Source organism: Coregonus clupeaformis, unplaced genomic scaffold (genome assembly GCF_020615455.1).
Source record: "Coregonus clupeaformis isolate EN_2021a unplaced genomic scaffold, ASM2061545v1 scaf1055, whole genome shotgun sequence".
NCBI classification, from domain to species: Eukaryota; Metazoa; Chordata; class Actinopteri; order Salmoniformes; family Salmonidae; genus Coregonus; species Coregonus clupeaformis.
This window is the reverse complement of record NW_025534509.1, coordinates 1-70000: the sequence shown is the minus strand read 5'-3', so window position 1 is coordinate 70000 and position 70000 is coordinate 1. Positions and strand designations below refer to the sequence as shown.

Genomic DNA, 70000 nt, shown 5'->3' with positions numbered 1-70000 from the left:
TTCCTTGATAATATAGGTGCAAGGGTTTTGCAATCAGGTGCTACCTAGTTCGCCTGGTTGGGCGGAGTTTGCACTTAATTTCAAATTTAGGGGCCTGGCGGCGAATGCCGAATGACCTACTCAGAACTGATGGTAAAACTGGCTTTGACTGGTGGAGTCGAAAACAAAACAACAACGAAACACACAAGGTGGAGACAGACAGTGAAGGGTTAAACTTCTGATCATTGATTAACAGACATTATAGCAGCCATCATTAGAACCAAATGGAATTGTGTCTTGTTGCTGTCTGTCATTAATTATAGAAAGGATTATAGCTTTGTCGTGGAAATTACCACTAAGGACCCCAAAGTCAAAGCTTAAATGAATTTATGTTTATTCACGCCAGTGGAGAGATTACAGACAAACAGCACTTCATGTGGAGGTTAGTCAGAAGCTCTGACGAGGTATTTCCCCCTAAGCATATTTATACTATCACTACGGGTTACACAAACATAGCCAAGTGCATCCTTTCTCAGCAAAGTGTTTGCTCCCAGAGACCGACTGCAGAGGAGGAGAAGACCTGCAACCACAGTCTGGGCGTACAGCCAATATTTCCACTCCCACTGAGCCGAACCTTGTGAGAGCAAACCTCAGACACCCTGTCTGTCTACAACAGGTGCATTTCTAAGTTATAATAATTGAACCTACGTGGGTCAATTAGTTGTTTAAAAAACAAAAAATGACAGACATTTTGGTTAATCGCTCAGCACTATGAGGCAGCAAAGCATCCCCAAACCATCGCACTACCACCACCCCATGCTTGACTGTTGGTATCAGGCTCTTACTGTGGAATGCAGTGTTTGGTTTTCGCCAGACATAACGGGACCCATGTCGTCCAAAAGGTCGACTCAGGTTTGCCAAAAAGCACCTGGAAGGACCTGGATGATCGTCAAAACTCCTGGAAGAATGTTCTATGGACAGATGAGTCAAAAGTATAACTTTTTTGGACGACATGGGTCCCGTTATGTCTGGCGAAAACCAAACACTGCATTCCACAGTAAGAGCCTGATACCAACGGTCAAGCATGGGGTGGTGGTAGTGGGATGGTTTGGGGATGCTTTGCTGCCTCATAGTGCTGAGCGATTAACCAAAATGTCTGTCATTTTTTGTTTTTTAAACAACTAATTGACCCACGTAGGTTCAATTATTATAATTTCATTTCGTTAGATTTGATTTCTGTGAGCTTAATGCACACATTGCACAGTTTCTTTAGATATATGGTGCCTTCGGAAAGTATTCAGACCCCTTGACTTTTTCCACATTTTGTTACGTTACAGCCTTATTCTAAAATTGATTACATTGTTTTCCCCCCCTCATCAATCTACACACAATACCCCATAATGACAAAGCAAAAACAGTGTTTTTGACAATTTTGCAAAAAGAATTATTTTTTTAACGGAAATATCAGATTTACATAAGTATTCAGACCCTTTACTCAGTACTATGTTGAAGCACCTATGGCAGCGATTACAGCATCGAGTCTTCTTGGGTATGACGCTACAAGCTTGGCACACCTGTATTTAGGGAGTTTCACCCATTCTTCTCTACAGATCCTCTCAAGCTCTGTCAGGTTGGATGGGGAGCGTGGCTGCACAGCTATTTTCAGGTGTCTCCAGAGATATTCGATCGGGTTCAAGTCCGGGCTCTGGCTGGGCCACTCAAGGACATTCAGAGACTTGTCCCGAAGCCACTCCTGAGTTGTCTTGGCTGTGTGCTTAGGGTCGTTGTCCTGTTGGAAGGTGAACCTTCGCCCCAGTCTGAAGTCCTGAGCGCTCTGGAGCAGGTTTTCATCAAGGATCTCTCTGTACTTTGCTCCTTTCATCTTTGCCTCGATCCTGACTAGTCTTCCAGTCCCTGCCGCTGAAAAACTTCCCCATAGCATGATGCTGCCACCACCATGCTTCACCGTAGGGATGGTGCCAGGTTTCCTCCAGACGTGACGCTTGGCATTCAGGCCAAAGAGTTCAATCTTGGTTTCATCAGACCAGAGAATCTTGTTTCTCATGGTCTGAGAGCCTTTAGGTGCCTTTTGGAAAACTCCAAGCGGGCTGTCATGTGCCTTTTACTGAGGAGTGGCTTCCGTCTGGCCACTCTACCAAAAATACCTGATTGGTGGAGTGCTGCAGAGATGTTTGTCCTTCTGGAAGGTTCTCCCATCTCCACAGAGGAACTCTAGAGCTCTGTCAGAGTGACCATCGGGTTCTTGGTCACCTCCCTGACCAAGGCCCTTCTCCCTCGATTGCTCAGTTTGGCCGGGCGGCCAGCTCTAGGAAGAGTCTTGGTGGTTCCAAACGTCTTCCATTTAGGAATGATGGAGGCCACTGTGTTCTTGGGGACCTTCAATGCTGCAGACATTTTTTGGCACCCTTCCCCAGATCTGTGCCTCGACACAATCCTGTCTCGGAGCTCTACGGACAATTCCTTTGACTACATGGCTTAGTTTAGCGCAGAAAATGTGGTAATTAACTAAAATGACCATAATCCATTGCGTGCCTACTTGTCCGGTCTGTGTGTTTATTTTACGTCTGCTACGAGAAGAGACAGAAGAATGCATGATCGAGAGGGACAGAGCTCAGTTGCTTCATGAGGTATCGCTACATGAAAATACATGATCTGAGTGACTGATAGTTGGTATTCAGAAGTTATAAAAGTATGCCTTAATTACTTTGAAGAACTACTAAAATAGTGATTTTGTCAGACAGCATAAGCCGCAGCTCTAATGATGAGATGATGACTTGGAATGAAATAATAAATTCAGCAAATAAAACAAAATGTAATATACACAACAACTGAAATATTTTATTAAAGTAATGCAAATAAATGGTTAATAAGTGATAAGCAGTAATGGGCAGTCACTACCTTCATCTGAATTGTATTAATTGTTTTATTCTGTGTTGTTATAGCATTCAACCCACATAATGCATAGTGCATTTAATGTTTAAAACAAATGATCGAAATCGAAAACCGTGATAAAAAAAAAAAATAATCAAACCGAAACGCGCAGCACTACTATCTCAGGACCAGGACGACTTGCCATCATTGAAGGAACCAGAGAATTCTACAGGAGAACATCAGGCCATCTGTTTTGGAATGGCCTAGTCAAAGTCCAGACCTAAACCCGATTGAGATAGGGCAGGACCAGAAACTAGAAATTAATGCTAGAAAAACCCACAAATGTCGCTGAGTTAAAGCAGTTCTGCATGGAAGAGTGGGCCTAAATTCCTCCACATCGACGTGAAAGACTGATCAACAACTACAGGAAGTGTTTGGTTGCCGTCGCAGCTACTGTAAAAGTGTCACAACCAGCTATTGAGTGTAAGGGCAATTACTTTTTCACACAGGGGCATTGGGTGTTGCGTAACTTTGTTTATTAAAAGAATGAAACAAGTATCACATTTTTGTGTAATTTGTTCACTCAGGTTCCCTTTATTTAATATTAGGTGTTTGTTGTAAAAAATATGCAAAAATGCGAAAAATGATAAAGGGGCCAAGTACTTTATCGCGACACTGTATGTCTTTGTGTATGTAACAAAGATGTAAAGACAGCCACTAAGATCTGTTTATTTATTACAAATATATGATACATTTGTTATAAATTTGACCAGATATGTCTTTTTCTTTGGAAGTTTCATTTACATTTACATTTACGTGTTACATTTACGAAGTTTCCATCAAAAGACTGCAACCAACCAGCGCTACAGCTATATTTCCAAATTGTTTGTCTCGCTATAGAAGTGTATCCAACATAGGTTGCCTCTTAGTCATGTGACGGTAAATTTGACTTATCAAGGCTTATAAAGGGCCCTTCACTCACTAATTAAGATCAACCTGTCACATTATTTAGGCAACTGATTTCATTAGGGCTTTACTGGGCTAGTAAGCTAGCTACATAAGCAACTAGTAATTGTTTGTTTTAGTCATTGCGTAAATATGAATGTGCGCAGCCATTTATCTAATGTTAACAATGGGCAAATAAAATGTATCTATTGTCATACAATATACAAATAATAATGCAGACATTGAGTAATTAATGAGGAACTCTGTCGGTGAGCCCTGCTCCACATTCTTATGGTCAGAAGGGGCAGGTAGAGCACAGCGTGATGCTAATGTCAAAATGACCCACATGACCTTCCTTCTATCCACAGAGGCCAGCTGACCGCTGAAGTTCCGGCCTGGCTGCTGTTTCATACCCTCACCACCAGCAACAAATGGCATAGTTTCCATACCTCACATACTTGCTGCATCTCATCTTTCATCCTTCACAATGGAAACCCCCACAACATGATTGTTTTTCAGTACAGCATCATTTCATTCTAAAATGCTCAATTAAAGTTGTAAACATGAAAGGGTCTCCAGTGGTACAAAATGTAAGTCTACACCAATGAGAACACAAATGACAAAAGCAAAGTAACAACATAGCTATGAAACGCTACACCCAGGCATGAACATAAATGACTCAGAATTAGGCCCTAGCTCCAGTAACCAAATAGCTACCCAGACTATCTGCATTTACCCTTTTTGCACTAACTTTTTTGACTCATCACATACGCTGCTGCTACTGTTTATTATCTATCCTGTTGCCTAGTCACTCTATTCCTAGTTATATGTAAATATCTACCTCAATTACTTCGTACCCCTGCACATCGACTCGGTACGTATCGCCAAGTTATCGTTACCTATTGTGTATTTATTATTACTTTTATTATTAAGTGTTATTACATTTCTTTTATTTCTCTATTTTCTCTCTCTCTGCATTGTTGGGAAGGACCCGTAAGCATTTCACTGTTAGTCTACCCCTGTTGTTTACGAAGCATGTGACAAATACATTTTGATTTGATATGAGTACATTGGGACAATAATCAAGGAAACTACTGAGGGCCACAGTTTACAGGAACTAGGCCTGTGTTAAGTCTACCTGAGACACTCTAAAAAGGTCCACCATACTCAAGAGTGGACCTCTACGGTTCTGTTCTCACTGAGGTGAATGAGGTACTCCACAATGGGACTGGTCAATATGGAATGCAATAGGGGGAGGAGAGGGAATGTACCACTGGGGTGTTGAGGAAGGGGGTGGGGTGGCAGGGGAAACAGAAGGGCCTTTTGTGAGACAGGACACAGCATAGACGGGCCCAGAGGTACAGTAGAGCTTTGGAGGAAGGTGAGTGTAGAGGAGGAGGAGGAAGACAAGAACTGTGGAGGCTTCATCCCATACAGCCTTATCCAAGACCAGCTGTACACTGGAAGTGTTAATAATGATTATTCAGGCGAACAACATATACTGTAGGCACAATATGCCACATATTAAACAGCATGGTAAATGAACTTTAAGGGCCATTCCACCAAAAGTCTACAACTTCAACGTTTCCCAAACTGCCGGAGGGGGTTGGGAAAAAGGAGCACAAATGTAAAATAGTTTTCAATTCCCCCTTCACATCATTTGAGGCTATGCAGTCAAACAAGAATTCTAAATATTGGCAAAACAGTGACAACGAAGCCACTGTGAGCAACGCTTGAAATAGTAAATAAAAACCTGTCAAAATAAACATGTTTTTATGAGGAGACCGGGTGCAATTCCCACAGAAAAAAGCTAATGTACCACAAGCTGCAAAGTCCATTGGTTTCAACACTCCATTCCAATGTACATGAGATTCCACCTCCCCATTCAGTTTTGATCCTGTAAGGCGTGTTGGCAGAATTGGACAAATTAAACCATCAGATATAATTATAATAGGAAGCCGCAGAGATGGGCCCAGTGATCACGTTCTAGAAACAATCCCCTAGAAACAACCCCCAGACCTTGGTTAGGAGGATTGGTTAGGTGTAAGCAATATTGAGAGAGCAAGGTGGAGTAACTACCATATTTCTTATAGCTTACCTATACAATTATTTATATCTACATGAAGTGCCTAGAGGCTATGGATTGTTTTTGGACCAGGTCTTATCTAGCTCCTAATAGGTGGCCAAGGGCAGGAATTTTTCCTCACAATCAATGCATTTTGACGATTGGAGTCCCCCAGGGCTCAGTGCTTGGTTCTTTGTTCGGATTCCTACGATCACTTAATCAATGTATCGAACAAAAGAATAACCAATGATAAGCACATGTTCAACCTCAGCAACCAGGCAGAGCCTGACTATGTGATCCTAGTCACGGCACCACAGTAACAGATTAGGTCCCATCCCTGACCCAACCTGGGCGCGAACGTCAGCTCCTTCTGATTGGATCACTAACAAAACCCATCTTACCTTTGGAGCTAATCCAGCTGCTGCCCGTCTGGTCCTGACAAGTCCTGACTCCCGGTTGCAGTTTGCATCAAAGTAAAGCTATCTGCAGTCCTGCACACAGTGATCCGATCTTACAACCTGGAAAGAGTATACTTTTTTTTTTTTTAAGTGTACTTAAACAATGGGTAACACAATAAAGCTACTTTCATTAATAAGACATTCATAATCATCACTTATTTACTAATAGTATGTACACTATACGTATCTTATGAGCGCTTATTCATTAAAGTTACCAAATAGCAGGCAAATGATTGGCCTATAAAATATCTCCTCAGTGATCCGTGGTGATGAAACCCACAATAACAAGAAATAGATTGGGGATAGTTATTCAGATCAGGGAAAGAGCACAATAAAAACAATCCCAAAATGAAAGGAATGTTTGAGGTCAGAAATTCCTCTTAATGTCTGCCTTTGGAAAGTCATCAAAGCGGTTCCTTGCTTGATCTCTGATTTTTGTTTGGTCACATCCGGCCTATGCTAACACTCGCACAGAGAGTCAGTTAGAAGAATAAATAACTATGATGATCCAGAATAATAATCCCTCCCTTTCTTCCTTCCTGTCTGTACTCTTCCCTTCCTTTTCCCATTTCACCCTTCTCACATTCACTCCTGGCAAGGACCCCACTACTGATACTTTAGTTTTCTTTGCGGTGACAGTGCAGTGAATGATTGGCACACATGCCAAAACAATGTTTTTTTCCATAAATGTTTTATCTACATTTTTGTCTACACCAGAATCTCATTATTATTTTGCATAATGGAACAAAATCTATGTGGGTCTCTGTCGTTTTCTGTTATTACATTTACAGTAAAAAACAACAACAACAACAAAAAAACATGCTCATTTATGCAACTTCATCACATTGGGACTCTAACTACTGCTGGCTTTGTGATGTGTGTACTTTTCTTCTTGGAACAGAATGGCATTCTCTCAGATCTATGATTATACCCTATGGGCTGAGTTCCATTCTAATTTTTGCCCTCTTTTAGTTATTCTTAGAGGCCCTCAATGTCCACTAAATGTACATCTGAGTAGATATGGCCTACAGCGCCTTCAGAAAGTATTCACACGCCTTTACTTTTTCCACATTTTTTTGTGTTTCAGCCTGAATTTAAAATTGATTAAATTGAGATTTTGTGTCACTGATCTACACGCAATACCCAATAATGTCAGTGGAATTGAGTTTGTAGAACATTTTAGAAATTAATAAATTAAAACGCTGAAATGTCTTGAGTCAATTAATATTCAACCCCTTTGTTATGGCAAGCCTAAATAAGTTCAGCAGTAAAAATATATTTAACAAATTGCATAATAAGTTGCATCTTTGTACCCCACACTTTCAATTATCTGATTTTCAAGCACAGATTCCACCACAAAGACCAGGGAGGTATTTCAATGCCTCGCAAAGAAGGGCACCGATTGGTAGATGTGTAAAAAATAACAAAAGCAGACACTGAATATCCCTTTGAGCGTGGTGAAGTTATTCATTAAGCTTTGGATGGTGTATATTTACACCCAGTCACTACAAAGATACAGGCGTCCTTCCTAACTCAGTTGCCGGAGAGGAAGGAAACTGCTCAGGGATTTCACCATGGTTGTAATATGAGAAAACTGAGGATGGATCAACAACATTGTACTTACTCCACAATACTAACCTAAATGACAGCGTGAAAAGAAGGAAGACTGTACTGGAAAAAAATATTCCAAAACATGCATCCTGTTTGCAACAAGGCACTTAAGTAATACTGCAAAAAATGTGGCAAAGAAATTAACTTTTTGTCCTGAATACAAAGCGTTATGTTTGGGGCAAATCCAACACAACACGTCACTGAGTACCACTCTTCATATTTTCAAGCATTGGGTGGCTGCATCATGTTATGGGTATGCTTGGCATCGGCAAGGACTAAGGAGTTTTTTAGGATAAAAAATTTACGGAATACAGCTAGCTATAAGCACAGGCAAAATCCTAGAGGAAAACCTGGTTCAGTCTGCTTTCCAACAGACACTGGGAGACGGATTCACTTTTCAGCAGGACAATAACCTAAAACACAAGGCCAAATCTGCAGTGGAGTTGCTTACCAAGACAACATTGAATGTTCCTGAGTGGCCTAGTTACAGTTTTGACTTAAATCGACTTGAAAATCTATGGCGAGACTTGAAAATGGCTGTCTAGCAATGATCAACAACCATTTTGACAGAGCTTGTATAATCCAGGTATGCAAAGCTCTTACAGACTTACTCAGATAGACTCCCAGCTGTAATTGCTGCCAAAGGTGATTCTAACATGTATTGACTCAGGGGTGTGAATACGTATGTAAATGAGATATTTCTGTATTTCATTTTGAATACATTTGCAAAAAATTTATAAAAACCTCTTTTCACTTTGTCATTATGGGGTATTGTGTGTTGATGGTTGACAAAAAACAATAATCCAGGCTGTAAACACAAAATGTAGAATAGGTCAAGGGGTATGAATACTTTCTGAAGGCACTATACCTTCTCCAAGTCTATCTGCATATTTCACTTTTGACCTTATAGTCATAGAAAGAAACAGGATGGGACCGAAAGAAGAAAAAACATGTAGGCTTTGTGAGTGATAACTGGATAGAATGAAGGTGGGGTTAATACTGAGAGGAACGGAGCCAGTGTCCTAAATCAGATTATTTAGACAAAACAGAAAAGGAACAGAAATTAGATTTAAGAGACACAGACACGCTGATTAAAATAGATATTAGAGCATGACCTTCGAACCAAGTTCTTCAGTGATAGTGTGTATAACATGCAAATACATGCTTTAATATCTTAAATGTGAGTATATTGTTTCTTAATTGCACTGTGATTAAAGCACTCAAACAGTACAGAAACCTCAAGCCTTTCCATATGTGGATATTTGCTGAGTCTAAGTGATCAGTACACAGGTTCAATAAAGTTCTGTCTGCATGCAGCTAGGTGTGGGAGTTCTTTAACCACACATTGCCCACCAAAATGCTGGCATATGACTTTAAACAAATTGTTTAGTTTCAACATTAATTTAGAGTAATCAAACATTTGAGGCATGAGAGTTTAAAAAGAACGTGGAATTCCCTCCCTGCATAAAGGCACCATTATGCCACCATTAACACATAGGGAAATGGACAAGGAGGATATGAGGGAGAGGGGTGGGAGGAGAGGAACAGGATTGGGGAGGGACTGGGAGTTGGAAAGGAAAAGTGTTAAAAATACCCTGAGAGAGGTGAAGAAGCCATTGCAAGAGAGGCCTCCACAGAGTGTGCAGCTGAGAGCAAGGTAGAGTGAGAAGCCAGCCACTGCAGATTCTGAAGAATGATTCACTGGACTTAACAGACTTATATACATTCCCATCACTCAAGAATTTCAGCCAATGCACTCAAAATGTTACTAAACCTGACTCAAAGATACATGGGGGTCCACACATAGGCCTAGAATACAATTGAACCACTGCTTGACATCAAGCTCATCATTTCTCTGTATCAGAGGTTATTTATTGTACGTGCGCCCTCTGCTGGACACAATTGGAACAACAGACGCAACTTCCTGAGTAGGCCAACTACTGACTGAGGACAGGCTCCACTTCAATCAAATTCCACCGACTCATAATAAAGCTGCAAATTTGTATTGCGTGTGTAACGTAACGTTTGACTCGGTATTGTGCCGAAATAACGCGAGTACATAGCAAAAAGCCTTTTCAATTTCAGTCATAGCTGCTGTATAACAGTTATTGACTAAGACGTTTAGACTAGCATACCGCCATTTTCCATTAGGCTACTTTACACTGACCAAGCCTGCAAAACGTGACTTTGAACAATACATATTTGAAACTATTTCAAAATAATGGGGAATTAAATTGTAATACGGTAGATAAATCTGAGGGCTGTAGCGTCAATAAGTGGGGTCCATTACTGAAAATTAGTTATGGGAAGTTGGCAGAATGTATAGGCCGAGGACTTGTTTCAATTATATTGTATAGTCTGCTATTTAGGCTATTGATGTGGCCTGTGATTTATGTTCGGCATTTTACCGACTCTAAATGTACTGTCAAATGGGCCCAAATCCTCGGATTAATTGTGCATATCGTTCTAGAAGGGATTTGAGGCGAAAGGCAAACAATTGTTGACCAATTCAAACCAATGATTCAAAATTGAGGGAGGAGACAGGGGCGGGGGGCGAGAACAAAAAATAAACCTGTAGAGAGAAGCAGTCATAGCCAAACAGCCACGAGCGACTGACAGAGACACTCTCGGCGGCTGGGCAGTTGGTTACAGGCCAGGGTAGAAAGGACACCGTGTAGATGAATGAATGGGCTAACATAGGTCGGCGCTCCCTCTGGTGGGTTCATCCCTAAACTACAGCGCCACTGGTCACCCGAGGCCCGGGGGTCCTGCTGGACTGAGGACCATACCATCCGATTTCTTGGCATGGGGGACCACAAAGGCCAATCGGGACATGACATTTATTGGACAACAGTTATTTTATGTATGAAGCATGGGGAAAATGCTTACACTGATTTATATCAACTCAGAACATCAGAATGTATAATTGATCTAAATACAAACAAATTTAGTCCAATAGTACATGGTTGTCAAGCTTCCAACAAGTCAAATGTTCCACATTGTTCTTTGAATGCTTCTTTTGAAACAAACACTGAAATGCATGCAGAAAGACTAAATCCACCAAGACAGGAATGGTACAGTATTAAAACCTTTACTTGGACATGATACAACAGAAACAGATTCCAAATGACAATTCTTTTTTTTGCTTTCCTTCCTTCTTCACCCTGAAGAAGGCACAGTGATGCCGAAACGTTGGTGGTTTTTTTACCCAATAAATTACTGGGAGTTTATACATCGAGTGTGCGACTCTTTTTTTTGTTTTTTTTATAGCTTTCCTTCCCCAAAACAGTCAATAATTTGCACATGTACACTACCAGTCAAAAGTTTGGAAACACCTACTCATTCAAGGGTTTTTCTTGATTTTTAATATTTTTTACATTGTAGAATAATAGTGAAGACTTAAAAACTATGAAATAACACATATGGAATCATGTACAGTTTAAGTCGGAAGTTTACATAAACGAGTTTTAATGACTCCAACCTAAGTGTTTCAACCACTCCACACATTTCTTGTTAACAAACTATAGTTTTGGCAAGTCAGTTAGGACATCTACTTTGTGCATGACACAAGCAATTTTTCCAACAATTGTTTACAGACAGATTATTTCACTTATAATTCACTGTATCACAATTCCAGTGGGTCAGAAGTTTGCATACACTAAGTTGACTGTGCCTTTAAACAGTTTGGAAAATTCCAGAAAATGATGTCATGGCTTTAGAAGCTTCTGATAGGCTAATTGACATCATTTGAGTCAATTGGAGGTGTACCTGTGGATGTATTTCAATGCCTACCTTCAAACTCAGTGCCTCTTTGCTTGACATCATGGGAAAATCAAAAGAAATCAGCCAAGACCTCAGAAAAAAAATTGTAGACCTCCACAAGTCTGGTTCATCCTTGGGAGCAATTTCCAAACGCCTGAAGGTACCGCGTTCATCTGTACAAACAATAGTACGCAAGTATAAACACCATGGTACCACGCAGCCGTCATACCGCTCAGGAAGGAGACGTGTTCTGTCTCCTAGAGATGAATGTACTTTGGTGCGAAAAGTGCAAATCAATCCCAGAACAACAGCAAAGGACCTTGTAAAGATGCTGGAGGAAACAGGTACAAAAGTATCTATATCCACGGTAAAACGAGTCCTATATCGACATAACCTGAAAGGCCGCTCAGCAAGGAAGAAGCCACTGCTCCAAAACCGTCATAAAAAAGCCAGACAACGTTTTGCAACTGCACATGGGGACAAAGATCGTACTTTTTGGAGAAATGTCCTCTGGTCTGATGAAACAAAAATAGAACTGTTTGGCCATAATGACCATCATTATGTTTGGACGAAAAAGGGGTCTTGCAAGCCGAACACCACCATCCCAACCGTGAAGCACGGGCGTGGCAGCATCATGCTGTGGGGGTGCTTTGCTGCAGGAGGGACTGGTGCACTTTACAAAATAGATAGCATCATGAGGAAAGAAAATTATGTGGATATATTGAAGCAGCATCTCAAGACATCAGTCAGGAAGTTAAACTTGTTCGCAAATGGGTCTTTCAAATGGACAATGACCCCAAGCATACTTCCAAAGTTGTGGCAAAATGGCTTAAGGACAACAAAGTCAAGGTATTGGAGTGGCCATCACAAAGCCCTGACCACAATCCTATAGAAAATGTGTGGGCAGAACTGAAAAAGCAGTGCGAGCAAGGAGGCCTACAAACCTGACTCAGTTACACCAGCTCTGTCAGGAGGAATGGGCCAAAAGTCACTCAACATATTGTGGGAAGCTTGTGGAAGGCTACCCGAAATGTTTGACCCAAGTTAAACAATTTTAAGGCAATGCTACCAAATACTAATTGAGTGTATGTAAACTTCTGACCCACTGGGAATGTGATGAAAGAAATAAAAGCTGAAATAAATCACTCTACTATTATTCTGACATTTCACATTCTTAAAATAAAGTGGTGATCCTAACTGACCTAAGACAGGGAATTTTTACTAGGATTAAATGTCAGGAATTGTGAAAAACTGAGTTAAAATGTATTTGGATAAGGTGTATGTAAACTTCCGACTCCAACTGTAGTAACCAAAAAAGTGTTAAACAAATCAAAATATTTTATATTTGAGATTCTTCAATTAGCCACCCTTTGCCTTGATGACAGCTTTGCACACTATTGGCATTCTCTCAACCTGCTTCATGTAGTAGTCACCTGGAATGCATCTCAATTAACACGTGTGCCTTCTTAAAAGTCAATTTGTGGAATTTCTTTCCTTCTTAATGCGTTTGAGCCAATCAGTTGTGTTGGGACAAGGTATGGGGGGGTATACAGAAGATAGCCCTACTTGGTAAAATACCAAGTCCATATTATGGCAAGTACAGCTCAAATAAGCAAAGAAAAACGACAGTCCATCATTACTTTAAGACATGAAGGTCAGTCAATACGGAACATTAAGAACTTTGAACGTTTCTTCAAGTGCAGTCGCAAAACCATCAAGCGCTATAATGAAACTGCCTCTCATGAGGACCGCCACAGGAATGGAAGACCCAGAGTTACCTCTGCTGCAGAGGACAAGTTCATTAGAGTTACCAGCCTCAGAAATTGCAGCCCAAATAAATGCTTCACAGAGTTCAAGTAACAGACACATCAACATCAACTGTTCAGAGGAGACTGTGTGAATCAGGCCTTCATGGTCGAACTGCTGCAAATAAACCACTACTAAAGGACACTAATAAGAAGAAAATACTTGCTTGGGCCAAGAAACACGAGCAATGGACATTAGACCAGTGGAAATGTGTCCTTTGGTCTGGAGTCCAAATTGGAGATTTTTGGTTCCAACCGCCGTGTCTTTGTGAGACGTGGTGTGGGTGAATGGATGATCTGTATTTCCCACCGTAAAGCATGGAGGAGGAGGTGTTATGGTGTGGGGGTGCTTTGCTGGTGACACCGTCTGTGATTTATTTAGAATTCAAGGCACACTTAACCAGCATGGCTACCACAGCATTCTGCAGCGATATGCCATCTCATCTGGGTTGGGCTTAGTGGGACTATCATTTGTTTTTCAACAGGACAATGACCCAACACACCTCCAGGCTGTGTTAGGCTATTTTACCAAGAAGGAGAGTGATGGAGTGATGCATCAAAGTACCTGGCCTCCACAATCCCCCGACCTCAACCAAATTGAGATGGTTTGGGATGAGTTGGACCGCAGAGTGAAGGAAAAGCAGCCAACAAGTGCTCAGCATATGTGGAAACTGTTGGAAAAGCATTCCAGGTGAAGCTGGTTTAGAGAATGTCAAGAGTGTGCAAAGCTGTCATCAAGGCAAAGGGTGGCTATTTGAAGAATCTCAAATATAAAATTGGTTACTACATGATTCCATGTGTGTTATTTCATAGTTTTGATGTCTTCACTATTATTCTACAATGTAGAAAATAGTGAAAATAAAGAAAAACCCTTGAATGAGTAGGTTTGTCCAAACTTTTGACTGATACTGTATGCTGGAGTCAGAGATAAAAACTCAACAAAGAATTAACATGAGAAAAAGGAAACCCACGTGACAAGTTTTTGCATTTGTTTAATACTCCTGAATACAGAAAGATGAACAGCACGGTCAACGGAAAGAGTCAAACAACAAAGAAGCAGTGTATATTGGTGGGAGACAACGACAGGAAATCTCTAGATCTAATAAAAAAGAAAACAGCTTTTCTTGATCAACAAATCAACATCTGATCAAGTGAAAGTGTCCCACCCTAAGCACTTCTCCAACTTTGAATGCATTCTTTCAACTGGAGAGCACGACCTCCCTCCTCAAAGAGTGGCATCTACCATGTTGAGTTGGCCCTCCCTTCAAGTTCATTCCATGTAATGGGACACTATCCAGAGGCGTGACTTCAGTGCACACCTATAGGGTCTATGCATTGGCTCCACTTTTTTTCTCAGCTGAAGCCAAGGTTTGCTGGCAGTGTCCAACACATATTTTTCTACGTAAACACTCCTGTTTGCACTGGACACAGAAGACCCAAATAGCCAAATTATCTGTGCACGTTCCTAGCTTGTAACTCTGCCCTCTTGGCAATCAAAGCAAAGTCGACCCTTAAAAAAGCACCAACGCACAGCATAAGCACCATATGGGCCACTGGCCCTCTCCCCTCTTGCTGTGACACCCTTCTTATAAGGGGCCTTTAGTGACAAAGCACACCACTCTGAACACTCTCCAGTCAGCCATGGGACCTCCGAATGGCACAGCATCAACACTGGCCTTCACACCTGTTTGCCAGTGTTACAGGGATGGCGCAAACCAGCCAACTGCATGGGGTGTTTTGATCATTGCAGAGGGCCTTTGCTCCAGGGTGCCTATGTAAATAAGTATTGCACCCTGCTAGATACCAATACATGACAGCTTCACAGCCCCAGTTTAATAAAGAAGCTTTTTTTTTTTTAAAGCAATTGATTTCAAAAGTATGTTGGAGATACTGAATGTAATCAAAGGTCCAGGCGTCTGCCTTGAGTGCACGCGGTCACAAGGGACACGCATCTTTGGGCCGTACGCCGGCGGTCTGTCTCCAAGAGAGACGACCGCCGCCACACTGCCATCAAGTAATACCAAACGGACATTGCACTCCGTTAGCAAGGGAAGAGGAAGGGGCTGGGCAACGTGTATGCCAATTTACACTCCTTTGCTTGCGCCTTGCTATTCTGTGCATCTCTTTGTTTTGTTGAAAACCTCTCTCCATGCTGCAGCACACCCGAGCTTTCTGGTATAACCAGAACAAGGCTTCATTGTACGCAGTCAACACAGTGACATATCAACACAGTGACATATCAACAATCTGTACAGGCAGTTTAAAAAATAACTTGACCATCTTCTGATAAACTGTGTGCCTGACCAACTTGAAAATGCTTAGCTTATAAAACCTGTAGAATTTGTATAGAGCTGTTATACGTATACTTTACGGTACTAAATAATCTCTGCTCATAGCAAAACTGCCTTTTATAGGATAAGATACAGCATAGCAAGGGATTCACTTTAAATGCACTGTTTTAGCACTAGAAGAGGCAAGTGAGCAATTTTGACTCTATATGAATTTTAAATTGAAATATCGCTGTCCTTGACTTTTCCTAAATAAGTCTGTTTAACACACATATTTTATAATAAAGACATCCATAAACACAACCAAATATTATTTATCTGATAGCATATATGAAATGTACTTGTTAGACTTAAAATGTTGGAGTCAAAAGGACTCGTTTTGGCTTGAAGGGGGGGTGGGTCCCTCGAGGCCAGACTTTTCTAGTGTTAAAGAAATGGGAGGTGAAAGGCGTTCACATTCAACTGAGGAAGCTCCAAAAAAACATGAGGGAATTGCAGAAAGGGCTGTTGCCAGCATCGTGAAGGTGTGACAAGATCATGGCTCACGCTGAGGATGCACACATATAACATAGTCTACCCTGTGGGACTAAATTCGTTCTACTCGTGAATTTCATTCTGCAGGCATTCATTCTGAATTTGATTCAGAGATTCCACTCTGAAATCTGATGCGACAACAAGCGACCACACCTCTTCTCTGTACATTCACAATCTGGACAGAGGAACAGAGCATGTTCACATGCATAGACATACATAAACTGACAGGTATGTAAATAGTCTACAGTGCTCCCATTGCCTGTTCACAGGCTTGGAGTAGGACACACAGGTATAACCCCCCATATCCACATTACATGGGGGAGGCGTTCCTCTCGTCAGAAAGGGCTGACTGCAAGTCAATCTAGGGGATCGGCTGAAAATAATACAGCTGAGTGGGAATCCTATTTTAAGTAGATCTGTTTCAAGATGGAAAAAGGTGGAGGGTGTGTGTGTACTTGCACACTCTTAGCTTTGTGTGTGTGTGTGTGTACTGTGTTTGCGTTGGTGTAAACCAGAGGAGGCTGGTGGGAGGAGCTATAGGAGGGCAGGCTCATTGTAATAGCTGGAATGGAATTCATGGAATGGTACCAAACACATGGAAACAACATGTTTGACTCCGTTCCATTAACTCCGTTCCAGCCATTACAAAGAGCCCATCCTCCTATTGCTCCTCCCACCAGCCTCCTCTAGTGTAAACAAGCACGTCTATAATTGTAAGACTATATGAGTCGTGTAGCACCCAGTTTAGGACAGCTGAACTTCTGTCCAGTAAGTGATACAGCAATCTCTATTCTTCATCATAATTTCTGTTCTGAATAGTAAATACTACCAATCTCTAAATATACTTCAGAAATGACACATCTAAATCCCACAATATACCCTTATTCTTTATGCATCCACCAATATTGCTCACGTTGTGTGTAATGATGTTCTTTTAACATTCCTGTTCATAGTTTGTATCTATCTAATGTGTTGACATCCAGTTCTGTTATGGGGAGCTGAATCGGCCCCGGGTGCATAGTTTTGTGTAAGCAGACCACACATTACAATCGCAGTAGATGACTGGCACGGTCACCCGCTGAAGCCAGCCAATCAGCTCCACGCTAAACAGGAAGTATTGTCTGAGGCTGGGCAGCCTAAGGGGGTGGGGTCTATCGCCCTGCACGTGACACTGCCGACAGTGGCCTGAAAGAATACCATCACAACTACTAGCGACCTACTAGTACTACTAGTCAGTGACAATGAGGTGGGTTTTTCAAGTTTAGAATCCAGTCTATTGGTAAAACCCTTAAAGTTTTTTTTTTGACAGTACATGTTGAATGTGTACAATAGCTGTTCATACTGTAGCTCATGCTATCGGTGCATACATGTTCGCTAATCATGTCTTCCCTACTGTATGCATAGATTGGGATTGCCCATTCATACTCTAGTGAAGGAGTAGATGTGTCATCTTATTTACATATTGTAAAACGTTAACGGAAAGAGGCTGCAAGCACTGGATGAAACAAGCAGAGGATTCTGAAGGGGGGTTGTAGGGGTATTGTAGGCCAATAGAACAAGATATTCAATGATATCCTGGCTTTCTTAGAACGGACGGCTATTTCACAGAACGAAGCACGGCCATTAACATATTGGCTCTTAAGAAGACATATGATGAGAGATGGGGAGAGGTTCGTTCGATGACATGGTCACCCACAGTTTCTTAAAGATGGCCAGAAGGGTTTCTGCAACAAATGTTTACTTACACAGTAACGTTTCACAGAGTGCAAAAATGACCATTAGCAAGAAAAGAGGGTATAAAACAAAAGAAACATCTACAACAGCACCAATGACGCAGTGCTCTTGAACAAGGTTGCACTTCCTGTGCCCAATGGCCCTTGAAGAGACCAAACGCCAAAATTAAACAAAAGAAAACATCCTATAAGTCACTTTTTTTCTTTGAAAGCCTGGTGTGCGCTTTAAGAAGGGCCAACCAAAGTGCCCCCTCCTTGGATTTCAATGCCTGAAAAAGGTCTCATTTTATGAGTACAGTACTTCAAAACAAATTCTGCGCATTTCAGCGTGAATAAAGCATAGTATTCAAATCACATTCGGATTGGTGAACTGAGAGGGGCGTGTCTGCCTCCGTTGGTTGTGTCCCGACCAATAGAAGCTGGGAAAGTTGGGCGACTGTTGATTGAAATATTACACACATGATTATGACGGGTTTGGGGTAAACCCAAGAGTGAAACCAAAGACAGAGTAAGCCTATCACCATATCTATGCGTACAGCAATGTATCTGAATAACCTACGAACCCCACAAGAAGCTGAGAGGTCTACCGGATATCGCAAAAGCATTTATATTAAAAGTTGAAGGCTACAAACTGAAGACTAACTCATGATAAAACTTGTATATGCGGTTAAAAATGAGATATTTCCATGTGTCTTAACCCCTACTGTGAAAAAGTGTGTGTTTCTGCGTGAGTATTGGAAAAAGTGTGTGTTTTCGACAGCATATGGTATTTTGGAGCTGTATCAGCTTGGTGGGGGGATTTGATGGGTGAAGAAGGGGTGGTGGGGTTGGTGTGAGTGGGACGTCAAAACCAGCAGACACGGTGAAGCCCCTGAACCAGGGTGCCAGAACTAGAACCACTGGTGCAAAATGGACCAGAGCAGAACCTGGCTCCTAGGTCAGCTGGTGGGGCGCCTCCAGCATCTCCATGAGGAACGTGTCGATAGGGGTGTCGCCAATCAGCTTGAAGAAGAACAGGTGCTCCAGGCACTTCAGGCCAATGGAGCGCAGCGCTGGCAGCCGGAGGAGGAGCTTAGCAAACCTGGGGCGATGGGGGCAAACGAATGAGGTCAATCATGGCGGTGACGTGGGAGTAGTGTGTGGATAGGTGCTATAGTATGTCTGTGTGTGCTTCTCTTTTACCTGCCCTGCTGGTCGGGGTATCTCTGTTTACAATAGGACTCCAGCGATGCGTACACCTTCTCCCTCAGCAATTCCACTTCACTGGAACTGGACAGGCCCTTGGCATCTGAACGCAGGAACAAACACCGGCATTATAGTACTGAGAATCATTAACGTGCGATTCTTCCTGACATCATGCTATATCTGGGATGAAATGGCTTATCTTGCCTCAAATCATTATTTGAGCTGAAATCATTACCTGGGTTGAAGAGGATGATGGCTCGGAGGCAGCCTAGCTCGGTCTTGTCCATCTGCATGTCTCTCATCTTACTGACCAGCTCAGTAAGAACCCTACAACCAGGGTCAAGGAGAGGGAGGTGTGACAGAGGGACAATAGAACGGGAGGAGATGGGTTAGCATCTGCTCTAGGGCTCACCACAGCTCCACTCGATGCAGCAGTCAAATAGAGAAATTAACACAAGGGCAGGGGGCTGGGATACAAGTCTAACATCCTCTTTACACATTGTATTTACACAAATAATCTACACATAACCTATAAAATATAGAAATTCCATCCAAGCAATAGCCCAAACCACACTTTTCTTAGTTAAAGACTACGGCACATCGCAATAATGTTGGGTAATGCAATAATTCAGTAAGGACAAAAAGAACACAAAGGGAGGAAAGTAAGCAGCCTGTGTTTTGTCGACGCTGCGCCAGCGACCAGTCGAGCCTGCGCTCCGACAGAAAAGAGGAGAAACAGAACACAACACTCACTGAAACACAAGCGGACAAGATACACACGACCCGCTCTTTTACCTGGGCAAATTACAGCACTTTCTTTGCCAGATTCGCTCATTCTCAACAACTGGGCCAAGATTATTTATTTTGGGGTGGCGTTATTTGTTTTGTTTGTGTTTGCTGTTGATAGGGGTAAGGTGGGTGTGTAGTGAGGTCATTACCTGTCAAATATGGCCCCAACCTCTGCATTGTGCGTACTCTCCCTGTGTATGCAATTACAATGGGTTATTACAATGTTATTACATAGTTGCATTGTTATTACATTGTCCCCCTGCGTTGGTTTGGGCCCAGAGGAACAGGTACACCACCGGTCAAAAGTTTTAGAACACCTACTCATTCAAGGGTTTTTCTTTATTTTTACTATTTTTCACATTGTAGAATAATAGTGAAGACATCAAAACTATTACATAACACATATGGAATCATGTAGTAACCAAAAAAGTGTTAAACAAATCAAAATATATTTCAAATAGCCACCCTTTGCCTTGATGACAGCTTTGCACACGCTTGGCATTCTCTCAACCAGCTTCATGAGGTAGTCACCTGGAATGCATTTCAATTAACAGGTGTGCCTTCTTAAAAGTTAATTTGTGGAATTTCTTTCCTTTTTAATGTGTTTGAGCCAATCACTTGTGTTGTGACAAGGTAGGGAAGGTATACAGAAGATAGCCCTATTTGGTAAAAGACCAAGTCCATATTATAGCAAGAACAGCTTAAATAAGCAAAGAGAAACGACAGTCCATCATTACTTTAAGACATGGTCAGTCAATACGGAAAATGTCAATAACTTTGAAAGTTTCTTCAAGTGCAGTCGCAAAAACCATCAAGCGCTATGATGAAACTGGCTCTCATGAGGACCGCCACAGGAATGGAAGACCCAGAGATACCTCTGCTGCAGAGGATAAGTTGTTTAGAGTTACCAGCCTCAGAAATTGCAGCCCAAATAAATGCTTCACAGAGTTCAAGTAACAGACACATCTCAACATCAACTGTTCAGAGGAGACTGTGTGAATCAGGCCTTCATGGTCAAATTGCTGCAAACAAACCACTAATAAAGGACACCAATAATAAGAAGAGACTTGCTTGGGCCAAGAAACACGAGCAATGGACAAATTGGAGATTTTTGGTTCCAACTGCTGTGTCTTTGTGAGACGCGGTGTGGGTTAATGGATGATCTCCGCATGTGTATTTCCCACCGTAAAGCATGGAGGAGGAGGTGTTATGGTGTGGGGGTGCTTTGCTGGTGACACCGTCTGTGATTTATTTAGAATTCAAGGCACACTTAACCAGCATGGCTATCACAGCATTCTGCAGTGATATGCCATCTCATCTGGGTTGGGCTTAGTGAGACTATCATTTGTTTTTCAACAGGACAATGACCCAACACACCTCTAGGCTGTGTAAGGGCTATTTTACCAAGACGGAGAGTGATGGAGTGCTGCATCAGATGACCTGGCCTCCACAATCCCCCGACCTCAACCAAATTGAGATGGTTTGGGATGAGTCGGACCGCAGAGTGAAGGAAAAGCAAGCATATGTGGGAACACTTATTTGGTTACTACATGATTCCATATGTGTTATTTCATAGTTTTGATGTCTTCACTGTTATTCTACAATGTAGAAAATAGTAAAAATAAAGAAAAACCCTTGAATGAGTAGGTGTTCGAAAACTTTTGACCGGTAGTGTAGGTTAGACTCTGCAGTGCATTTTGGTGCCCAGTTCCACTTCTGGGAGTAACAGGCTACAGGCTCTTGTTGATGGAGACTTGGCCCGATGAAAAGGATTTAGATAGCAATAAAACTACAGGAAGTAAAGCTTGAGGAATGACAAAAATACAAAGATATGACAATGTAACACAGCAATAAATAGATCTGAGACGTATGAGCACAGACAAGATCTAGAGGAGAAAACGTTCATATTGGGTCAGATTGAAATAGGGCAAATAGTTATATGCAGTATTACTGTAGTGTTTTAGGCATAATTCCCTGTACATTCGATAATTATCATATACAACTTCCTGGGTAAGTATGCATCATTTAAACAATTCTAAATGTAACTGGTTTATCCAAATCAGCACAAAAGGATTATGGGTATTAGCATGAGCCAATGACAGTAGAGCAGAAGCATAAACAAATAGAGGAGCGAAATAAATAGTCATTAATAAAAGGAACAATGCAGTAATATGATCAGGGCAGTTTAATCATGTTAATCAAATCGATTTGGCATAAATCATAAATGAATGCAAAGAAAATAATATTTTATGAAACAAACAAAAAACAGACGCAAGGATAAAAAAATGAGAATTGAGAAATGTCAACAAAAATAATAAAAAACACATTCACTGGACCACATTTACGCAAGGATGTCTAGATTGAGATGAATCTGAAACAAAAGCCTGCAACCGGTTAATCCAAGATATGCTTAAATTCCTGTGGGAATTGGGAGTTTATGAACTATTCATAACAATGTAATTACTGTGTAATAAACAATTAATTCACACAATGTGATGTGGCGACCCTATTGAGTTGGGGTGGGCACGCCTGTTCCTTGAGAGCTGCGATGAGCGCAGGATTTTACTCAAGACAGATGCCATTCCACTTGATTAAAAGCTATTTTACGCTACTGAATAAAATACTGACATATGCCAATGTAAAATGGAATAGATGAGTGTGTGGCTGTGTTTGGGGTGGGGAGGAGTGGTTATCATAGTGAAGCATTAGTCCCCAGCGTCCTGGCACGCTGTGTCATTCTAGAGGCAGACTAAGCAGTAAAGGCTCAGCCAGCCAGAGACGCAGCCAGCAGAACCCTGGGAAAAAAGTGCAAAGTTCTCCATTCTCCCTTCAATCAGGAAAATTATTCAGCTCATTTCAACAAATCATCTGGACTCCAAAGAGAAATGGCCATTTCATGAATAGTAACTGTAATAGGCATAATTGGCCACCATTTCAATGCTTCAATGGATGACTAGGACTGAAAATTATGTTCTACAAACACATGTATGGTAAAGTGTATATGACGACATGTATGATAAAACAAAATAAACTGCCATTACTTAACTAGACATTAAGTGTTTATTGAAAACTGAGCTTAAAACCAATGCAGAATGCTTAATCATTCAGAGGCCCCTTTTTTTCCAATCTTTCTCCCTGTTGTTTATGACCTTCTCTTTGAAAATGAACATGCAAAAGGTTGTTTCTATGTGCTTCACCGAGGTTCATCGCACGTGTGTGTGTGCCTGTTACCTGTCGAAGATGGCTCCTACGCCGGCACTGTGGGCGCTGTTCCTGTGCACATGCAGGCCGGTGGCCAGTAGGATGCCATCCTTTACGCTGATGGAGCGGTGAGAGAAGGAGGCAATCAGCAGCTCGTTCCAACCTGGAGAGAGGAGAGACCGGGTCATACGTGTATTTGTATTTATTAAGGATCCCCATTAGCTGCTGCCAAGGCAGCAGCTACTCTTCCTGGGGTCCAGCAACATTAAGGCAGTTATTTACAATTTCAAATATTACATGACATTGCATTTCATAACACTTTTCACAACACATTAGGTGTGTGCCCTCAGGCCACTACTCTACTACCACATATCTACAAACCAAAATCCATGTGTACGTGTGTGCATAGTGCGTATGTTATCATTTGTGTATGCGTGTCTCTGTGCCTGTCTCTTCACAGTCCCCGCTGTTCCATAAGGTGCATTTATATCTGTTTTTTAAATCTGATTCTACTGCTGGCATGAGTTACTTGATGTGGAAATGAGTTCCATGTAGCCATGGCTCTATGTACTACTGTACGCCTCCCATAGTCTGTTCTGGACTTGGGGATTGTGAAGAGACCTCTGGTGGCATGTCTTGTGGGGTCTGCATGGGTGTCCAAGCTGTGTGCTAGTAGTTTAAACAGACAGCTCGGTACATTCAGCATGTCAACACTTCTTACAAAAACAAGTAGTGATGAAGTCAATCTCTCCTCTACTTTGAGCCATGAGAGACTGACATGCATATTATTATTGTTAGCTCTCTGTGTACATTTAAGGGCCAGCCGCGCTGCCCTGTTCTGAGCCATTGTAAATTTCCTAAGTCCCTCTTTGTGGCACCTGACAACATGACTGGACAGTAGTCCAGGTGCGACAAAACTAGGGCCTGTAGGACCTGCAGAGGTGGGACCAAGTCACTATTATTCCAGTAACAAGCAAGTCTTAAGTCACAAGGTCAGAGTCTCAAGTCGAGTCCCAAGTAGAACGGGTGTCACGGATCCCCCCCCGGTACTGCTGGTCATTCTGTTCACCAGTTCCGGAGGTCTACGTCACCGGCTTTCTAGGCGTCACTGACATGGATCATTACCACCAACTCCGGACTGTCTTGTCTCATTACGCACACCTTGTTCCCATTCCCCCCTGATTAGTATGTGTATATATGTGCCCTCTGTTCCCTATTGTCCTTGTCGATTATAGTCCCATGTCCGTTGGTCTCGTGAGTACCTTGTATAGTGCTCTTGTTGTTTACGTTTCGCGTCCCGTGTATTGTGTAGAGGTTACACCTCGCTCTTTGTTTGGGTTACATCCCTTTTGAATATATATGCGTGTTTGTGTTGGGTGGCGTAAATAAAAACCCTAAAACGCATTTCCTGCGCCTGTTTTCAAATCATTATACAACGTGACAGAATAATCAACCCATAAAAATGGAGACAGCGGAAAAGGCAGAGCTGGCGACCATCGTAGAGACAGTCCAGCATCACGAGGACTGTCTCTCCAGACTCGGCAGCGCCATGGACAGCGTGCTGGCAACCATCCTGCGGTTGGAGGGGAAAGTGCAGTCCCTCCAGTCTCCAGCACTGGTTCCGGCACCAGCCCCCACACCACCACTAACTGCCTCCGTTCCATCTGAGCCGGTCCGTGGAATACCCCTGTCCCTCCCGGAGTGCTTTGACGGCGTGCCAGCGAGATGCAAGGGATTCTTTCTGCAATGCGACCTGTACCTCGCTCGCTATGCCAAGGCTGTCTCCAGGAAAGACAGGGTTGCCACAGTCATCTTGGCACTGACCGGACGGGCCCTGGACTGGGGTGCCGCGCTTCACCCTCCTCTTCCGCTCTGTGTTTGATCATCCTGTGGAGGTTCGAGAGGGGGGTGAGCGTCTACTCCGACTACGCCAGGGATCTAGGACCGCCTCGGAGTTCGCCCTGGAGTTCCGGACCATCGCGGCCTCCACTGGATGGAACGAGTCGGCTCTGGTCACCGTGTTCCGCAGCGGACTGCAGGATGAGGTACAGATGGAGTTAGCCTGCCGTGATGACAACCTGTCACTCGACCAGCTCATCAGCATGGCGATCCGGTTGGAGAACCTCCTGCAGTCCGGACAAAGAGCTGCGCGGAATCCGGAGCCCATGGCTACACCTGCTCCGTGGCCAGAGCCGATGGAGGTGTGCTCTGCACGTTTGCCCGAGGCAGAACGTAGGAGGAGGAGGAATCTGGGCCTCTGCTCCTATGGGGTCATTTCTCCCCAACCTGCCCTCTATACACTAATTGGCGAGGAGGTGACAAGCCAGGGAATTCCCCTGCTCCAACACAGGCAGAGGAGAGGCAGGAAAAGGAGACTCCCATCATCCCTCCATTCCGTATCATCGCGCCAATGGTGTGGGACGTGGACGCCGACATAGGGCAGGCCTTGCGAAAGGAACCCGCACCTGCACAGTGCCAGGAGAATTGCGCCTACGTGCCCACATGTGTGCGGGACCACCTCCTTTCCTGAGCGCACACGGCGCCTGTGTCGGGTCATCCTGGGATAGGCTGTACCATCGCCTGCCTGACTGAGAAGTACTGGTGGCCCACCTTGGCTAGGGACGTCCGGGTTTACCTCTCTTCCTGCTCCAACTGTGCCCAGTCTAAGACACCCAGACACCTCCCTTATGGAAAGCTCCTTCCCCTGCCGGTTCCACAATGACCCTGGTCTCACCTCTCAATGGACTTTGTCACTGACCTTCCCCCCCTCCCAGGGGAATATCACCGTTCTCGCCGTTGTGGACTGGTTTTCCAAAGCTTGTCGCCTCCTTCCTCTGCCTGGGCTCTTGTTGGCAATGCAAACCGCAGAGGCTCTTTATACGCACGTCTTCCGGCACTACGGGATCCCGGAGGACATTGTGTCAGACCGTGGTCCTCAGTTCACCTCACACATATGGAAAGCGTTCATGGAATGCCTGGGGGTCACGGTCAGTCTCACCTCCGGGTACCGTCCTCAAGCTAGTGGGCAGGTTCCTGAGGTGTTACTGTCAGGGCCGGCCGGGGGAGTGGGCGGATTTTCTACCTTGGGCTGAGCACGCACAGAATTCCCTCTGTCACTCCTCCACTAACCTCACTCCTTTCCAGTGTGTGTTGGGGTATCAGCCCAGGGCCTGGCACCTTGGCATCCGAGCCAGACTGAGGCTCCTGCAGTGGACGAGTGGTTTCGGAGCGCTGAGGAGATCTGGAACGCTGTGCACACTCGTCTGCAGCGGGCCGTGCATCAGCACAAGGAACAGGCCAACCTCCACCGCAGTGAGAAGCCAGTCACGGATCCCCCCGGTACTGCTGCTCATTCCGTTAACCAGTTCCGGAGGTCTGTGTCACCGGCTTTCTAGGCGTCACTGACATGGATCATTACCACCAACCCCGGACTGTCTTGTCTCATTACGCACACCTGGTTCCCATTCCTCCCTGATTAGTATGTGTATATATGTGCCCTCTGTTCCCCATTGTCCTTGTCGATTATTGTCCCATATTCGTTGGTCTAGTGAGTACCGTGTATAGTGGTTTTGATGTTTACGGGTCTCGTCCTGTGTATTGTGTAGAGGTTACACCTCGCTCTTTGTTTGGGTTACATCCTTTTTGTGTGTGTGTGTGTGTATATATATATATATATATATATATATATATATATATATATATATATATATATATATATATATATATATATATATAATAAAGGGAACACTTAAACAACACATCCTAGATCTGAATGAATGAAATCATCTTATTAAATACTTTTTTCTTTACATAGTTGAATGTGCTGACAACAAAATCACACAAAAATTATCAATGGAAATCAAATTTATCAACCCATGGAGGTCTGGATTTGGAGTCACCCTCAAAATTAAAGTGGAAAACTACACTACAGGCTGATCCAACTTTGATGTAATGTCCTTAAAACAAGTCAAAATGAGGCTCAGTAGTGTGTGTGGCCTCCACGTGCCTGTATGACCTCCCTACAACGCCTGGGCATGCTCCTGATGAGGTGGCGGATGGTCTCCTGAGGGATCTCCTCCCAGACCTGGACTAAAGCATCCGGCAATTCCTGGACAGTCTGTGGTGCAACGTGGCGTTGGTGGATGGAGCGAGACATGCTGTCCCAGATGTGCTCAATTGGATTCAGGTCTGGGGAACGGGCGGGCCAGTTCATAGCATCAATGCCTTCCTCTTGCAGGAACTGCTGACACACTCCAGCCACATGAGGTCTAGCATTGTCTTGCATTAGGAGGAACCCAGGGCCAACCGCACCAGCATATGATCTCACAAGGGGTCTGAGGATCTCATCTCGGTACCTAATGGCAGTCAGGCTACCTCTGGCGAGCACATGGAGGGCTGTGCGGTCCCCCAAAGAAATGCCACCCCACACCATGACTGACCCACCGCCAAACCGGTCATGCTGGAGGATGTTGCAGGCAGCAGAACGTTCTCCATGGCGTCTCCAGACTCTGTCACGTCTGTCACATGAGCTCAGTGTGAACCTGCTTTCATCTGTGAAGAGCACAGGGCGCCAGTGGCGAATTTGCCAATCTTGGTGTTCTCTGGCAAATGCCAAACGTCCTGCACGGTGTTGGGCTGTAAGCACAACCCCCACCTGTGGACGTCGGGCCCTCATACCACCCTCATGGAGTCTGTTTCTGACCGTTTGAGCAGACACATGCACATTTGTGGCCTGCTGGAGGTCATTTTGCAGGGCTCTGGCAGTGCTCCTCCTGCTCCTCCTTGCACAAAGGCGGAGGTAGCGGTCCTGCTGCTGGGTTGTTGCCCTCCCACGGCCTCCTCCACGTCTCCTGATGTACTGGCCTGTCTCCTGGTAGCGCCTCCATGCTCTGGACACTACGCTGACAGACACAGCAAACCTTCTTGCCACAGCTCGCATTGATGTGCCATCCTGGATGAGCTGCACTACCTGAGCCACTTGTGTGGGTTGTAGACTCCGTCTCATGCTACCACTAGAGTGAAAGCACCGCCAGCATTCAAAAGTGACCAAAACATCAGCCAGGAAGCATAGGAACTGAGAAGTGGTCTGTGGTCACCACCTGCAGAACCACTTCTTTATTGGGGGTGTCTTGCTAATTGCCTATAATTTCCACCTGTTGTCTATTCCATTTGCACAACAGCATGTGAAATGTATTGTCAATCAGTGTTGCTTCCTAAGTGGACAGTTTGATTTCACAGAAGTGTGATTGACTTGGAGTTACATTGGGTTGTTTAAGTGTTCCCTTTATTTTTTGAGCAGTGTATATACAGTGGGGGAAAAAAGTATTTAGTCAGCCACCAATTGTGCAAGTTCTCCCACTTAAAAAGATGAGAGAGGCTTGTAATTTTCATCATAGGTGCACGTCAACTATGACAGACAAAATGAGGAAAAAAAATCCAGAAAATCACATTGTAGGATTTTTAATGAATTTATTTGCAAATTATGGTGGAAAATAAGTATTTGGTCAATAACAAAAGTTTCTCAATACTTTGTTATATACCCTTTGTTGGAAATGACACAGGTCAAACGTTTTCTGTAAGTCTTCACAAGGTTTTCACACACTGTTGCTGGTATTTTGGCCCATTCCTCCATGCAGATCTCCTCTAGAGCAGTGATGTTTTGGGGCTGTCGCTGGGCAACACAGACTTTCAATTCCCTCCAAAGATTTTCTATGGGATTGAGATCTGGAGACTGGCTAGGCCACTCCAGGACCTTGAAATGCTTCTTACGAAGCCACTCCTTCGTTGCCCGGGCGGTGTGTTTGGGATCATTGTCATGCTGAAAGACCCAGCCACGTTTCATCTTCAATGCCCTTGCTGATGGAAGGAGGTTTTCAGTCAAAATCTCACGATACATGGCCCCATTCATTCTTTCCTTTACACGGATCAGTCGTCCTGGTCCCTTTGCAGAAAAACAGCCCCAAAGCATGATGTTTCCACCCCCATGCTTCACAGTAGGTATGGTGTTCTTTGGATGCAACTCAGCATTCTTTGTCCTCCAAACACGACGAGTTGAGTTTTTACCAAAAAGTTATATTTTGGTTTCATCTGACCATATGACATTCTCCCAATCCTCTTCTGGATCATCCAAATGCACTCTAGCAAACTTCAGACGGGCCTGGACATGTACTGGCTTAAGCAGGGGGACACGTCTGGCACTGCAGGATTTGAGTCCCTGGCGGCGTAATGTGTTACTGATGGTAGGCTTTGTTACTTTGGTCCCAGCTCTCTGCAGGTCATTCACTAGGTCCCACTGTGTGGTTCTGAGATTTTTGCTCACCGTTCTTGTGATCATTTTGACCCCACGGGGTGAGATCTTGCGTGGAGCCCCAGATCGAGGGAGATTATCAGTGGTCTTGTATGTCTTCCATTTCCTAATAATTGCTCCCACAGTTGATTTCTTCAAACCAAGCTGCTTACCTATTGCAGATTCAGTCTTCCCAGCCTGGTGCAGGTCTAAAATTTTGTTTCTGGTGTCCTTTGACAGCTCTTTGGTCCAGGCCATAGTGGAGTTTGGAGTGTGACTGTTTGAGGTTGTGGACAGGTGTCTTTTATACTGATAACAAGTTCAAACATGTGCCATTAATACAGGTAACGAGTGGAGGACAGAGGAGCCTCTTAAAGAAGAAGTTACAGGTCTGTGAGAGCCAGAAATCTTGCTTGTTTGTAGGTGACCAAATACTTATTTTCCACCATAATTTACAAATAAATTCATTAAAAATCCTACAATGTGATTTTCTGGATTTTTTTCTTCTCATTTTGTCTGTCATAGTTGACATAGTATGACGAAAATTACAGGCCTCTCTCATCTTTTTAAGTGGGAGAACTTGCACAATTGGTGGCTGACTAAATACTTTTTTCCCCCACTGTATATATATATGTGTTTGTGTTGGGTGGAGTAAATAAAACTACTAATATGTATTCCTGCGCCTGTCTTCAAATCATTATACAACGTGACAACAGGTCAAGACAAGTCGTGCATTCTATGAGCAAGTCATGTCGAGTCACAAGTTTTCTAGTCAAGTCTCAAGTCAAGTAAAAAAAAATCTACACATACGACAGACAGCCCTCTTCATTATTTTGTCTACAACACATTTTGATTAGCCTATGTAATTGTAAAATAAGGACCTTGTAGCAGTCATAAGGGCATGAAATCAGCAGAAGGCAAGGCATGTTGACATGCTCAGAGAGTGTAGATGTATTTACAGGTCTTGGTGATCTAATGGTTAAAGCGCCATATCATACAACATATACAAATATACCTGCCCATTCTGAACAGACACAGGTAGAGGGCAAGACTGTACAGCCATGAGAAACAAGATTCTCTGGTCTGATGAAACCAAGATTGAACTCTTTTTGCCTGAATCCCAAGCGTCACGTCTGGAGGAAACCTGGCACCTTCCCTACGGTGAAGCATGGTGGTGGCAGCATCATGCTGTGGGGAAGTTTTTCAGCGGTAGGGACTGGGAGACTAGTCAGGATCGAGGGAAAGATGAACAGAGCAAAGTACAGAGAGATCCTTGATGAAAACCTGCTCCAGAGCGCTCAGGACCTCAGACTGGGGCGAAGGTTCACCTTCCAACAGAACAACGACCCTAAGCACACAGCCAAGACAACGCAGGAGTGGCTTCGGGACAAGTCTCTGAATGTCCTTGAGTGGCCCAGCCAGAGCCTGACTTGAACCCGATCGAACATCTCTGGAGAGACGTGAAAATAGCTGCGCAGCAACGCTCCACATCCAACCTGACAGAGCTTGAGAGGATCTGCAGAGAAGAATGGGAGAAACACCCCAAATACAGGTGTGCCAAGCTTGTAGTGTCATACCCAATAACACTCAATGCTGTAATCGCTGCCAAAGGTGCTTCAACAAAGTACTGAGTAAAGGGTCTGAATACTTATGTAAATGTGATTTTAAAAAATATATAAATTAGCTAAAATTTCTAAAAACCTGTTTTTGCTTTGACATTATGCGGTATTGTGTGTAGATTGATGAGGGAAAAAAAACAATTTAATACATTTTAGAATAATGCTGTAAGGTAACAAAATGTGGAAAAAGTCAAGGGGTCTGAATACTTTCCGAAGGCACTGTACATTTACCACATAGGGCCTACGCATTTAAACGTGTGTAAGCAACAGGAAACATTTCAACAAGAGAAAAAAAGCACTCTGCGCAAGTGAAGAGAGTCTTCACCACAGTAATAATTCATTTTAACAACTAATTCCAAATGCACGCTTCATATGTAAATGATCAAGTTCAAGAAATTGTTAGGCCTACATACTAAAAGACCAGTAGGCCTATGCTAGTAATTGTTGCCCCATTGCTGGTGAGCTTGCAAAGTAAACAGTTCATATTATTGATCGCTATTTTTGGGGGGAGTTGCATATTTATTTATTATGGCAATCCTCTCTCTCTATAATTTGACGTTTGCGCTGCACCCGATCCTATAGCTGTACAGCAAATCAGCAATCTGTTCGCCAGCTCATCCGACCTGTGTTGATTGACAGTTTGCTGGTGCAATCAGAGTGCAGAGTGAGCGTTTCACTAACCAATCTGTTGCAACTTACATGTTTTTGTAGTTTTTTTTACAAAGGCGATGCTGCGGCTACTGTCTCTGGCTATGTGAGTAATCCACGGAGAGTCCGTGCCACAAAATAAGTGACAGAACATTACAAAACCTGGCCAGATAATATCAAGTCAGTCTCAAGTCAAAGTCAAGTCCCGAGTTTTGAGGCTTGAGTAATTAAATTTTCTATCAAGTCGAGTCTCAAGTCATCAAATTTGTGACTTGAGTCAGACAAGTCCAAGTCATGTGACAACTCTGAGGACCTGCCTTGTACAGTGGGGAGAACAAGTATTTAATACACTGCCGATTTTGCAGGTTTTCCTACTTACAAAGCATGTAGAGGTCTGTAAGTTTTATCATAGGTACACTTCAACTGTGAGAGACGGAATCTAAAACAAAAATCCAGAAAATCACATTGTATGATTTTTTAGTAATTAATTTGCATTTTAATGCATGACATAAGTATTTGATACATCAGAAAAGCAGAACTTCATATTTGGTACAGAAACCTTTGTTTGCAATTACAGAGATCATACGTTTCCTGTAGGTCTTGACCAGGTTTGCACACACTGCAGCAGGGATTTTGGCCCACTCCTCCATACAGACCACCTCCAGATCCTTCAGGTTTCGGGGCTGTCGCTGGGCAATACGGACTTTCAGCTCCCTCCAAAGATTTTCTATTGAGTTCAGGTCTGGAGACTGGCTAGGCCACTCCAGGACCTTGAGATGCTTCTTACGGAGCCACTCCTTAGTTGCCCTGGCTGTGTGTTTCGGGTCGTTGTCATGCTGGAAGACCCAGCCACGACCCCTCTTCAATGCTCTTACTGAGGGAAGGAGGTTGTTGGCCAAGATCTCGCGATACATGGCCCCATCCATCCTCCCCTCAATACGGTGCAGTCGTCCTGTCCCCTTTGCAGAAAAGCATCCCCAAAGAATGATGTTTCCACCTCCATGCTTCACGGTTGGGATGGTGTTATTGGGGTTGTACTCATCCTTCTTCTTCCTCCAAACACGGCGAGTGGAGTTAGACCAAAAAGCTCTACTTTTATCTCATCAGACCACATGACCTTCTCCCATTCCTCCTCTGGATCATCCAGATGGTCATTGGCAAACTTCAGACGGGCCTGGACATGCGCTGGCTTGAGCAGGGGGACCTTGCGTGCGCTGCAGGATTTTAATCCATGACGGCGTAGTGTGTTACTAATGGTTTTCTTTGAGACTGTGGTCCCAGCTCTCTTCAGGTCATTGACCAGGTCCTGCCGTGTAGTTCTGGGCTGATCCCTCACCATCCTCATGATCATTGATGCCCCACGAGGTGAGATCTTGCATGGAGCCCCAGACCGAGGGTGATTGACCGTCATATTGAACTTCTTCCATTTTCTAATAATTGCGCCAACAGTTGTTGCCTTCTCACCAAGCTGCTTGCCTATTGTCCTGTAGCCCATCCCAGCCTTGTGCAGGTCAACAATTTTATCCCTTATGTCCTTACACAGCTCTCTGGTCTTGGCCATTGTGGAGAGGTTGGAGTCTGTTTGATTGAGTGTGTGGACAGGTGTCTTTTATACAGGTAACGAGTTCAAACAGGTGCAGTTAATACAGGTAATGAGTGGAGAACAGGAGGGCTTCTTAAAGAAAAATTAACAGGTCTGTGAGAGCCGGAATTCTTACTGGTTGGTAGGTGATCAAATACTTATGTCATGCAATAAAATGCAAATTAATTACTTTAAAATGATACAATGTGATTTTCTGGGTTTTTGTTTCAGATTCCGTCTCTCACAGTTGAAGTGTACCTATGATGAAAATTACAGACCTCTACATGCTTTGTAAGTAGGAAAACCTGCAAAATCGGCAGTGTATCAAATACTTGTTCTCCCCACTGTATATAGTGTTGTTAAGAAGGCAGAGCAGCACTTTATTATGGACAGACCTCCCCATCTTAGCTACTGTTGCATCAACATGTTTTGACCATGACAGTTTACAATCCAGATTTACTCCAAGCAGTTTAGTCACCTCAACTTTCTCAATTTCCACATTATTCATTACAAGATTTAGATGAGATTTAGGATTTAGTGAGTGCTTTGTCCCAAATACAATGCCTTTAGGTTTTGAAATATTTAGGACTGACTTATTTCTTGCCACCCATTCTGAAACTGACTGCAGCTCTTTGTTAAGTGTTGCAGAAATGTCACTCGCTGTAGTAGCTGACGTGTAAAGTGTTGAGTCATCCGCATTCATAGACACTGGCTTTACTCAAGGCCAGTGGCATGTCATTAATAAAGATTGAAAAAAGTAAAGGCCTAGACAGCTGCCATGGGAAATTCCTGATTCTGCCTGGATTATGTTGGAGAAGCTTCCATTAAAGAACACCCTCTGTGTTCTGTTAGACAGGTAACTATTTAGCCACAATATAGCAGGGGTTGTAAAGCCATAACACATATGTTTTTCCAGCAGCAGATCAATAATGTGATCAATAATGTCAAAAGAAGCACTAAAGTCTAACAGAAAAGCTCCCACAATCTTTTCATCATCAATTTCTCTTAGCCAATCATCAGTCATTTGTGTAAGTGCCGTGCATGTTGAATGTCCTTCCCTATAAGCGTGCTGAAAGTCTGTTGTCAATTTGTTTACTGTAAAATAGCATTATATTTGCTCAAAATGTGAGGCTACTGTATTATAAAAGATAGGCCACGAGGAGAGAGACAGGGTGATCAGCCTATCCATGTAGGGCTGTGTACGGCTGGTATTTAATTAGGTCAAAGCTGAGCAGGGCCGTGTTCATTAAACGGATATGTCCAGGTAGTCCCTCCCTGTTTCAGTTTGCTTTCTTCCATTTGGTGCCAATGAACATGAAAGGCGAAGGCTTTTTGAGCGTACCGGCGCGTAGCAGGATGACCTGGTCGTCTAGGGTCAGCTCAGAGAAGTGGGGGACCCTCTTGGCCCATTCCACCAGGGTAAACAGCTGCTTGTCTGCAGCCTGGCAAATGTTGGTGACCGGGTCGTTGGGCTGGAGAGAGAAACAGAGGGAGAGAGGCTAGATTCAACCTAGGGCACAAAAGAGAGACTAGAGGCCTTTAGATCAATTTTTTTTAAAAGTGGGTCTGTGGTCTCAGAATATATTGTATAACAATAAACTGTTGGCGCAGTCACACAATCAAATGTCTAGAAATGATAATAGACAGTGTGAGGAACAGAGTAAGAGAAATTGGTATGTGTGCATCGCAGGGCCAGATGGTGGGTCACACACAGAAACACACACACATTTACCGAGCTGCCCTCGGCGCTCCCGTCGGCATGCAGCTCTGTCTTCTGCTCTATGGCCATCTCGGCCTCCAGGATCTTTTCCACCGGCATCTCCTCGTTGACGGCGCTGGTCGACTCCACCTCACTCTCCCGCTCCTTGTTCCTCTGGCGCTCTTCTTGCACGGCTACAGGGGCACAGGAAGGGCAGAGGGAAGGAGAGGGGGAAGGAGGGGAAGAGAGAGTCGGGGGAGCGAGAAGGAGAGAGGCACAGGAGGGGAGGGAGGGTGAGAGGGGAAAGAAAGGGAGCAGCAGGGAGGGAGTAGGATGGAGGGTGAAAAGAGAAAGAAAGGGCAAGAAAAGGCAGAGTGATGAGAGAGAGAGAAAGAGGGAAGCAAAGTCAAGAAAAAAAGAGAAAGGTGAGAGATAAGGGAGAGGAAATAAAAAAGGGAGGCCAAGAAAAAAGTTGAGAAAGAGAGGAATGTAAGAAAGTAAAGCAGAGAGTAAAGAATGAGACAGGTAGTGAAAGAGAGAGAGATACACAGATATGTACATTTCCCGGTTAGTTCAAACAACAATGCTTTCTTTACCTTTCACACCAGGGGTCTCAAACTCAAGGCCTGGGGGCCACATCAGGCACGCAAGCTGCATTGTTGTGGCCCCAAGACTGATATCTGATTCCCATCAGCCCTCAAGAGGATTTTCCTATTAAAATCAACCCACAATAAGGTTTATTCCTACGGCACATGACAGGTTATATCTCTTTGGAGTCACCCCAGACCACATAAACTGGCACAACAATACCAGTCATCGGTGCACCACTATCAGAGAATGCAGGGAAATATGTTAATCAGCCCCTGACACCACAGTAATATATGATGGCAATATGATTTTGCACAATGTCAGCAATACTGAGAACAGTAACACTTCAGCTCCACTATAAGCTTTGCGTTGCTTTGCCATCAGTGTCAATGTGATGTTCTACCTGCTACACAGAGCGTGTTGTTTTGAGAGGAGCAGAGGGGAAGATTGCCTTTATTCTATTGTCCCCTACCATATTTATCCATTATGCGTAAGTACAATAACTTTGGTCCAGTTTTTCGCAAGTACATTGTTGTTAGTGGTTGTACTAAATGATTGTGTAATTACACAAGTTGCTTTTGTTTAACTTGTGAACCTAGCTAGTCAACGTAGCTAGCTAGCTATTAGCTATTAGCTTCTTGACTTCATAAATCTTAGTACAATAACCAGCGGTGTATAGTCGAGGCCATATGCAACCAAAATCAACTTTATTTCTCATTATTCCAACCCACAAGATAGAATGAACGCGCGCGTCAAGAATTGAACCTCTGCGATTCTTGAGCTTGGACGCTGACATTGGACGTGATGCAACGCAAGTGCAACACGGGCAGTGAAACAGCTTTCATTGATTTCAAAGGAACCATTTCCTCAACGGCTGACGGCAATGCCGGATGCCCGATGGCTATAGTGTAGCAGGGCCGTAAGACTTACGTTGCGCCTGGTAATTTGAGTTCAGACCCCTGTTTCATACCAATACATTCTGCAACATACCTCACACAGAAATGGACCATCACAACAAAACAACATAAAATATTGTTGTTTTTCCTCGACCAAATACACATTTAGAAACATTTGCAAATTTTTTAAAAGAAAGATTGATTCAAAGTCTCGTAGGCAAGAGAGCATTGTCTTCTGTGTGGTATGGTTCATTTCTGAACATTGACAAAACTACATAACAGGTACTCTGCACTACTCCCCCCCACCAAATGAAATGCCATTCTCTCCATCTCTCTCACACACCCCCCTCCATCCCTCCCTCCCTCCCTCCTTTCTCCTTACATCTCTGTCGTTCATCTTGGACCACTACAGAAGAAGGGAGAGAGAAAGCGAGAGGAAACAAGAGGGGAGAGAGGGGGACAGGGGTTAGTGTTTACAAGGCTCTCCATCCCCCTCTCTCCACCTCTTTTTCTCGCTCTTTCCATCCCCTTTGAGTACAATCAATACTCTCCCCTTAGAAATGTATATTACAATATTCAAAGAAAATCTGAAATGCTCTTAGACATCTTTATTATACATAAATGATTTATGTGGATTTAAAACAGATATTGGAAATAGTTTCATAGCAAATAGGCTATACAACCTTTTTGTCAACAATGTCAATGTTATTTCAGCAGGACGGTTGGTGAGTGGGGGGTCTTCGGGTTAGGGTACACCTGCCCACACACAAGGTGCCCCATCCCTCTTCATTGTAGTTTCTTACTGTTCTTCATGTACCAAATCAGACCCAATTTCAATAGGGATCCTAGCTCTCCCTCACTCTTTCTGTCTTTCATCAGCCTCTCCTCTCCCTTGCTCAGGCTCGCTCTTCATATCTCCCATTGCATCCCTCTCCGTCTCTCCCTCCATTTCAAGACTTACCCTACCTGGTGATAGTGTTGCCCTTTAATAAGATATATTGAATGCGAGTTGAGGACAGCAGACTGCTAGGCTCCCCCTTACCTTCCCTCTTCATGCCACAGGCCAGGCACTTCTGGTAGCGGCAGTACTGGCAGCGGTTGCGCTGACGCTTGTCCACCAGGCAGTCCTTGTTGTCCCGGCAGGTGTAGCTCAGGTCCTTGCGCACCGTGCGCTTGAAGAAACCCTTGCAGCCCTCGCAGCTGTACACTCCATAGTGCTTACCTATAGAAACAGAGCGAGCAAGAGAGAAAGAAAGAGGAAGAGAGAATGAAAAGAAAGAGGCATGTAAAAAGACAGACAGAAATAGAGAGGGAAGAGGGGGATAGCAAAAGGAGGGAAGGTAACATTAGTAATAAAGCACTTTCAATAATTCAGGCACAAAGTCTATAGCGCATAGTTCTTCAGGTGTGATGGTAATGAAAGTACATGAAGTGTTTCGGTCCGTTTTCGTAGAAACTGAACTAGTAAATAAACCACGTAAATGCTTCGCACAGATAAGGTAGAGATCTTTATTTTATGCAGCTTTTTAAAAACATTCTATGGAGAGTTAAGGAGTAGTTCACCCCAAAACCAAGGGTTATCTGATGTTTCCATACCTCAAGTGGTATAAGTCCATGTAGCCAATGCCATCTGTTGTGTAGATCCCACTATGAACAGCAGAAATCTGACGGTGTCAATCCCAAATTCATGGGAAAAATCGACACCACCTAACTACATTTCATTCAACGCCTGTCAAATTATGTGCAGAACAATCCTTTAATAAACAAACCATATCGCACCACTAGTGCGTCTCTCTCTGACACAGACCCTAAATCCCAAATCAAAATCCCACCCTAGCCTGTCCTATAGATTGAATAGTAAAATAGATCAACTTGTCTTCTTACAGGCTGGGTGGGATTTTCACCATATTGCTTACACCATTCAATTTCTCTCCGATCCCCACAAGTGCATAGGGTCTAGGGGCCAATTTGGGACTCACCGGAGGAGCGGTCGCCGCAGATAGCACACAGGCGCTTTTGGGAGAGCATGGGGCCCCCTGGGCTGTGGCCCCCCAGCCCGAACGGAGGCTTCACGTCGTCCGAGCTGCTGACCGCGTGCAGTCCCGACATGGACACTGTGGAGTTGATCTGGAGGCCGAGAGAAAGGGGGAGGATAGGGACAGAAGTGAGAGGGGAAATATTGAATTGAAGGAGGTATGATGCAGAGTTGTCATAAAATAAGACACATAAAAAAGCATCATTACTTTCATGCATTTAACAATCACATACATATTGCCAGTTATCTTTTTGAGTGGGCTGATTGATCAGTATTAAAGCGACATTCAATTTCCCGTTCGCACACCGAGGCATCATCGGCGGAGAAAGAAAGGAGCATCTGGACCCTGCCTCCCTCGCCCTCAATGCAAGAGAGATTACAGAGCACTTCTCAACATCACCAGCTTAAGCAGGTTAAGTCTCAGGGCATCCTCATAGCCTGATTAATTTATGAGGACGTTTGAGGAGAATCAGAGGCAAAAAGTGAAATGGGGGGAGGAGAAAGAGAAAAAGCAAGGGAGGGAGAGGAGGAGAAATAACACTGAGAAGGACCATCTGACATGAGAGGGGATAGAGGGAATAAAACTAAAAAGATAGTGAAAAGAAGAAGTGGTGATGGGGGGGGGGTCTCACTTCTGCACTCCTGGTATACATATTGATCTGTGAAGCAGAAAGAAAGGGATAACGTAAATGGCAGGGGAGGAAAGAAAGAGAGGGGCACTCAGGGAAGAAAGAGAGGGGCACTCAGGAAAGAAAGAGAGGGGCACTCAGGGAAGAAAGAAAGGGGCACTCAGGGAAGAAAGAGAGGGGCACTCAGGAAAGAAAGAGGGGCACTCAGGAAAGAAAGAGAGGGGCACTCAGGAAAGAAAGAGAGGGGCACTCAGGGAAGAAAGAGGGGCACTCAGGGAAGAAAGAGGGGCACTCAGGGAAGAAAGAGAGGGGCACTCAGGGAAGAAAGAGAGGGGCACTCAGGGAAGAAAGAGAGGGGCACTCAGGAAGAAAGAGAGGGGCACTCAGGGAAGAAAGAGAGGGGCACTCAGGGAAGAAAGAGAGGGGCACTCAGGGAAGAAAGAGAGGGGCACTCAGGGAAGAAAGAGAGGGGCACTCAGGGAAGAAAGAGAGGGGCACTCAGGGAAGAAAGAGAGGGGCACTCAGGGGAAGAAAGAGGGGGCACTCAGGGAAGAAAGAGAGGGGCACTCAGGGAAGAAAGAGAGGGGCACTCAGGGAAGAAAGAGAGGGGCACTCAGGGAAGAAAGAGAGGGGCACTCAGGGAAGAAAGAGAGGGGCACTCAGGGAAGAAAGAGAGGGGCACTCAGGGAAGAAAGAGGGGCACTCAGGGAAGAAAGAGAGGGGCACTCAAGAATGGACAGTATGGGTATTTGTTTGGATATTCACTACTATGCTGCCCCTTGGACAAATCATTTTGTGCCTAGATTAAAACAAAAAAATCGACATAATGTTTGCAGATGCACATACAGTGGGGAGAACAAGTATTTGATACACTGCCGATTTTGCAGGTTTTCCTACTTAAAGCATGTAGAGGTCTGTAATTTTTATCATAGGTACACTTCAACTGTGAGAGACGGAATCTAAAACAAAAATCCAGAAAATCACATTGTATGATTTTTAAGTAATTAATTTGGATTTTATTGCATGACATAAGTATTTGATACATCAGAAAAGCAGAACTTAATATTTGGTACAGAAACCTTTGTTTGCAATTACAGAGATCATACGTTTCCTGTAGGTCTTGACCAGGTTTGCACACACTGCAGCAGGGATTTTGGCCCACTCCTCCATACAGACCTTCTCCAGATCCTTCAGGTTTCGGGGGCTGTCGCTGGGCAATACGGACTTTCAGCTCCCCTCCAAATATTTTCTATTGGGTTCAGGTCTGGAGACTGGCTAGGCCACTCCAGGACCTTGAGATGCTTCTTACGGAGCCACTCCTTAGTTGCCCTGGCTGTGTGTTTCGGGTCGTTGTCATGCTGGAAGACCCAGCCACGACCCATCTTCAATGCTCTTACTGAGGGAAGGAGGTTGTTGGCCAAGATCTCGCGATACATGGCCCCATCCATCCTCCCCTCAATACGGTGCAGTCGTCCTGTCCCCTTTGCAGAAAAGCATCCCCAAAGAATGATGTTTCCACCTCCATGCTTCACGGTTGGGATGGTGTTCTTGGGGTTGTACTCATCCTTCTTCTTCCTCCAAACACGGCGAGTGGAGTTTAGACCAAAAGCTCAATTTTGTCTCATCAGACCACATGACCTTCTCCCATTCCTCCTCTGGATCATCCAGATGGTCATTGGCAAACTTCAGACGGGCCTGGACATGCGCTGGCTTGAGCAGGGTCGACCTTGCATGCGCTGCAGGATTTTAATCCATGACGGCGTAGTGTGTTACTAATGGTTCTCTTTGAGACTGTGGTCCCAGCTCTCTTCAGGTCATTGACCAGGTCCTGCCGTGTAGTTCTGGGCTGATCCCTCACCTTCCTCATGATCATTGATGCCCCACGAGGTGAGATCTTGCATGGAGCCCCAGACCGAGGGTGATTGACCATCATCTTGAACTTCTTCCATTTTCTAATAATTGCGCCAACAGTTGTTGCCTTCTCACCAAGCTGCTTGCCTATTGTCCTGTAGCCCATTCCAGCCTTGTGCAGGTCTACAATTTTATCCCTGATGTCCTTACACAGCTCTCTGGTCTTGGCCATTGTGGAGAGGTTGGAGTCTGTTTGATTGAGTGTGTGGACAGGTGTCTTTTATACAGGTAACGAGTTCAAACAGGTGCAGTTAATACAGGTAATGAGTGGAGAACAGGAGGGCTTCTTAAAGAAAAACTAACAGGTCTGTGAGAGCCGGAATTCTTACTGGTTGGTAGGTGATCAAATACTTACGTCATGCAATTAATTACTTAAAAATCATACAATGTGATCTTCTGGATTTTTTTTGTGTACCTATGATAAAAAGTACAGACCTCTACATGCTTTGTAAGTAGGAAAACCTGCAAAATCAGCAGTGTATCAAATACTGTACTTTGTGCATGTGAATTTATGTTTTTTTATGTATATCTTTCATGGAAATATTGCAGAATATGTTCCCTATTTTCTAGTCATACAAAGGAGGATAGGGAGAGTTTGACCTTTTGATGTGGTTTTGAGGGCAACCAATGATTCATCCACTGACACCCTTGATCTAAAATGTAATAATTGAATCACTACCGAATTCATTTAATATTTTGTGAGGTTTTAAAAGTCAGAACGCGTTCAAAGTGTACGACCGAGAGACAAATAGCCTACTTCTACCATACTAACTAAGAGCAGGGCAAAGTACCCAAATAATGCTGTTTCATGGTTGATTTTGCAGACAAAAATATAATTGTTACCTGGACTTTTAAGAATTACAATATCTATACAATATCTATACTGAACAAAAATATAAAACGCAACATGTAAAGTGTTGGTCCCATGTTGCATGAGCTGAAATAATGGATTCCATAAATTCTCCATACGCACAAAAAACGTACTTCTCTAAAATGTAGTGCACAAATTTGTACACATCCCTGTTAGTGAGCATTTCTCCTTTGCCAACATAATCCATCCATCTGACAGGTGTGGCATATCAAGAAGCTGATTAAACAGCATGATCATTACACAGGTGCACCTTGTGCTGGGGACAATAAAATGCTCACCTTCGATGGCCACTAGCAAGCTGGAGAAATGTGCTCTTCACGATTTAATCCCGGTTTCAACAAGGCAGATGGCAGACAGCGTGTATGGCGTCGTGTGGGCGAGCGGTTTGCTGATTTCAATTTTGTGAACAGAGTTCCCCATGGTAGCGGTGGGGTTATGGTATGGGCAGGCATAAGCTACGGACAACGAACACAATTGCATTTTATCTATGGCAATTTGAATGCACAGCGATAACTTGACAAGATCCTGAGGCCCATTGTCGTGCCATTCATCCGCCGCCATCACCTCATGATGATAATACACTGCCCCATGTCGCAAGGATCTATACACAATTCCTGGAAGCTGAAAATGTCCCAGTTTTTCCATTGCCTGCATACTCACCAGACCCATTGAGCATGTTTGGGAAGCTTTGGATTGACATGTACGACAGCGTGTTCCAGTTCCCACCAATATCCCGCAACTTCGCAAAGCCATTGAAGGAGTGGGACATTCCACAGGCCACAAACAGCCTGATCAGTTAACTCTATGCAAAGGAGATGTCGCGCTGCATGAGGCAAATGGTGGTCACACCAGATACTGACTGGTTTTCTGATCCACCCCCCTACCTTTTTTAAAAAATGACTGGGAATACAGACGCATATCTGTATTCCCAGTCATGTGAAATCCATAGATTAGGGCCTAATGAATTTATTTCAATTGACTGATTGAAATTGTTGCATGTTGCGTTTATATTTTTGTTCAGTGTAGATATGTATTGTTTCACATTTGCCTTTGGTAGTTCTCCGCAATTTCACTTGACCTACAGGGCTGGGAATTGCCAGGGACCTCACGATACGATATTATCACAACGCTAAGCTGTCGATACGATATGTATTGCGATTCTCACGATTCTATACATATTGCAATTCGATACTGTGATTTTATTGCGATTCAATGTTCCAAACACATTGCTCACCTTACAGTGCCTACGGAAAGTATTCAGACCCCTTGATTTTTTCCACATTTTGTTACGTTACAGCCTTATTCTAAAATTGATTAAATAGTTTTTTTGCCTTCATCAATCTACACACAATACCCCATGATGACAAAGCAAAAACTGGTTTGTAGAATAAAAATATATATCACATTTACATATGTATTCAGACCCTTTACTCAGTACTTTGTTGAAGCACCTTTTGGCAGCGATTACAGCAGAGTGCTCTTGGGTATGACATTACAAGCTTGGCTCATCTGTATTTGGGGAGTTTCTCCCATTCTTCTCTGCAGATCCTCTCAAGCTCTGTCATGTTGGATGGACAGCGTTGCTGCACAGCTATTTTCAGGTCTCTCCAGAGATGTTCAATCGGGTTCAAGTCCGGGCTCTGGCTGGGCCACTCAAGGACATTCAGAGACTTGTCCCGAAGCCACTCCTGCGTTCTCTTGGCTGTGTGCTTAGGGTCGTTGTCCTGTTGGAAGGTGAACCTTCGCCCCAGTGTGAGGTCCTGAGCACTCTGGAGTAGGTTTTCATTAAGGATCTCTCTGTACTTTGCTCCGTTCATCTTTGCCTCGATCCTGACTAGTCTCCCAGTCCCTGCCGCTGAAAAACATCCCCACAGCATGATGCTGCCACCACCATGCTTCACTATAGGGATGGTGCCAGGTTTCCTCCAGATGTGACGCTTGGGATTCAGGCCAAAGAGTTCAATCTTGGTTTCATCAGACCAGAGAATCTTGTTTCTCATGGTCTGAGAGTCTTTAGGTGCCTTTTGGCAAACTCCAAGCGGGCTGTCATGTGCCTTTTACTGAGGAGTGGCTTCCGTCTGGCCACTCCACCATAAATAAGGTATTTCTGCTTTGTTTTTTGTTTTCGCTTTGTCATTATGGGGTAGTGTGTGTAGAATGCTGAGGATTATTATATTTAGAATAAGGCTGTAAAGTAACAAAATGTGGAAAAAGTAAAGGGGTCTGAATACTTTCCGAAGCCACTGTATGTCTGCTGCAGAGGGACAAGACAGAGCCATGATAATTCGAGTTGTCATCAGTCATGTAAATAAAAGTGCTGAAAACAAAAATTAGCGCCCTATTTAAAAATAATATGGAGAACAAGTTATGAAGGAAAAATACTGAAGTTTTGGTGCAGGTATAGCCAACTAGCACACAAATAATATTGCCAAAACGATACAATATATAGTCCAAAATAATATCCCGATATGTAACTGTATCGAATTTACCCCCATCACTATTACCTACAACATAAATCACAGTATATTGCACATTTTGGGGGCCATAAAATAGCAGCCAAGGACCTATTCTTTATTTACCATAAAAGTGCACTCAACAAGTGATATTCTTCTCAACCAATCACCAAGAGAGGCTGGTAGAGCACGGCGCTTGTAACGCCAAGGTAGTGGGTTCGATCCCCGGGACCACCCATACACAAAAAAATAAAAATGTATGCACGCATGACTGTAAGTCGCTTTGGATAAAAGCGTCTGCTAAATGGCATATTATTATTATTAACTATTGATTAATTGACTGCAGCCTATAAAGTCACACTTGGTTCTCACAGGCCACTACTGTAAAGCAGCATTTATTGACCCATGACGCCAACTTCCCATCTCTGAATGGCCCTGAGAGGTGATGGATGAAAGATAATGCAGAAGGAGAGGAGTGGTAGAATAGAAGTGTTAGCTACCTGTCTGGAACTCAGGGCTCACCTGGGGGCTGCTAATGGGGCCGTAGCCCACAGAGGGTGTCCCGGGCAGGCAGGGCGACCCCAAAGAGGAGCTGATGACGGAGAAGGGCGAGCCCATGCTGCTGATGGGGCTGTTGACGGCCGAGGTGATGGGCGGCAGAGACGTCATGGCGGCAGCTGTGGGGGTCAGGAGGGGTGAGCGCTGGCCCGAGGGAGGGGAGGACACAGAGGAGCTGTCTGGGCTGCGGGAATCTGGTGAACATGACAGGGATTACATGGCAGAGAGTAATGATACCCTACATACAACTCAAGTTTAAGAAAATATAATTATTGAGTTTCCCTCGCTACAATTAAGTTAGTCGCCATACCCTAGCTCAACACCAACAATTTAAAATAGGCCACCAAAATACTTCCAATCCCGATTAAAAGGCAAATACAGTGTAGCGAAGTGGTCACCAACTGGTAGATCTTCAAGACATTTCTAGTCGATCACCAAAACTTTCTGTAGAAAATACCAAAATAAAGGCTTGCGCTCCTTTTATTTTTGTATTCGTGTTGGGGTGATGGCGGTGGTGCACTTCATTCAAAAGCCAAGCACACCGGGTAGGCAAAGTGTTCCCATTTTTTACCATTTAATTTGTCTGAAAAACAAACTCCGCCTACCTGGCAGACCGGGAGATCTACATTTACATTTACATTTTAGTCATTTAGCAGACGCTCTTATCCAGAGCGACTTACATGAGAAATTAGGGTAAGTGCCTTGCTCAAGGGCACATCGACAGATTTTTCACCTAGTCGGCTCGGGGATTAGAACCAGCAACCTTTCGGTTACTGGCACAACGCTCTTAACCACTAAGCTACCTGCCGCCCTTTGATCTGTGGCTAAACCGCGTATGCCTACTGCGCTGGCCAATCGGAAAGCTTACAACGCCGCGTATGGCTTCCACGACCCCAGCAAAGTTTGATACTAGCCTATGTGAGATTTCATAACTTTAAAACCATGACCAGAGAGAGACTGTCAAAAAATACAGCAAAGAGCTCCTGTTATAAGTGAGTTCATGTCTAAGTTTATTCAGCACTGTCAACACTGTTTTTATTTAACAATATAACAAAACATAAAACACGCTTCTCCCTACTATGAGTAGCCAAGTGTATCGATAGCCCTGCATTTTTATTCTTATTAGCGGCTCGTCGTGTCTATTTTAATATTGATGAATATTTCACTTTCTCTGGTCATAGGAACAACATACATTTGTGCATGAGGCAGATGAGGGGCGACTCAAGTTTAGCCATCAGGTGGAAGACGATATCCCCTCTCTCTGGTCAGTCTCACCGGAGGAAAGGAAGGAGAGAGCAGGGACCGTGAGAGGCGGACCCTCTGCTGCTCTCTCCCTCCCTCTGCTGAGACTAATGCCGTGTTCAAAACAACTGGCAACCCGACATCAGTGCGTTCAAGACAACTGGGAACTCAGGAAAAAAGTCATGTTAAAAAACAAATCTGAGCGGTAGATCTTGGCTTGCTTTTTGACTGCGAAAGTGATCTTGACTCAGAAAAGGTAGGTGACCACCGGTGTAGCGGTACCAGTGGACTGGCTTTAGGACCATGCGGATGGCTCAGAGCAGGGTGGGAAGGCTGCTTTTTTAACCCGGTGCTATTTGCTTAATGACGTGTGTTTGTAGAATGTTAAGTTCCCTATCGACTGAGGTGAATAAAGTTACAGCAGCCAAGGTGATAATGGCTGGAGTCAATTTATAATTTTATTTTTTGGCCATTTGGAGTTTTTAAAGTGTAGAAATACAGTAAATGTGCTTCAACTTTATAATAAGCACCTCCCCACATGTCACTTTGCCATACCCTAGGTTCAGCTGAAATGACACTAGGCCTTATATATCAATTGGAATAATTCTGTATAAGCAATAATTAATAACAGCAACCACGTTTCCATCCAAGCATTTGCGGTGGAAATGCCTAAATGTGAAAATATTGATATCATAACCATCATATCGAAGTCATGCGATGATATGCTGTGTGGTCCTCCCACTACGAATCGGGAAAGCATGCAGTTTATTAGGCTACAGATGAAATAAGTTCACAGGGTGGTGAATGTGCAAGGTGATGATGAGCTTGATGCTCCTTTCCAATAAATATCGAGGGTCTTATTCTGATGACATGATGATCGATGCTTGGCTGCCGTTTGATTTGTATACAAATAATGTCGCTCTTATCCATAATAATCTCATAATGTAGGTAGCCTACCTGTACTGTATATGCGTGCTGTTGGCTAGAGCACATGTACCAAGACCAGAGTGGACACATTTGCTATATAACGGTTTTTGTGACAAAACCATCAGTAGGAGTTGAAAATGCGATGGAAACCACTTGTATTTTTTTTTTACTTGTACATGGGAATTTGACGGCAAAAGTGATTTTTATGTGCACTACGTCATCACGCACAGCCTTTTAGCCACACAAACAAATTTTGATGGAAACATCTCTGGTGGGTAAAATGTTGCAGATTTTAGAATACTTGGAAACCTAGCTAGTATACACACCCCTTGACATTTTCCACATTGTTGTGTTACAAAGTGGGATTAAAATGCATTTAAACTGTCAACAATCTACACAAAATACTAATGTCAAAGTTGAAGAACAATTCACTTTTTTTTTTATAATGGGAAAGAAAACAGAATATATCTTGATTAGATAAGTACTCAACCCCAAGTCAATACATGTTAGAATCCCCTTTGGCAGCTATTACAGCCGTGAGTCTGTCTGGGTAAGTCTAAGATATTTGCAGACATGGATTGTACAATATTTGCCCGTAATTCTTTAACAAAATATTCAGGTTCTGTCAAGTTGGTTGTTGATCATTGCTAGACTGCCATTTTCAAGTCTTGCCATAGATTTCCAAGCAGATTTAAGTCAAAACCGTAACTAGGCCACTCAAGAACAGTCAATGTCATCTTGGTGAGTAACTCCAGTCTATATTTGGCCTTGTGTTTTAGGTAATTGTCCTGCTGAATTTGTCTCCAAGTGTCTGGTGGAAAGCAGACTGAACCAGGTTTTCCTCTAGGATTTTGCCTGTGCTTAGCTCTATTCCGTCTTTTTATCCAAAAAAAACTCCCTAGTCCTTGCCGATGACAAGAATACCCATAAAATGATGCAGCTACCACCATGCTTGAAAATATGAAGAGTGGTACTCAGTCATGTGTTAGATTTGCCCCAAACATAACTTTCTGTCCTGAATACAAAGTGTTAATTTCTTAGCAACATTTTTTGCAGTATTACTTTAGTGCCATATTGCAAACAGGATGCATGTTTTTGAATATTTCTATTCTGTACAGCCTTCCTCATTTATGTTAGTATTGTGGAGTAACTACAATGTTGTTGATCCATCCTCAGTTCTCTTATAACAGCCATTAAACTCTAACTGATTTAAAATCACCATTAGCCTCATGGTGAAATTCCTGAGCAGTTTTCTTCCTCTTTGGCAACTAGAGTTAGGAAGGGCGCCTGTATCTTTGTAGTGACACACCATCCAAAGTGTAATTAATAAATGTCTGCTTCCATTTTTTACCCCATCTACCAATAGGTGCCCTTCTTTGCAAACCATTGGAAAACTTCCCTGGTCTTTGTGCTTGAAATTCACTGCTCGACTGAGGGACCTTACAATTATCTGTATGTGTCGGGTACAGCAATGGGGCAGTCATTTAAAAATCATGTTAAACACTATTATTGTACACAGAGTGAGTCCATGCAACTTATTTAGCACATTTCTACTCCTGAACTTATTTAGGCTTGCCATAATAAAAGGGTTGAATACTTGACTCAAGACATTTCAGCTTTTCATTTTTTATTAATTTGTAAACATTTCTAAAAACAAAATTACACTTTGACATTATAGGGTACTGTGTGTAGATCAGCGACAAATCTAAATGTAATATATTTTAAATTCAGGCTGTAACACAATGTGGAAAAAGTAAAGGGGGGGGGTACTTTCTGAAGGCACTAAGGTAGAAAACAAAATTCAGCAACAATACATTAAAATGAAGATTCTTTTTGTTTTCAATATACATCAAACCATTACCTACTAATACAAAACACACAAGACTTTAAGCAGATTAAGCAATCAAACATAAAAAGCTAGCTCGGATAGGTAGGACTTTAGTTGTGTTTTAAACAAGGAAATTGAAGCTGCCTCCTTGACATGTGTAGTTAACCCATGCTGCACAGGGTTGTAGCTGGTGTGACCAGCCTGTTAGAGTCTGACAATCGTAGTGTGCGTGCTGGAGAATAGTTCTCTATAAGTTGGCATATGTATTTAGGTGCATCACCTTTGAGGGCCTTAAAAGGTGAGCAGCAAGAATCTTACATTTGATGCTGTATTGAACAGGAAGACAATGGAGGTTGAATAAAGCCAAGTAGTCTGATTAATCAGTAATTAAACAATTGGTATCTGTAATTAAACAATTGGTATACACAGCCTGAAACTAATGACTGCAAAATTGTGTAAATGTTCCTTACAAGCCAGAATGTTTAATAAAATTACATTTGAACACTCTAACGGTTGTCCGTGGTGTTGGTCCTTCAGATGGTCGAAATATGAGACAAAATATCTACAGAAAAGTATAGTTTATTGTTAAGAGCGCCGGTACTGAAGTTTCTATTATCACCTGGCACGTGCAAAACCATGTAAATACCTGATGACTTCAGTTAGTATGTACGCATCACGTGCACACGTTGGCTCATGACCGAAGGCATGTGCACAAGATGGAAGTACATGCACGCAATGCATGCATACTAACTGAAGTCAAGTTTCAAGTTTGATTAGTTGTATGTACGGGATACACATGGTATACACGGTCCAACTAAATGCTTACTTGCAGGTTTCTTCTCAACAATGCAACAATATGAAATAATAAAATATAAGAATACAACCAAAGTAAATGACTCAGTAGAATAGTTAATACAGGAAGGCACAATGTATAGTCCAATATTTACAAGTGCTTAGGGCAAGGGAGGATTGGGGGGCAAGTGTTTAAATTGTGCAGTAATCATAATAAAAGTCTGGTAGCAGCAGTTGTGATGTATGAGTGGATATCTGTGTGCATGTGTGCTAAGGTGCGGAGAGTCAGTGCAGGTGGTCAGTCCTGTTCAACTGTTCAGTAGTCTCATGGCTTGAAACTGTCTTGGAGCCTGTTTATATCAGACATGCTCCAATACTGTCTGCCCGACGGTAGGGGAGTGAACACCTTGGAGCTGGGGGTCCTTGATGCTGCTGGCCTTCCTCAGGCACCGTTTTGAGTAGACATCCTGGATAGGTAGGAGCACGGTCCCAATTATGTACTTGTGTCAGCTGGTGTTTACATGGTTTTGCGCATGTGCCAGGTGATAGAAATGTCAAATTCAGTACCGGCACTCTAAAGAGTTGGGTAAACAATACTTTCCTATCAAATGTCGACCATCTGAAGGACCAACACCACAGACAACCGGTAGAGTAAGTTCAAATATACTTTTATTCAACATTCTGGCTTGTAAGAATATTTACACAATTTAGCGGTATATACCAATAATTGTGTATTAGATGCTGATTAATCAGACAAAATTGGGGTGATATGGGTTTTGTGTAGTTTGTGAGCATCCTTGTAGCTATAGCTAACTAAGCTATTCAGTTTGGTAGCTTTGTAAGTTGTTATGCCTTGATTGAGCCAATGCAAATATTGTCAGAAAGCATCGTTAATGCACTACCTAACTAGTATAGTTGACCACTGCAGCTGGAACTTAAAGACAAAATGTAAACGTGGCTTGATAGCTAGCGAACTTCATTCGAAAACATCGGTGGCATTCTCTTACCTCTGCTGTCGCCCATGACTGCCTTCTTGGTGGAAAAGACGTGCTGGAACACCGATAGACGTGCTTCAATCACCCTGCTATCTAACTCAAGACCGCGGACTGAGTGAGGCCCGGGCCAGAGTCGTTTTTGAGTTACCAAAAACAGGGCTGAAAAAAATCCAAAAATAAACACATTTAGGAAATAAGAAGCAAATGTCTACATTTGGCATCAGACCCGTGCGTTTGACAGCCAAGGTTTTCCTAACATGAGCCTGAGCACCCATTCTCATTAGTTTGTGTGCATTTTGGCCAAGAAGAAGCATATCGTTTGCAGGATAACTAGCCTAGGCCCGACTGGGTAACAAAACAAGCTTATAACAAACCACTTAGCTAGCTAACGTTAGCTATCTAAAATTACTACTAACTATCTAGCTAAATTGCTACAAACGCGGAGTCAACAAAATATTCGCCTATAGACAGTGCAGCCATAGAGGAATGACCGTTTTGTATCATTGGTACAGCTAGCAACCGCGCTAGCGTAGTGCAACAACCGACCGGAGAAAACTCGCAAGTGATAGATAGTTGGTCAGTTTGGAAACAATTCAACAGATTATCTATTCATTTCCCCCAACAGTAAGATATAACGTTAATACTAAAACTATGCTATGCATCAACAATAATTATAGCTAGCTACTAACGTGTTTGACAGTGCAGTTTCTTCGCATGAAATATGGTGGTCGGTCAGGCAGGCAGGCCACGAGTTCTTCCTCTCCTCTCTCCACACTTTCCTTCGTCGTCAGCCCACCCGCCCCCTGCCCTGCAGCCTGTGGTTGACTGAGTAGCTACTGTACCAAAGACAGTACAGTATGAAGAGGTTTTCAAATAAAATAAAATAGTATACATCTGAATGTCTATAATGAGCATTATGATGCATTTACATGACACTACAATAACATACAGCCAGGTTCCCCATTAACATTACATGGGGAATATTTAAACAATGTAACTGAATGTCTAGAATTGAAACAATATTCAAAATTCTAAAAGTTGGCCAAACTCTAAATATATGGCTCTGGGCAGAAACTGCTTCTCCAATACACTGGTTGGTTGTTTAGCCACAAAACTGACACGTGTGCAAATGAGCAAAACAGACGGGGTTGGTTTAGATTCTTGACAACATATTTCCTCTCCAATGTTTATTGAAAACATAAATAAATGAACAACGAGCATTTCTCTCAAATACATCGTTACAATTTTAACCATATTAGCATACACTTGACATCAGTCAACACCTCAAAACAAGAAATGGTATCAAGAACAAGATCAAACTAGATGGTAACTTTACAAGTAAAGTTGTGGTGCTTGTTTTAACGCATTAAACGTATTTTTGTGGTAATGGAATAAATTAAAAAAGTTTTACTATACTATTTAAAGCAAAGGAGTTACATACACTGAGTGTACAAAACATTAGGAACTGCTCTTTCCATGACACATAGACTAACCAGGTGAATCCAGATGAAAGCTATGATCCCTTATTGATGTCACCTGTTACATCCACTTCAATCAGTGTAGATGAAGGGAAGGATACAGATTAAATAAGGATTTTTAAGCCTTGAGACAATTGAGACATGGATTGTGTATGTGTGCCATTCAGAGAGTGATTGGTAAGACAGAAGATTTAAGTGACTTTGAATGGGGTATGGTAGTAGGCGCCAGGCACACCGGGTTGAGTGTGTCAACCTTATTACTTTGGATTGTGGGGCAGTTAGATCATAAAAATGTATAAACTACGGTTGTTGCGTGTGAAAGCTGACACAGGACAAAGCGATCTTCTGCCAGAAGATGGGAAGAAAAGGCAGCATCATGAGGACAACACTCAGGAAAACAAAGCAACTCTGAATCATTCATGCCGTGGGTTTCAAAAAAAATAAATGCACGATTTACTTTTGTAAAACGATTTGTGTAAATTTAAGGTTGATTTTTAATTGAATGATGTAATGATTAGAACGTTTTAGGTTATTATTTGGGGAGATAAATATGATGGTGCATCTAGTGATGACAGCTATTAAAAGTGTTTTTGTGGTAGTTGGAAAAACTATGTAGAATAGGTTTGTATGTAGACCTGATAGAACTATAGCTAGCTATCTAATAAATAGCATAAAGAGTTTAACAGTGAACACTGAAAAGTACATTTCCTGAAGAAAATGTGGTGTGCTTGTTTTAATGTGATTTTGTGACTGGTTATAGTTGAACAAGTAGTTAGACGAAAAAATTGATTGGTTGGTTGATAGAATAGCCTGAACATGTGAACGTTGGTTTGGTGTCTCTCTAGTTTGTACGGTTCAAGAGTTACAATTATTGTTGGTGGGTATTATGTGCACGTTTATGCAAATGTTCAGAGCTAGTTCGAACCAACGCTAGCTAGCTACACCCTCAACCAGAGCGAATGCACGCCAGACCAATAGTTGTGGTCAGTAGTGTGGTTGTGTTGAAGGTTCTTTGGGACTGTCATGCCAACTAATGTCCCCCAGCCAAAAAGTGTCCCCTCCGCGTCACAATGGGATTCGATAAACTGTTAGCGTCTGTTGCTATATCAACGTTGTGATGACTTAATGATTAGAATTTTGGAGATCATTAAAGCCTAGATTACGTTCTTTTCATCATCGCTATGCAAACCAGGCTGATTTCCGTGACAATTTCGCTGTTTTAAACAAGTTTTGTTTAGCTAATAAAATGGAAAACACTACTTCTGGGTACCTTGTTAACATTACAACATGAAATCCATGTCTTCAACATTGCTATGTTTCGGAAATGGCAAAGAACGTGTAATCTGCTTGACACATTAAAGTTACTTACCTTACAGATCACAAAGTCAGCTAATTTCCACTCCATTCATATACATATCCGTTTGATTCATACAATGGCTTGTCTGGCTGGCATGTTTTTATTTTAACCTGGCCTTCTGTTATCTACACTGAAATAATATAATTTCAGTAGTCCTCTATTATGATTCATTCTTGTTCTATCTTGCATAGCTCATTAGTACACCCTTGTGGTTGAATATATATATATGTATCTGTTGTAGGTCCTAGGATACAACAATGAATAATGTGGAACAAATAAATACCATCAAAGGATACCTTACAGTTCACAATAATGAACACCTTGTGAAACAGCTGTGAAAACCAACCTGGCAATATTTAAGATTTGAATACATAAACTTTATTTTTTTTGGTACAGTTGTGTCATTCATTTATTTTCACAGATTAGAAAGTTACAGACGAACAAATATCATACCCCCAAGACATGCAAACCTCTCAGTTTACAATAACAGAGGGTAGCACTTTTTTGGGGGTATGATATTTGTGCATATATAACTTTCTCACTCATTATTCACATACATAGATTATCCTATTTTATTTTTTTAATTAAGTGACCCCAAATGACACTCATTATTTACCTTTTTCTTTGGGCACAAAATAATCTGAACCCCCACAACAGACATCAAACAAGCTTGCTGTAGTCATTGCGTGCTATGAATATGGGACCAAATACTTAACTCTTTACTACTTTAATACACATAAGTGAATTTGTCCCAATACTTTTGCTTCCCTAAAATGGGGGGACTATGTACAAAAAGTGCTATAATTTCTAAACGGTTCACCCAATGTGGATGAAAGTACACTCAAATTAAAGCTGACCGTCTGCACTTTAACCTCATAGTCATTGTTTGATTTCAAATCAAAAGTTTTGAAGTATAGAGCCAAAAGAAGAAACAATGCTTCACTGTCCCAATAATTACGGAGGGCACTGTATGTAAACATATTTAACACGTATTGCTTGTTATAGAAGACTACTGTTGTACATTGAATAACCATTCATCAATGTTACACCTCCTTGATGTGATGGTTCTCTATGTCTGTACATGTTTATAATCCACATCATGTGCATAGTGGTTTCCAAAAAGTTATTAGCCCCCTAAACCTGAATCTGAAATTACCTTTATGATCTTTCTTACCACTATTACTTTGGGGTTCTAATCCCCCTCTTTCAAAATCCCCATTGTGAACAAATCTTTAATATTCATGAACCTTCAATATATTTATTCCTAAACTACCAACAATAACCATTGTCTATTGTTATTCTCAATGACTTTCCTGTCAATATGAAAGTTTTATACCTAGCTAAATACAATGTTGGAGCCAGTTGTAATGTATTTTGTTATGCAAACATTATTAGATTATATTTCTCATTAAGAATAATGTTGTTTTAATTCTAGATGGGTCATGCCTTGCTTTGTCAATGTGTTCTCTTATTGCTTACTAGTTATGGCAAATGTTAGGAAGACCTGTTTGTTGTAAAAAATAAATTTAAAAAACGTTTAAAAAACCAGCCAAGCGTTACTTTGACCACATCTTTTCACATACGTTTTATTTGGGTCTTTTTTTATTTACCATGGTGATTGCCTCCAGCCGATGGATGCTCGGTGCATGTAGAAATAAAAAGATAATGCAATTCAACCATTGATGGATGGTGACGAAAATAATGCCATTGCCAGTAGTCATGTTAAGGTTTTCAATGTTTTAGTGGTGGAGTTTATGGGTTTGCATGTGGCCGTGCATTATATATGATGCCTGAATAGGAAAGATGATCTGATCATGCCTATTGGTATTCTTGATCAATTCTTGATTTAAAAAAAGACCCACAACTGTTTTGGGGTTAATTCCACATCTACTTGCATTGCTTGGTAGTGTATTAGCGTGGTATTAGACAACATAAATAATACAATTTAAGTCAAATAAAAATAAACAGTATTATCCTAAATTGAGACGTGAGTAAAAATGGTGTTATCACATCAACAACAACAATCTTTCAGAATGTACCTGTTTTCAGTATAGAATGACATGTATACAGATTCTATAACAATTTTTTGTGTGTTTTCTTAGTGATTGTTCTTTAGTCAACAGTGTGTCAGTCCGATAAATATTAACTAGATCGTTTTTTCTTCTTCTTGGAAGTTTGAGCTACTGTACATAATTGTCTGGGGCTGCTGTACAGAAAAGTTGTAGAGCATCTTAAAAAATAAAATAAATCAGTCATGGCAATTTGTAAGTCGCTCTGGAAAAGAGCGTCTGCTAAATGACGTAAATGTAAATGTGATGGTCAGCTCCTCCAAGCTCATGTAGTCTTTTTTGGGGTTTATCCATAAGGGCCGTGTTTGAGCACTTGACAAGATGTTGACATTTCTGGGTACGTCTCACCTGTAACATAATAATATATTCAATGTGCAAATTTAAGAGTACATGTGCCCACTGCGGCCTTATCGTTATTCAAGATGTTCCAACGTTCATAGATGACCAGCAGGGTCAGATAACCAGGGTGGCTATAGAGTGGGCAAAAGTTCAACACTCAGGAGTCAATGTCATATCATTTGTCTTTTACAGATGCACACTATGTAACACATTATATTAATAATTCCCTAAAAATGGGATGTCATTGTCTTTCAGAAACTTTAAATATGTTTTACTTTGGTATACATTGACAGAGGTAGTAGAAAGAGAGAGAGAGAGAGAGAGTAATATTACACAATTATATAACAGATCATCACTCACACACCCACAGACATGGCTTCATAGTTGGTCATAGTTTCTAATAATATTTTCTAATCATAGTTTGAACATAGTTGGCCATAGTTTCTAATCATAGTTTCTAGTCTGAGAGGTTTTGATATAATAAGAGGGTCAAATAGAACCTAAGAGGGCAGAAGCTATTGTCTACAAACAGTATGAATAAAAACAATGGCTGCTGCTCAATGGATAAATGGCCTTCATTTAAAAAAAAAAACAAAACACATAGCAGTCTTAAATAATATATATCTATATACAAACATCACATTGAATATTCAACACACCTTCAAAAAGCTCCATGAGGAAGAAAGGATTCCCAGATTATCTTTTCGATGTTCTGTCTTCAGGATGTTCTGGGCTGATTGCTGTTGGAGAGGGGAGGGGCAGTTGAGTGAGCTGGGGCCTTTATTGGCCCTGCCTCTGGGAGCCTGTCAGCTTGTGACATGATGAGAGAGAGAGTGAGAGAGGGCCTACCTGTAAGATATTTTGTGCTACAAACATACTTCTATTTCAAGAGGTTTTTGGCCATTCAGGGACCTAATCTCAAACACTCATGAAAACATGAAACAATTATTGTCTACACTAAAGGTTCTACAGCTGCACCATCGAGAGCATCCTGACTGGTTGTATCACTGCCTGGTATGGCAACTGCTCGGCCTCCGACCACAAGGCACTACAGAGGGTAGTGCATACGACCCAGTACATCACTGGGGCCAAGCTTCCTGCAATCCAGGACCTCTATACCAGGCGGTGTCAGAGGAATGCCCTAAAAATTGTCGAAGACTCCAGCCACCCTAGTCATAGACTGTTCTCTCTGCTACCGCACAGCAAGCGGTACCGGAGTGCCAAGTCCAAGAGGCTTCTAAACAGCTTCTACCCCCAAGCCATAAGACTCCTGAACATCTAATCAAATGGCTACCCGGACTATTTGCATTGCCCATTATTATTATTACACTACTACACATTACTACCCAATAAATGTTTATGTATAATTCTTTTTTAGTTGGAAAGACAGTTTTTTAAATGTATTTTTATTATAAAAGAATGCCTTGAGCATGGCCCTCGTCTGCTTGTAACCCCCACAGCTTGTAACCTGACACCACCCCATGCACACAAACCCACCCAAGGAGAAAGACAGAGGGAGAGAGAGAGATGTATTTAATTGAAGGTCAATTACATTTTCTTTCAAACCTCTTATTTTCTACAAAACCATTAGTACAGACTTTTAAACATACATTTTACAATTATTAAAGTTTACTATGCAATATTAAACTATGACACTGTTTATTACTAAACCTTTATATAGATCACACATTTTATTATTACACAATACTACACATTACTACCCAATACATGTTTATATTTCTTTTTTTAGTGTTTTTAATTCCTTTCTTAGAAAAAAGTAGAATGAGCATGGCCCTCATCTGCTTGTAACCCCCCACGAGTTTTCTGTGGTTTATCTCTCTGGAGGTTTCTTCTCGCTTGTAGTGTTCATAGGACAAGCCTAAGACTTACTTATACTCAGGAAATGGCTTTTTCCTGTTTATTCTACAAGGGGTCACAAGCTCACTACACAGCAGTTCCATAAGTTCACTACAAAACTTCTCAACTGTTTGAACTGTTCAAAAGTTCAAACTCAGGCCTCCCTGGAAAATAATTTTTATTTTTATTAAGGCAAATACATTTTTCAACCATTTTCCATCCCGCCAAAAAATAGAAATAAGCAAAGGCTTTGATTTCTTGTCAGATGGAAAAGGAGTCTTAGAAAACATCTACCAGAAAAGGTCTTAAAAGATATTAAAAATACATCATAAACACAGTAATGTTGAAGTAAAGGGCCTTGTGCCTTAATTCCGTTACCAAAAACCCACATCTTTCAAATATTTTCTAATTTCTCTCCCTCATGAGGAGGGAGGATAATGAAAGTTCACAGAAGTAACAAGTAAAGGTAGACCTATTAATTAGTACGTTTTTTTTTAATGATATCAATTTTGTTTATGAATTATTAAGTAATTAAAACTCACATTTCTGTTACCAAATTGGTAACAGAATTTCCCTAAAATCGGTAAATGGAATTTCTGCAATTGAATTGGCTACAATGGGAAATCATAGAAGTCACAAACCACAGTTGGGTCACCTGCTACTGTCCTCCCTTCCACTGGCATACTGTTACGGTATGTTCAGCTGATAACTGTTTTCTTTCTGTCGTCTGGTGGTCAAAGTAAGCGTGTGAAAAATCTGTACAAACCTCCTCTCTCTCTCTCTCTCTCTCTCTCTCTCTCTTTCTCCAATTAATGTCACCTCTGTTTCATAAGTTTGGACAGCACAGCACAGTAAAGTACAGTAGAGCACAGACCACAGTAAAGGAAAGTATAGTTCAGTAAAGAAAAGTAGAGTATAGTTCAGTACATTCCTGTACTGTAGAATAGAGTGGAGTAGAGTTAAGTACAGTACACATTAGAGCACACTAGTTGAGTACACTAATGTACTGTACTGAACTCTAATTGACTATACAGTTGAGTATAGTCAATTAGAGTTCAGTACAGTAGAGTATAGTTTAGTTTAGTATAGTACTCTACTGTTCTGAACTCTACTCTAATGTTCTGTGCTTTACTGTACTCTACTGAGCTGTACTTTGACGTACAACATCTGTGATTGGTTAATATTTTGTCCAGTCCGGACCAACCAAATTTGGTCTTGTTTGGTGGCGGAGCTCATTAAAATAATAGCCAGTGTGTAGAATAATATCCAATTATGCAAAGGAGGCTATTGCATATTTCTACCTTTTGTGTACATACAGTGGGGAGAACAAGTATTTGATACACTGCCGATTTTGCAGGTTTTCCTACTTACAAAGCATGTAGAGGTCTGTCATTTTTATCATAGGTACACTTCAACTGTGAGAGACGGAATCTAAAACAAAAATCCAGAAAATCACATTGCATGATTTTTAAGTAAATCATTTGCGTTTTATTGCATGACAAAAGTATTTGATCACCTACCAACCAGTAAGAATTCTGGCTCTCACAGGCCTGTTAGTTTTTCTTTAAGAAGCCCTCCTGTTCTCCACTCATTACCTGTATTGACTGCACCTGTTTGAACTCATTACCTGTATAAAAGACACCTGTCCACACACTCAATCAAACAGACTCCAACCTCTCCACAATGGCCAAGACCAGAGAGCTGTGTAAGGACATCAGGGATCAAATTGTAGACCTGCACAAGGCTGGGATGGACTACAGGACAATAGGCAAGCAGCTTGGTGAGAAGGCAACAACTGTTGGCGCAATTATTAGAAAATGGAAGAAGTTCAAGATGACGGTCAATCACCCTCGGTCTGGGGCTCCATGCAAGATTTCACCTGAAGTACCCATTTTGGCTTGCATCTCTAAGTTTCATCGCTGCAATTTTTCAGGCCATACAATTAAAGTTCTGCATAACGTCACAGCATTTTATACTACACACCTTGGAAAAGCGTCAGAAATACCTGCCATGTTGATATGCTTTTCAGTTTGCTGCCATATGACTTGTTTCACATTTGTCTCCAGCGATCATAAGGAAAAATCATCTAAAACAATTGCTATTTGTATTTACAATTTCCTTCTCCAAACGGATTACTAATTTACCTAGCTGTTATCAATAGCTCTTATAAATATAAATTATAGTGGATGGGAAATGGTGTTATTCCTATCGGGAAAAAATAAAGTAGATGTTTTTCCATTTGGAACCTTATTCTAGGTTTTGTCGCGCATAAAGGTGGTGGTATTATGAGGGAATTAAGTCATGGCTAGAATATGCATATCTGTAGACACACCTCCGCCACAGCTCCATTTCAGTTATCTCCACCCCAAACGCATACTGGCATATGCGTTTCCCCATGCTTACTGTAAATTCAACGTCTGAATGCACGCAGAGAGGTGAGTGCGTGAAAAAGGAATTCAGTTCCAATTTCTGTGCACGTATCTCGGGTCTGAATTCCCTGCTAGGTCTTTTGTCTTTTTAAGCACATGACCAAATAATTTCTCCCTGGTGGGATAATAAAGTTAATCTAATCTAATTCTAATCAGTGTGGCTACCTAATGGACTGGAACTTGAAGCATGCCTAGTGTTTGTAGAAATATTGATTTGTAATTCATAGTCCTTCAACCTTGACATTTAACTCCATGTATCATAGATTTAGTAAGTGTGTTATCTTTCTTTTGATTGCTAAGCCTTTGGTTTTAAGAAATTCATTTGTTAGTGTGATTTGTTTGCCATGGGTTTGATCACTACTGCCTAGATGTTAGCTCAAATGTTCTTATATTCAAATATGTCGCATATTTGGGGGCGGCTTTAGAAAATATAGGGATAGCCCTATTTGGTAAAAGACCGCCCATATTATGGCAAGAACAGCTCAAATAAGCAAAGAGAAACGACAGTCCATCATTACTTTAAGACATGAAGGTCAGTCAATACTGACAATTTCAAGAACTTTGAAAGTTTCTTCAAGTGCAGTCGCAAAAACAATAAATTGCTATGATGAAACTGGCTCTCATGAGGACCGCCACAGGAAAAGTTCATTAGAGTTACCAGCCTCAGAAATTGCAGCCCAAATAAATGCTTCACAGAGTTCAAGTCACAGACACATCTCAACATCAACTGTTCAGAGGGGACTGTGTGAATCAGGCCTTCATGGTCAAATTGCTGCAAAGAAACCACTACTAAAGGACACCAATTATAAGAAGAGACCTGCTTGGGCCAAGAAACACGAACAATGGACATTAGACCGGTGGAAATGTGTCCTTTGGTCTGGAGTCCAAATTGGAGATTTTTGGTTCCAACCGCTGTGTCTTTGTGAGACACGGTGTGGGTGAACGGATGATCTCTCCATGTATAGTTCCCACCGTAAAGCATGGAGGAGGAGGTGTTATGGTGTGGGGGTGCTTTGCTGGTGACACTGTCTGTGATTTATTTAGAATTCAAGGCACACTTAACCAGCATGGCAACCACAGCATTCTGCAGCGATACGCCATCCCATCTGGTTTGGGCTCATTGGGACTATAATTTGTTTTTCAACAGGACAATGACCCAACACACCTCCAGGCTGTGTAAGGGCTATTCGACCAAGAATGAGAGTGATGGAGTGCTGCATCAGATGACCTGGCCTCCACAATCCCCCAACCTCAACCCAATTGAGATGGTTTGGGATGAGTCGGACGGCAGAGTGAAGGAAAGGCAGCCAACAAGTGCTCAGCATATGTGGGAACTCCTTCAAGACTGTTGGAAAAGCATTTCAGGTGAAGCTGGTTGAGCGAATGCCAAGAGTGTGCAAAGCTGTCATCAAGGCAAAGGGTGGCTATTTGAAGAATCTCAAATATAACATATATTTTGATTTGTTTAACACTTTTTTGGTTACTACATGATTCCATATGTGTTATTTCACAGTTTTGATGTCTTCACTATTATTCTACAATGTAGAAAATAGTAAAAATAAAGAAAAACCCTTGAATGAGTAGGTGTGTCCAAACTTTTGACTGGTACTGTATGTATGCTAGTATGTAATTGACAGCTGATACTGTAGAAAAGCCTAGAGTATAGGTCTTTCTGTTTTCTCAGTGTTTTGTCAGTAAAATACTTTTTTATTTATATTATTCTTCTGTTTTATTCATGAAGTTCTATCCTTGAGCTGTTCTTGTCTATTAATGTTCTGTATATGTCATGTTTTATGTTTTGTGTGGACCCCAGGAAGAGTAGCTGCTGCATGAGCAACTGCTAATGGAGATCCTACTAAATAAATACTGGCCTTCAGAAAGTATTCACACCCCTTGACTTTTTCCAGATTTTGTTGTTTCAAAGTGGGATAAAAATGTTTTGGAAATAATCTACACAAAATACTCCAATGTCAAAGTGGAAGAACATTTTTTTTATCAATGGAAAATGGAAAATAAAACACATGTATCTTGATTTAGATAAGTATTCAACCCCCTGAGTCAATACATGTTAGATTCACCTTTGGCAGCGATTACAGCTGTGAGTCTTTCTGGGTAAGTCTCTATAAGAGTTTTGTAAACCTGGATTGTACAATATTTGCACATTATTATTTTTTAAATTCTTCAAGCTCTGTCAAGTTGGTTGTTGATCATTGCTAGACAGTCATTTTCAAGTCTTGCCATAGAGTTTCAAGCCGATTTTAAGTCAAAACTAACTAGGCCACTCAGGAACATTCAATGTCATCTTGGTAAGTAACTCCAGTGTATGTTTGGCCTTGCGCTTTACAGTAGGTTATTGTCCTGCTGAAAGGTGGATTTACCTCCCAGTGTCTGTTGGAAAGCAGGACTTAACCAGGTTTTCCTCTAGGATTTTGCCTGTGCTTAGCGCTATTCCATTGTATGGAAAAATTAACTCCCTAGTCCTTGCCGATGACAAGCATACCCATAACATGATGCAGCCACCACAATGCTTGAAAATACGAAGAGTGGTACTCAGTGATGTGTTGTGTTGGATTTGCCCCAAACATAATGCCTTGTATTTAGGACAAAAAGTTAATTTCTTTGCCACATTTTATGCAGTATTACTTTAGTGCCTTATTGAAAACAGGATTTATGTTTTGGAATATTTTTTTTATCTGTACAGCCTTCCTTCTTTTCATTCTGTCATTTAGGTTGGTATTGTGGAGAACCTATAATGTTGTTGATCCACCCTCAGTTTTCTCCTATCACAGCCATTAAACTCTGTAACTGTTTTTGGGCGGCGCACAATTGGCCCAGCGTCGTCCAGGGTAGGGGAGGGAATGGCCGGCAGGGATGTAGCTCAGTTGGTAGAGCATGGCGTTTGCAACGCCAGGGTTGTGGGTTCGATTCCCACGGGGGGCCAGTATGAATAAAATAAAAAAGTAATGTACTCACTAACTGTAAGTCGCTCTGGATAAGAGCGTCTGCTAAATGACGAAAAAATTAATAAATAAATAAAAGTCACCATTGGTTTCCTTCCTCTCCGGCAACTGGGTTAGGAAGGACGCCTATATCTTTGAAGTGACTGGGTGTATTGATACACCATCCAAAGTGTAATGAATAACTTCACCGTGCTCAAAGGGATATTAGGCGCCCTACTTTGCGAGGCATTGGAAAACCTCCCTGGTCTTTGTGGTTGATCCTGTCACACCCTGGCTCTGGGGACTCTATATGTTGAGCCAGGGTGTGTAGATTCTATGTGTTTATGTTCTGTGTGGGAGTTCTAGTTGTTGTATTTCTATGTTGGCCAGAGTGGCTCCCAATCAGAGGCAACGAGTGTCAGCTGTTGCTGGTTGTCTCTGATTGGGAGCCATATTTAAACAGTCTGTTTCCCTTAGTGTTTGTGGGATCTTGTTCCGTTTGGTTTGTTCCGTGTTGGTTGTTAACCTAGGACGTCACGTCATCGTTTTGTTGTTTTGTTTGTTCGTATTATCACTAAAGATAATAAAGATTAAATATGTTCGTTCATCACGCTGCGCCTTGGTCTACTCTCTTCAACGATCGTGACAGAAGATCCCACCATACCAGGACCAAGCAGCGTGTCCAGGAGCAGGCAGCCTGGACGTGGGAGCAAATATTGGACGGGCAGGGGTCCTGGACCTGGGAGGAAATCCAGGCCGGGATGGATCGCCGTCCATGGAGGGAGACGGTAGAGGCGCGACGGAGAGAGGAGCAACGGCGTCAACAGTGTCGTCGTCGGACGGACGAGAGGCAACCCCAAAAATTTTTTAGGGGGGGGCATACGGCATGGGCGACGGGGCAGCAGGAGGCAGCCACAGGGCGTATTAGGAGGTTAGGTGAGGAGGCCACCAGGTTAAGGGGGCTATTGGTGCAGAGGGAGCAGGAGTTAGTGGTGCAGAGGGTAGAGTTACTGGAGGCGATAAGGGAGAAGGTGAGAATAGAGGCACGGCGAGAGGAACTAGGTAGGCAGCTGAGGGAGCGGAGGGTTATGACGAAACCCAGTCCCGCTCCTCACACCAAGCAAGTGGTGTGCATCACCAGTCCGGTCCGGCCCGTTCCTGCTCCCCGCACTAAGTTAATGGTGCGCGTCACCAGTCCGGCCCGACCTGTTCCTGCCCCTCGCACCAAGCCTAGGGTGCGCGTCGCCAGCCCGGCCCAGCCTGTTCCTGTCCCTCGCACCAAGCTTACGGTGCGCGTCGCCAGCCCGGCCCGGCCTGTTCCTGCTCCCCGCACCAAGCCTACGGTGCGCGTCGCCAGCCCGGCCCGGCCTGTTCCTGCTCCACGCACCAAGCCTACGGTGCGCGTCGCCAGCCCGGCCCGGCCTGTTCCTGCTCCCCGCACCAAGCCTACGGTGTGCGTCGCCAGCCCGGCCCGGCCTGTTCCTGCCACTCGCACCAAGCCTACGGTGCGCGTCGCCAGCCCGGCCCGGCCTGTTCCTGCTCCACGCACCAAGCCTACGGTGCGCGTCGCCAGCCCGGCCCGGCCTGTTCCACGCACCAAGCCTACGGTGCGCGTCGCCAGCCCGGCCCGGCCTGTTCCTGCTCCACGCACCAAGCCTACGGTGCGCGTCGCCAGCCCGGCCCGGCCTGTTCCTGCCACTCGCACCAAGCCTACGGTGCGCGTCGCCAGCCCGGCCCGGCCTGTTCCTGCCCACTCGCACCAAGCCTACGGTGCGCGTCGCCAGCCCGGCCCGGCCTGTTCCTGCCACTCGCACCAAGCCTACGGTGCGTGTCGCCAGCCCGGCCCGGCCTGTTCCTGCCCACTCGCACCAAGCCTACGGTGCGTGTCGCCAGCCCGGCCCGGCCTGTTCCTGCCACTCGCACCAAGCCTACGGTGCGCGTCGCCAGCCCGGCCCGGCCTGTTCCTGCCACTCGCACCAAACCAGGGGTGCGAGTCGTCAGCTCGGTAAGGCCCGTTCCTGCTCCACGCACCGCCAGTGCGATCGTCAGCCCCGCACCAAGCCAGGGTGCGGTCCGGTCCGGCCCGTTCCTGCTCCACGCACCAAGCCAGGTGCGCGTCAGCTCCGGCCCATTGCTGCTCCACGCACCAAGCATGGGTGCGCATCGTCAGCCCGGTCCGGTCCGTTCCTGCTCCACGCACCCAGCCAGGGGTGCGCGTCGTCAGTCCGGCACAACCCGTGCCTGGGTCACCGGTGCCTGGTCAGGTACCGGTCAGCTGCTCCACACCGGAGCTTAAGCAATCCGCTCCTACGATGTCCAGTCCAGCTCCAGCCAGCGGGGCCAGACCGGACCAGGGGCGCTACGGGGGGATTATTGGAGGGTGGTGGGCAAGCCCGGAGCCGGAACCGCCTCCGAGGAGGAATGCCCACCCAGCCCTCCCCTGGTTTGTCTATGTGGAGGCGCGGTCGCAGTCCGCGCCTTTGGGGGGGGTACTGTCACACCCTGGCTCTGGGGACTCTATATGTTGAGCCAGGGTGTGTAGATTCTATGTGTTTATGTTCTGTGTGGGAGTTCTAGTTGTTGTATTTCTATGTTGGCCAGAGTGGCTCCCAATCAGAGGCAACGAGTGTCAGCTGTTGCTGGTTGTCTCTGATTGGGAGCCATATTTAAACAGTCTGTTTCCCTTAGTGTTTGTGGGATCTTGTTCCGTTTGGTTTGTTCCGTGTTGGTTGTTAACCTAGGACGTCACGTCATCGTTTTGTTGTTTTGTTTGTTCGTATTATCACTAAAGATAATAAAGATTAAATATGTTCGTTCATCACGCTGCGCCTTGGTCTACTCTCTTCAACGATCGTGACAGATCCTGTGTTTGAAATTCACTGCTTGACTGAGGGACCTTACAGATAATTGTTTGTATGGGGTACAGAGATGAGGTAGTCATTCAAAAATAATGTTAAACACTATTATTGCACACAGAGTTAGTCCATGCAACTTATTATCTGACTTGTTAAGCACATTTTTACTCCTGAACTTATTTAGGCTTGCCATAACAAATGGGTTGAGTACTTATTGACTCAAGACATTACAGCTTTTCATTTTTTATTAATTTATAAAAATGCCTAAAAACATAATTCAATTTTGACATTATGGGGTATTGTGTGTAAATCAGTGACACACAGTCGAAATGTAATACATTTTAAATTCAGGCTATAACACAACACAATGTGGAAAAAGTAAAGGGGTGTGAATACTTTCTGAAGGCACTGTACATCAAGTAGGCACACCTGATTCATTCTGTGTATTTATGTACAGTATTATGTATTTTGTCTATTTAAGCACACAAAATAATTCCCACACTGGTAGGATAATAAAGTTGACTTATCTAATCTAAGTCTAATCAGTTTGGTTACCTAATGTATGGGAATCATGCCTAGTGAATGAGTAGTGTTTATTGAACCGTTTGATTTTAAGTGTATAGTCCTTCAACCTTGACATTTACCTGGATGCGTTATTGATAGGGGTGTAACGATTCGTTTTAACAACGATTCGATTTGTATCACGATTCGTGGTTGTCGATACGATTCAAGGACGATATTGGTTCATTTAGAACGATACGATCCGAAACGATTCAGTGACTTGAAATCGATTCAGTAACCTTTTAGCCAAAAATTCAACCAGTGTGACTGAAATAAATACCTGGATACTGGACAGTGCAGGTGAAGTTTCCTAGATTCCTGTTTCTTGTAAGGACCGCAATGGTGGCTTGATAATTTCTCGCTCGTCGGCTTCTCCTCTGTCATCCGCCATGCTATGCTTTGTTGTCTTGGCGCCTTTGCGCTGCTGCTGGCGCGATGACGTCACGGATAGGCAGACTGAATCGAGTAATGTTTAAAGCCTTTATCATTAAAAGTGCTAAGAAAAAACATCCATATAAAGTCTGACGTGCTTAAATCCAATGGGTTATTTCCTAGTATCGATACAATCGATTTATTACATTTTAAAACGATGTTAGATCGATATATGTTGTCCAAAAGGCCAACTCGCCGAGCACATATCGATGTAGTTGGATCATAGGAATATAAATCGATACATCGATGTAGTAGATGGATCGTTACACCCCTAGTAAAAACACTCCAGTGCGCAAAACAGGGGCACTGGAAAATACAAGGCACACAGGGAATATTCCCAGCCAGTGGCGGCTCCTGAAAAAATTCTCAGGGGGGGCAATTTTTCTGATGATTTAGGTGACCTACACACATTTAAAAAAAGATATGTCCAGCAACAACATGAAGACAGGGGCAGCATATAAGTCAATACCAGAAGCATTTATTGACTGATCTCAAAAGTGTTGGCTTACCAGGGTTGGTGGAGCCCTCAGTTTCATCTTTGCCTCGCAAAGCTAACTCAAACACTCGCGCAAAACTTCACACACTGGATTAGCCGGCTGAGGATGTGGCGGTTCTTGCTAATGTCGTAGTAAATATATTTGTTATAGTGAATATGGAATATGATATGTTGAGTAAAATGTTGTGCTAAGATCTATTTAGGTCAGGAGCTGGTTATAAGTTCTGTTCCTATCCAATAACAATGGACAAAAAGGGTCCTATCTTGTCAGCCTTGTCAGCAGGTGGCCAAGGACAACACCCACGCCATAGGCCTCTCAGTTCTTCCAACTCACGAGTTCTTGCTCTGAGGACACACACACACACACACACAAACACACACACACACATCATCACTGTTAAACACACACACACACACACACACACACACACACACACACACACACACATCATCACTGTTAAACACACACACACACACACACAAAAATCCCCTCTCTTAGGCTGAACATTTGAAGACAGAGAACCCGACTCAGAGCCAATGCAACAGTGACAGTAGCCTGGAGGGGACCTCGCCCAACTCATCAGGACCAATCAGAAGATCAGAACTACTAGATTCAACCTACTTCATTTATTGCATAAAATGTCTGCACAGTGCACACAATGTTTCGGGCTCTCTTCAGATAATAATAATAATAATAATAATAATATGCCATTTAGCAGACGCTTTTATCCAAAGCGACTTACAGTCATGCGTGCATACATTTTTGTGTATGGGTGGTCCCGGGGATCGAACCCACTACCTTGGCGTTACAAGCGCCGTGCTCTACCAGCTGAGCTACAGAAAGTGGATACTCATGGATGCGCATCGCAATTGTAAAATGTCAACACAATTGGAGACACCCACGTCATTTTTGGAGACATGTTATTGACAGTAAACTATTGTAGATGCGACTGCTAACTAAATAAAACATTTTAGCTGGCTAGCTAATCATCTTAGCTAAATGTGGGGCAAACAATTCAGTTATTTACCGTTAATTTGAGGGATTGGGGTGAAAGAAATCGAGTTACATAGTGATACTTTACGATATACTGTATTGACAATATCGCAATATTTTGAGCGCTAGTTGGCTGTACCTGCACCAAAACACCATTATTGTTCCTTCATAGCTTGTTCTCAATCTTTTCACATTGGGAGCCAATTTGTTTTCCAGCACTTTTATTTCCATGACTGATCAAAACTCGTTCTCATGGCTTTCTGATCCCTCTGCAACAGACATATGGTGCGCAATAAAATCACAGTATCGAATCGCAATACGTATAGAATCATGAGACTACGTAATGCATATATCTTATCGTGAGGTTCCTGGCAATTCCCAGCCCAAGTTCATTTGCCACAACAAATCTCTTCGCTAGCAAACGCGATGTCTTCTCCAAAACGGCAATGTGTCTCCAGCAATGTTTACTTTTTTGACGTTTCTATGGCATCTCCACTTTCCAAGCATATATGACCACATGTAATATTTTGGTAAGTGATGCAAATAGTGAACTATGTAGGGCCAGGATGTAAAATATATGTAGCTGCAGCAATTTCTCTTATCTGATATGGTAAGTAATGGGGCTTAATGTATAGCTCCCTAAGAGTTTGACGAACGGGTCCGTGCACGCGATTCCAGATATCTTTACCTCTGAATAAACTGCCTTTATTATACCATATCCACCCTGTCCAAAGTCTCTACTTGGTCTCAGTTCTCCAGTAAACTTGTGATTATCAACACTAACCTCATCGTTGTGGCGGCGGACAGCTAGCCTGTATCCAGTCATCCAGTTGAGTGGCAATGTTATTTTTTCGTTTAGTACCAATTTTTGGAAAATCCTCGGTGTAGGACTTTCCGCCTTTAGTAGAAACCTGTTGAATTATTAAATTTGGTCTGGGAGGTCCTAATTGTTTCGTTGCCAATTTATCTTCATTTGTTCGCCGACAAAAAGGAACTTCTTTCAAAGACACAATCCGCTCTTTTCTTAGTTCACGTTCATGGTTACGTTACGTATGACGAAAGCGCGTAAGTGCAAGCCCTCAGACACCCATAGAGATTGTATTGAAAGCTCTGAAATTTGAAAAAAATAGATTTTACATGGGAGTCTATGACAGACTTCTGGGCGATTTTCAACCTGACTGAAATCGCCCCCAAAAGGGGGTGGCCATTTGAAGCAATTGGACATTTAGTGGCAGTGTGGCACTGTGGCAGATCAGACGTCTAGATTACAACACTGATAACTACTGTTGCCGTGATATAATTGATTAGAAAAAAATCCCTTCCTTTTCCCGTTTGGCAGTGCATCGCCCATATCGCCCTATTGAACAGGCCGCCCCTGTTCCCAGCGA

At 42.9% G+C, this 70000-nt stretch overlaps 1 protein-coding gene across 11 annotated transcripts; it reads right to left on the bottom strand.

Annotated features, from left to right (window-relative positions):
- Positions 1-16959: 16959 nt before the first annotated feature.
- Positions 16960-51655, bottom strand: LOC121571585 (retinoic acid receptor RXR-beta-A). Of its 11 annotated transcripts, none has more exons than XM_045217427.1 (13): positions 51496-51655; positions 50819-50965; positions 44987-45216; positions 38545-38692; positions 37608-37787; positions 36948-36971; positions 35109-35275; positions 34725-34854; positions 23278-23410; positions 20196-20237; positions 19493-19584; positions 19255-19360; positions 16960-19153 (listed from the first exon to the last, which is right to left on the bottom strand). In XM_045217427.1, the coding sequence occupies exons 2-13, from the start codon at positions 50832-50834 to the stop codon at positions 19006-19008; spliced, it is 1416 nt and encodes a 471-aa protein (XP_045073362.1). In that variant the 5' UTR covers positions 50835-50965; positions 51496-51655; the 3' UTR covers positions 16960-19005. The 11 variants fall into 11 exon arrangements, with proteins under 11 accessions (XP_045073362.1, XP_045073364.1, XP_041739052.2 ...); XM_045217429.1 differs by having other exon boundaries at positions 35115-35275; positions 51496-51654; XM_041883118.2 differs by lacking the exon at positions 36948-36971 and having other exon boundaries at positions 35115-35275.
- Between the last annotated feature and the right edge of the window lie 18345 nt (positions 51656-70000).

Excerpts from the sequence above, each read along its gene's own strand:
- LOC121571585 (XM_045217424.1), bottom strand. The coding sequence starts at position 46,257 with ATGGCTAAACTTGAGTCGCCCCTCATCTGCCTCATGCACAAAT. Across the intron at positions 37,788-38,544 it reads CTGCGGCGACCGCTCCTCCG|GTAAGCACTATGGAGTGTAC; the intron begins GTGAGTCCCAAA and ends CTGTTTCTATAG. Across the intron at positions 19,361-19,492 it reads CATCATCCTCTTCAACCCAG|ATGCCAAGGGCCTGTCCAGT; the intron begins GTAATGATTTCA and ends TCCTGCGTTCAG.